Source organism: Protopterus annectens, chromosome 1.part0 (genome assembly GCF_019279795.1).
Source record: "Protopterus annectens isolate FY-2018-M chromosome 1.part0, PAN1.0, whole genome shotgun sequence".
NCBI classification, from domain to species: Eukaryota; Metazoa; Chordata; order Ceratodontiformes; family Protopteridae; genus Protopterus; species Protopterus annectens.
The window spans coordinates 1551431923-1551504011 of record NC_056725.1 but is presented as its reverse complement, the minus strand read 5'-3'; positions in this window follow the sequence as shown (position 1 = coordinate 1551504011).

The window sequence follows — 72089 nt, the reverse complement described above, 5'->3', positions numbered from 1 at the left end:
TTGAGTCGCAGGCCTCTACCGACACCCATGTGGAGTCCAACATGCCGCAAGATACTCAAGGTATTGGACCGATGGATGTATCTCCCTCGGCTGGGTCCAGAGCTGCTGAGCAGGCACCGGCTTCTGAGGGTGTATTCAGACCTCAACGTTTGTATATCAAACCGAAAGCTGCAAAGGCACCTTCTAAAACTAAAAAACCAACGCCTGATGTTTAAAAAACAGATTATCAAAATGGCTGAAGACCTTATTACCTTGATCAGGGGTACCCATCCCCCTCCAGATAAGAGGCCTAGGCAAGACACTGACTGAAATTTCAGAGCGGGTTTCTATTTCTTCTGATTCCTCTTCTGATCAGGAATTATCTTTACCTCCCTATGAGGATTCTGATGCTGAGGAGTCTATTCCTTCTGCATCTCCTCCTGAGGATTATTCATTTGGAGAAACCTTGCATACTTTGAGGGAGCATTTTCACTTGGAGAGTCTCGACTTCTCAAAATAATAAGAGGCTCAGGGATTTCCTCCTCCTCCCTCAGCACAAGCCTTTTGCCATTCCCCTTGTGTTAGACATTGTGGATGATGTTTTTTCGGAGTCAAGTCTGACCCCTAACTCTCTACCTCCGGCTCCCAGTAAGCCTGACAGGTATTACAGGGCCCCTGACTCTCATAAATTTTTATTTAGAAACCCTGCTGCTGATCCTGAAACTATTTCACAGGGTCCAAAGGGAGTTAAGGCCTCAACAGCAAAAAAAAAAAAAAACCCTACCCCCTTCGACAGATTCAAGGGCGCTGGACAGATGGAGAAAAAGATTTATACATCTGCAACGTTGGCAATTAGGGCCTTAAACTGTCAATTTCATATGCTTAGGTACCAACAACATGTTATGGGATTGCTGAAACAGAAAATTATGAGTTCAGAATGTGCAGAAAATAAGGAATTGCAGGAATTATTGCTTGCAGCTGAACAAGTTGGAAAGCATACTTTGCAATGTGGTTTTGATTCTTTAGAGGCCTCCTGCAGGGCCACAGTTACTGGATCTGTGATTAGGAGGCATGCCTGGTTAAAGGAACAAAATTTGCCTGATCATGTTAAAGCTAAATTACTAGATGCATCTTTACAGCATGACTCTCTGTTTGGTATTAAGGCAGAAGAGGTTTTAAAGAAAATGGAAGACAAAGCTAAGTCTATGCAAACTGTTAAAGATTTCTTTACAAGTGCAGCCACCTAGATTCAGTAGACACTGGCCTACAAAAAACTGGTCCTTTCCTGTGTCAGACAGAGCTCAAAGGGGCAAATCCAGATGCCCTAATGGTTCCAGGTACCAGGCTCGGCTCATACAGGTCAAAGCAGTCTGGCGCATCCACCTCCAAATCTGGAGGAGATAAAGCGCAAACGTACAGAAAGCAATCCCAATGACTTCCCGCTGCCTACACCAAGCACTTATCTTTTGGCAGCACCCATAGGGGGAAAATTAGCACTTTTTGCTCAAAATTGGCAGTTAATAACCCAGGACAAGTGGGTACTGAACATCGTATCACAGGGATACAGATTCCATTTCCACACACTGCCAATGACAAATGGTTAGCAAGACCTGCCAAAAAAACATTGGGCAGAGGCACAGAAACAGGTTACGTCCCTCATGGATATGGGGGCCATTCAGACAGTACCAGAACAGGAAAAAGGACAAGGTTTTTGCTCGACTGTTCTTGGTACCCAGAAAGGGCAAGGCCTGGCGGCCAATACTGGATTTATCTATTTTGAACACATACCTGGACATTCCAAAATTCAAAATGCTCACTTTGCAACAGCTTCTGCCCATGCTGGGCAAGAATGTTTGGCTGGTGACTTTAGACTTAAGAGGCATACCTGCATGTCCCAGTAAGACAGTTGTGCAGAAGATACCTCAGATTCAAGGCTGGTTTAATGCATTACCAATTCTCTGCACTGCCCTTTGGCTTATCTACTGCGCCCAAGGTCTTTACAAAGTGCCTGGCACCAGTAATTGCATTTTGCAGACAAAGTAGTATTCAGATATATATCCTTACTTGGACAACTGTCTCATTCAAGCAGAGAACAAGGACACACACTTCTGCGACACCTGGCATTTGTCAAAAGGCTTCTAGCATGCCTAGGGTACACAATAAACAAAAAGAAGTCACAACTGGTGCCCTCTCAAAAAATAACATTCCTGGGTGCAAGCTTGTATACAACTGTCCAGATGGCTTACTTCACGCTAGACAAGCAAAGGCAACTGACTACTTACTTCAAACTGATGGCAACAAAAACCCAGTCAGGCTCTGGGCTCCATGGCATCCTGCATCCTACTAATTCTATATGCAAGACTGCATATGAGGAAACTTCAATGGTACCTAAAAAGTTTATGGAGTCAACATTCACAGAGTTTGGTAACGATGATTCCTCTCATCCCCTGCCTGCAACAGGAGTTTCTATGGTGGGCAAAGGCCTGTCACCAAAACATGGGACGGCCCTTCACTCTACCCCCTGCCAGCCAAACCTTAACAGACGCATCAGATTATGGCTGGGGGGCCCACTTGGCAGGAAGATGCATTCAGGGTATATGAGCACCAAATCAAATGCACATCAACCAGAAAGAGATGCTAGCTTTTCAAAATGCCCTCACAGCCTTCAAGGATTTACTTCATCCAGGACAAGTACTGATAAAGACGGACAACACCACAGTCATGTGATATATAAACAAGCAGGGGGGGCACACACACTCATACCCCTTTGCAAATTAGTCTTGGCACTGTGGTACACAGCTTTGACCTACCAAATAAATCTTCAAGCCAAATTCCTGCCAGGAAAACAGAACACTTTGGCAGATGATTTAAGCAGAAACCTGATGGATTCTCACGAGTGGAAACTAAATCCACAAGTATTCAGCATAACAGAGAAATGGGGGAGCCCAAACATAGATCTGTTTGCCTCTCCTCAAAATTATCAATTGAAAAGATTCTGCACAAGGACTTATCACAGACAAGCATAGAAAGTGGACGCCCTATCCTTCAGTTGGAAAAACCTGTCAGTTTACACCTTTCCTCCTCTGCCTCTTCTACCCAAGGTCCTCCTAAAAGTCAGACAAGAGAAGCCAAAGATATTAGTTGCCCCGGACTGGCCCCACCAGTACTGGTACCCATTCCTAAGGAACTTGTCTCTATACCCAGCTTGGACCTTGCTTCAAAGACCACAACTACTGTCCCAGCAAAACAGTCAGATTCTGTAATCTGCAATAAATAATAAATAAAAATTCTGCACAATCAACTACAGACTCTGAACCTGGCAGCATGGTTAATCATGTAATCAGACGAACGACACCTCTCAGTAAAGCTGTGATGGATGTCATTTTGGAAGCCAGAAGGCCTAGTACTAGAAACTCTTATGTGACAAATGGAAGAGATTCTGTGCTTGGAATCAAGAACAAGGAATTGATACAGCAGAACCACATATTCCTCAGATATTACAATACTTTACTCAGGAATTTTAGAATAATATATATATTCTTTTCCCTTTTCTAGGACTTGCTTATACCTTCTACTGTGAGTTGTAGAATTGTTTAGTTTAATTTCCACTAAGTGTTTAGTTTTACAAATTTATTTTATAACTGTTCTCTATCAGTGCTAACTCTGTATTGTACTTCTCATAGTTAAATGCATTGTTAAATTTCCCATTTTTTTTTTTTTTGCTTGGAGCTTTTCTCCCCGGGCCTCTACTGAAAATGGACATATATCCAGCTAGACTAGCCCGGTCAACAAATGTAAAATAAAATAAATAATAAATAAAAATTCTGCACAATCAACTACAGACTATGAACCTGGCAGCATGGCTAATAATGTAATCAGACGAACGGCACCTCTCAGTAAAGCTTTGATGGATGTCATTTTCGAAGCCAGAAGGCCTAGTACTAGAAACTCTTATGTGACAAATGGAAGAGATTCTGTGCTTGGAATCAAGAACAAGGAATTGATACAGCAGAACCACATATTCCTCAGCTATTACAATACTTAACTGAGATGCTTGACAAAGGCCTATCTTTCTCATCAGTCAAAATCCATGCCTCTGTCATTTCGGCTCATTACAATACAGAGCCACCTATCTTTTCTCATCTTTTACTAAAGCAGTATCTTAGAGGAGCCAAAAACCTAAGGCCTCCTAGAAGATCACCATTACCTGCATGGGACCTCAGTTATGTGTTGGAAAAGCTCACCCTGCTTCCATTTGAACCAGCCGCTACCGCAGATATAAAGTTCTTATGGAAGACAGCTCTGCTACTAGCAATTACTTCAATTTAGAAGAGTTTCAGAGCTACAGGCCGTTATGGCTGTAGAGCCTTTTATCATATTTTACCCAGACAGGGTGTCTCTGAGCACAAATCCTACCTTTATGCCTAAAGTGGTTTCCACTGTGGCTGTTATCCAAACTATTCATCTGCCAAATTTTTATCCAAATCCGCAGAACAAAGGGGAGAGAATTTTGCATTCCTTGGATGTACACCGACAGCTAAGATTCTACTTGAGCAGGACAGAAACTCTAAGAAAAACTGAGCGTTTACTAGTGTCGTATGCTGCAGGATCCGAAGGAAAGGCTATCTCATAGCAGACAATTTCAAAGTGGATAAGCCATTGCATCCGTTTCTGCTACCTACACCATGGTAAACCTGTGCCCAAGGGCATTAGGACTCATTCCACCAGAGCTGCAGCTACTTCGGCAGCCTTTCTCAGAGGTGTACCAACCAAAGACATTCTAGAGGCTGCTACTTGGAGTTCTGTTCACACCTTTACAAAGCATTACCATTTTCCTCTCCACTCTAAGTCCAGGGCAGGCTTTGCCACTGCAGTGCTGCAGGGCCTTATAGTCGCACCTAATTCTGTTTAGCTCTAGCCTCCCAACCATAGCTTTGGGATTCTACCCAAATGTAACGACTGCAACAGTGAAACACGAAGAACATAGTACAGTTGTGTACACTTACAATAAATGTAGATGTTCAAGTTTATTCACTGTTGCAGTCCAGGTTACCCTCCCGCCATCCCAGTCATTCTACAGTTCATCTTTCCTTCTCGATCTCCTACAGCCTATGTGGTGTATTTGCTTGTAGATGAAGGTAAAGTTTATATTGATGCAGGTTTATAGATATAATTATATAATATTGCTACCTTTTTGGGGGCAAGAAAAACTAAAGAAAATGGCGTTGGCTGCATGTTTTATACCCCTGACGACCTGACATCATGGAAGAGGAGACAGCAACTGATGCAGGACCCAAGACTTTGGAATTCAGGCCGACTGAGGGCAACCTTCCAGCAGATAACCCAAATGTAATGACTGCAACAGTGAATACACTCTAACATCTACTTTTATGGTAAGTGCACACAACTGTACTTTTTCCTTTCCGTACAAGGGACATATTGGTATTTATTTTCCACTGGTGGGGTTCTTCCACCAGAACCTGGCCTCCTACTTTGGGGCCTCCTGACAGGTTAGGGAAAGAAAAACTGATGTAATGGCGTCGGCTGCCTTCGTTTATACTACTGACTACCTGACGTCAGTCCTCAAGCAGCAGCAACTGACGCAGAAATACTAAGCTTCTGGTATTCGGTCCAGCCGAGGGCTACCCTGGCAGGGATAACCCAAATGTGATGACTGCAACATTGAATACACTCGAGCATCTACATTTATGGTAAGTGTACAGAACTGTACTTCTTCCTTATGTTACAGTCTCCCCTGTTGGTCTTCATTGTTTTCTGCGTCGGGATTCTTTCTACTATTTATATAGTAATTTGTTAAAACTACCATTGCTGATATTTTATTTTTCTTCCCTTTTTTCTATCACTGCTAGCATTTTACACAGGGTAATTCTTTGCCATTCTTGGTCATTTTCTAAAAAAAAAAAAAAAAATCTTGTTACTACTTTTGGCTATCCTTCTCTACTGTCATGACCAACAAGCCAACAGGCTTCAAAAAATGTACTACTTATGGGCATAAAAATCCCTAACTCAGATGTGATCTTCATGTTTCACTGTTGCAGCCATCACTTGTGGGTTATTCCTACTGGGTAGCCCTCAACCGGCCTGAATACCAGAGTAAAGATTCTCCCTCCTGCGTCGGCTGCGGTCGCCAGGAACTTCAGGTTGTCAGTGGTATAAAGTAGGGCAGCAAATGCCATTACATTAGTCTTTCTTGCCATGGAGCCCGAAGCAGATGTTCTTCGTGTTTCACTGTTGCAGTCATCACACTTGGGTTATCCTGCCGGGAGTAGCCCTCAGTCGGCCCGAATACCAGAGGGTTAGTATTTCTAAGTCTGTTGCTGTCACTTCAGGACTGACGTCAAGTAGTTAGGGGTATAAAAACAGGCAGCTGATGTCATTACATCAGTCTTTTTTTTGCCAAGGAGCCTGAAGCAGAAGCAGTTCGCACGAGTGCCAGTCGGCCACTACCTGAGTTTTTCTTCCGAAATTGAATCATCTTGAAGTCTTCTAAAGCCAAGTACCCCATTGGGGATCCCTTTTTCTTGCTCTAACAGATGTCAGAAAAAGTTAACAATCGTCTCACCTGTGGAAAGCAAGTACCACACCGAGATTTCCATTCTTACTGCATCACCTGTTTAGGCCCAGACCACGACGTACCTCGCTGTCAGTTTTGTGCTTTGTTCAATGCCTGAACTATTCATCGGGCCCTTATTGTAGCTAAATACTTTCATTGTCATTCTCTGTATTTCGAAATGGCTTCAGTAAGCCATCCGACTACCGATCTTCCGAAAAGACACAAGGATAAAGACAAGACTGCACAGGTCTAAAATTGCCAATGACGCCTCCGTTAAGCTAGTCGCCAGTTTGCCGGTACTCAGTGAGGTCTTTTCTCAGCCCCTGATGCCAGCTTCGATGGATTCGCAGGCCGCTACCGAGACCCATTCGGAGTCTGGTATTTCATGCGACGACTCTGACTACGGAACCTGCGGATGTCTCTACCTTGGATGGGTGCGGAGCCACTGTGCAGGCACCAGCTTCTGAGGAAGTTCTTTGCACTACCAGTATTCGACATAAACCGACTGCTTTCGCATCTTCAGTTCTTTCTAAAACTACTTTTTCGCACTACTGATATTCGACACAAACCGATGACTTATTTTGTGTCTTCGGTTCTTTCTAAAACTGCAGAATTTCCAAGGCCAAGAGTACGAGCTACGTCTAAATAACCGACTACCCAAACTCAAAACGCCTGCTTCCTTGCCACAATTTCAGATGCTTAAAATGGCAGAAGACTTGATCATGCTGATTAAGGGAAGCCTGCCTTCCCCTGCTAAAAGAGAAAGACTTGTCCCCAGCAGCTTTATCTGACCAAGAGTCCGACTCCGAGGTTTCTGAATATGAAGACATGCCCTTATCTGCTTATGAGGATTCAGATGCAGATTAATCCATTCCATGATGTTCATCGTGTTACACTTATGCAGTCATTACACTTGGGTTGTCCTGCTTTCAGGCGGTCCCACAGTCGGCCAGAGTTCCAAAGTCTTGGTCCGGCGTCAGTTGCTGTCGCTTATTCCCTGATGTCAGTGTGCCAGGGGTATACAAGATGCATCTGACGCCATTTTCTTCAGTCTTTCTTGCCGCGTGGTGCCTGAAGCAGAAGCAGTTCGCAAGTGCCGGTCGGCCGACTCCTGAGATTTTTGAAGTCGAATTTCAGATCCGAAGTCTTCAATAAAGCTAAGTACCCCATTGGGGAAACTTTTTTCTTGCCTCAGACCGATGTCAGAAAAAGTTAATTGTATTTCTTGTGGAAAGGAAATACCTCATAAGGACTTCCACTCTTACTGTATTCCATGCCTAGGCCCTGAACACAACGTCACTAGTTGTCGGTTTTGTGCTAGATTTAACAAATGCATTATAAAAAGACGTTTTGATTTTGCTTTGCACTACTTTGGCCAAAGGTTCAATTATACTATGCCCGTTGGATCAGCCGACAACTGCAATACCGAAAAAAATGCAAGGGCAAGGATAAAGACAAGCACTTGCTTTTAGTCCTTTTTAATTTAATTACATTTTTTTCATACTGTGTGTGGACTAATATTGCTACATACTCAAGTGTGCCAGCTTGCACTGCATGTGAATTGTTTTTACTACTGTTTTTGCTACTTTTCTGAAGAAAAAAAAAAAAAAAAAATTTCTGCTTTTACTGTATTTGTGTTTCTTCCTAATTTATTTTGCTTTTGTGTCATCTTAAAAGTACTCAGTTGTATTTATTACTTCTTGGTGCAACTCATTCTAAGCCTTTTAGTTTAAGCACTTGGGCTTCAGACCAGTTGTTTTACATTAAGAAGGTTTGTGGTTTGCACTGTAGTGGCAGGACAGGTAGCTTACATCCTTCTAAGTTGGGAACTGCTGACTGAGGGCTCAGTGTCAGTTATTCGAATAGTGTATTAATTCTGGTTTAAGCACTTGGGCTTCAGGCCAGTTATTTTACATTAAAAGGGTTCGTGGTCTGCACTCTTGTGGGAGGAGAGGTTGGACTCTGCCCTTCTGAGCTGGGAATTTCTGGTTAAAGGCTTATAGTGCTTGCATATTTGAACTGCTTCTTACTGAAATTGGTACACCTTGTTTGCTGTAGCGTAGACTAGATCCAGGCCTGCTGAATCTAGCTTTGTTTGTATAACTTAAGCACTAATCCAGGCATTCTTCAAAGTATTCAATTGTATTTATTACTGCTTGGTAGTAACTTGATTAAAGTGTAGCTATCATTCTAAGACTTTTGGATTAAGCACTTGGGCTTCAGACCAGTTGTTTTACATTAGGAAGGTTTGTGGCCTGCACTGTGGTGGCAGGGACAGGTGGCTTACTTCCTTCTAAGTTGGGAACTGCTGATTGAGGGCTCAATGTCTGTTATTCTAAAAGTGTATTAGTTCTGGTTTAAGCACTTGGGCTTCAGGCCAGTTATTTTACATTAAGAAGGTTCGTGGTCTGCACTCTTGTGGGAGGAGAGGCTGGACTCTGCCCTTCTGAGCTGGGAATTTCTGGTTAAAGGCTTATAGTGCCTGCATATTTCAACTGTTTCTTACTGAAATTGGTACACCTTGTTTGCTGTAGCATAGACTAGATCCAGGCCTGCTGAATCTAGCTCTGTTTGTATGCGTGTTTGTTTGCTTGTTATTTCCCTGAAACGCTAATACCACCTAAACCGCGGCTTTTCAGCGCTTCTGTGGATCCCCTAGTGATATCTGCATTGCTTACTGTACTCATTTCCTTGCTTCACTTAAAAGAAAGTTACTGTTTGTCGTTTTTGCATTTAAGTTACCTGTAACACATTGCATTTAAGTTACCTGGCACTTGCTCACTAAAGGCACTTGCTCACTAAAGCAATTATATAAGTCAGCACTAAAAAATTAAAAGCACTACACTCTCAAAGTCCTCTCGAGTACCTTGTTCCCCATTGGCCCTTTTTTTTTCAATTATAAAGGAATTCCCAATACTATTCTAGCATGTCCAAAGGTCAGTCGTCAATCTTCTCTCCGGTCCAGCTGGTGAATCTGGGAATCTTGAGGCAATGTTACAACTGCCTCATGTACACAGACAACCCTCTCCTCCTCCCAATAAATTCCAACACATGTGAGAGATGCATCCATATAGCCAAACTGGAGGCTAAGCTCTCTCAACTCAGTACTGGCGTAACCAGTCAGGAGGAGAAGGAAACCACACTCAGTACAATTCCAGTCTCACATAGACCTACCACGACAGCAGACCAAACACATAAACACACAAAAGCATACTGGAGCTCTAAATAAAAATCTGCCTAAGCAGCAGAGACCTCCAAAGCAGACACCCAAGCAACCGCTACCCCAAAACAAAACACGTGCAACACATATCTCACAAAGCCAGTGTGCCGAACAGTCACAGCCCTTAAGGCTAAACAACACACCTGATACACTTGTAATAGGTGACTCTATCATCAGGCATACTGACGTCCCGCTCATCAGGCTGAACAAGGAGAAGGTCACGGTGAGCTGCCTGTCGGGCGCTAGGATCCGCCACATAACACAAGCACTCAGGTCACTCCAAGGCAAGTACAAATATGACTCAGTCATTGTCCATGTTGGTGTGAATGACCTGAGATGTACCTCCCTGGACTACATGAAAAGAGACAGAGGAGCTCTCTGAGCATGTGGCCCAGGCCGGTATGACCCTGACCTTGAGTAGCATCTTACCCTCACCAAGAATGATGCCACAATATGAAGACAAGATGATCAATTTCAACAATTGGCTTAATTATTGGTGTCATTCAAAGGGGATCCAATGCCTGTCAGCCTGGGATGACATGCTCGACAAGCCATGATGCTTCGCTAGGGACGGCCTGCACCTGTCACCCCTGGGCTTTCGGATATAGGCAAAGGCTTTTGCTACCCCATAGTGCCTTTTTAGGCAAGGCTCAAAAGACAAACCCACCTCCATAGGTATCACAAGGGATAAGAAACTAAGAGTAATGCTACTCAACGCCAGAAGTCTAAACCTCAAGATGCATGCACTCGAAACTCTCCTTAGCATGGAGAAAATTGATATCTGTGCAGTAACAGAAACCTGGTTCAAGGCTCCCGAGAGCACCCCAGCACTACCAGGTTATACCTCATGCCATGCTTTTCAGCCCCAAAACTTGGACCGACCCACAAAAGGAGGGGGGAGTATCAATATTCGTCAAAGATACCCACACCTCCAGGTTGGTGGCACAGCACGAAGCATCAGAGACTATCCATGTGCAACTAACAGTGGGTAAAACTGCCTTCCAGTTTATAGCCTGCTACAGACCACCCTCCCAAACCCAGGAACCCCACTCGGCCTTCATGAGAACACTGGAAAATATGAAGGTCTCTCCAAACACCATTATATTGGGCAACTTCAACTACCCAAACATAGACTGGGAGCATTACTCTAGCTCCAACACCCTAGCCCAAAGGTTCCTAGAATTTATAAACTCAAATGCTATGGAACAACTGGTTACCACTCCCACAAGAGGGGAAAACATACTGGACCTGATCATCACCAACATGGGGGCTCTATGCTCCAGACCAGAAGTGTATCCCTCACTGGTAAGATCAGACCATAAACTAATCTCGCTGGATGTTCACATCCCAACACCACCCCCTGCCCAGAAAACCACAGTGAAAAACTTCTCTAAAGCAAATTTCACACTCCTCAAAACTGAGGTGGAATCCTTCAAAGCCCCTGGGCCTGTGGAAAATACGGCCCAGACCACAGAATCCTTTATAAACGCATTCTATGAACACCTTCAGGAATGCATGGATCATGCGATCCCAAATAAAACCAAGACCCAATCCTCCAAAGGCAGACGTCCTGTCTGGTGGACCCCCAGCCATAAACAAGCTATACAATAGGAGGAGGAAGCTACTAAATGATGCAAAATTCCAAAAAGGGAAGACATCTCTGATCAGTATTAGCAAAAAACTATGGGCACTCATAAAATCGTCTAAGGCCAGCTTCGAGAGAAAAATTGCACAGGATACTAAGGATAATCACAAGGCTTTCTTTATTTATGTTAGGAACCTGGGTGGTAATTCCCAGATATGCTCAGAATTAGTCCAAAATGACAAAAAATACACCGAACCCACAGACATTGCCAACATCCTAGCTGACAGGTTCAGCGCAAATGGAATGACTGTGGCTGACCAAGTTCGCAGATGACTGCAAACTGGGCGCAATAATAAGACTCTCCAGCCGACACAAGCATCCTCCAAAAGGGCCTCATAGAAACAGACAACTGGTGCCAGAGCCATGGCCTCAAGCTAAACGCCAAAAAGTGTATAGTCATCCCCTTTGGCAAAAACAAAGTGCCCACAAATTACCACATAGGTGGTAATCCATTAAGTACAGAAGAAGCAATTAGGGACCTGGGGACCCAAGTTGATAGCAATCTCTCATTTGACAACCACGTGGCCAAAGTGGTTAGAAAAACATTTTATATAGCCCACCTAATCATGAAGGGATTCACATCTAGATCAGGTGAGGTCATCGTGCCTCTTTACTCATCCCTCATCAGGCCCATAATTGAGTACAATGCCCCTTTTGGGATGTACCTTACCAGACACCTGCAGCAACTGGAAAGACCCCAAAAGTACCTCACCAAGAGGATCAAAGGGCTCAAACAGATGCCATATGCTGCCCGTTTAAAGAAACTCCAGCTCTACTCAGTGGCATATCGCCTGTTCAGAGGCGATCTGTGCCTGACGTATAAAGCCATGTCCAACCGAAATTAATGGACATGCTGCACCTCAGAAAATCCAAATCCTATCGAGCTACACGCTCGAGAGACCTGAACCTCAGTACTGAAATAAATAGGACATGCTGGAGGGACAGATTCATAACCCAGAGGCTCACTTCACTCTGGAATAAAATCCCAGTCCAGGTTAGGCAGAGTCCCTCATTGACTCTCTTCAAGAGGAATCTTGATGAGTGGATGGGAGATCGGAGGTTTACCCCGGGTATGACTTCTGTGTCACTGTTAGACAGAGGCACAGTATACTAACCTCAAAAAAAGGGCATAGCAAAATTAATTTAAAATGGGTGGCGAAAGCCAAACACATTCTGGCTAGGCTTATAAATGCCCTATGGCAGATAGCCTAGTATGAACCTATCCGAGGTCCAAAACCGACAACGAAACCTCTTCTAGGCCAGTCGCCGGTTCTCAGTGAGGTGCTTTTGCTGCCCCTGACAGCTACCTCAGAGCCACAGGCTGCCTCTGACTCCCACGTGGAGACTAGGCTTCTGGAAACTCAAGGTATTGGGCCTACGGAAACTAATCCCTCAGATGGGTCCGGAGCCGCTGAGCAGGCATTGGCTTCTGAGGGTGTTTTCAGACCTTCACAACTTACCATTAAAACAACAGCCAAGACAAAAGTACCATTAAAGACAAAGAAACAAGTACAGCATTCTCCTGGACAGTTCTCCATGCCTAAGAAACAGATGCTTAAAATGGCCGAGGACCTCATTACTCTAATCAGGGGTTCCCATCCCCCTCCTGAGAAAAGGCCTAGGCAGGATACAGACGGATTCCTCTGATCAGGTTTCCATTTCCTCTGATTCCTCTTCAGACCAGGGATATCTCTACTCCCCTATGAGGACTCTGATGCTGAAGGATCTATCCCTTCAGCCTTTCCTCATGAGGATTATTCTTTTGGGGAAACTTGACATACCATGAGGGAGTATTTCCATTGGGAAATTCAGGATTACTCAGAATCCAAGAAAAGGCTCAGGGATTTCCTTTTATTGCCTCAGCACAGGCCCCTGGCTATTCCGCCTGTGCTTGATATTGTGGATGATGTGTTTTCTGAATCCAGCTCATCTCCCGATTCCTTGCCTCCTGCACCAGCCAAGCCAGGTAGGTACTAACAGAGTCCCTGATTCTCACAAGTTTCTTTATAAAAACCCTTCTGCTGATCCAGAAACTATTTCCCAGGGTCCAAAAGGGGTTAAGGCTTCCATTGCAAAAAATCCAGTACCCTCTGACAGATTCCAGAGCTTTGGATAGATGGAAGAAAGTATACACTTCAGCAACTTTAGCAGTAAGAGCTTTAAATTGCCAGTTTCACATGCTTAAGTACCAACAATATTTAATGGCTCAGTTAAAACAGAAAATGCTTGCAAGCTCAGAAGCTCCTGATTGTAAAGAAATGCAAGATTTATTGCATGCAATTGAACAGGTGGGAAAACATGCTCTGCAATGTGGTTTTGATTCTTTAGAGGCCTCTTGTAGAGTTGCAGTTACAGGTTCTGTGATTCAAAGGCATGCTTGGTTAAAAGAACAGAGTTTACCTGATCATATTAAGGCAAAATTATTGGATGCTCCTTTACAGCATGATACCTTGTTTGGTGTTAAGGCAGAAGAGGAGTTAAAGAAAATGGAGGATAAAGCTAAATCTATGCAAACAGTCAAGGATTTCTTACAGGTACAGCCACCTCGATTTAGCAGAAATTGGCCAGCAAAAAATTGGTGCTTTCCAGTGTCAGACAGGCCTCAGAGAGGCAGATACAGACGCCCAAGAGGCAGATCTCAACCCCAAGGCTCAGACAACGACAGTGGGGCACCTCAACCCCAAAAGGAGGTGAGGACAAGTCTCAACCTTACAGGAAACCGTCACAGTGACTTTCCCCTTCGTACACCAAGCACTTCCCTTTTGGAAGCCCCCTTGGGGGGGGGGGAAGACTAGCACTTTTTTCTCAAAACTGGCCAACAATCACCCAAGACAAATGGGTTCTGAATATTGTGTCTCAAGGTTACAGGTTCCACTTTCATACTTTGCCAAGGCTAAAAAGAATACCAGACCTGCCACAAAATCAATGGGTAGAGGCACAAAAACAAATTTCAGCCCTCATGGACATGAGATTTATTCAAAAAGTACCACAACAGGAACAAGGACAAGGATTTCACTCAAGACTCTTCCTGGTCCCCAGAAAGGACAAGGCTTGGAGGCCCATACTAGACCTTTCAATTCTAAATAACTTACCTGGATATTCCGAAATTCAAAATGTTGACATTACAGCAGCTTCTACCCATGCTGGGCAAGAAGGCTTGGCTTGTTACTCTGGACCTCAGAGGCATACCTGCATATCCCTATCAGACAAAATTGCAGAAGATACCTCAGAATCAAAGCTGGTACAATGTACTACCAATTCTCTGCACTGCCCTTTGGCTTATCTACTGCACCCAGGGTCTTCACAAAGTGCCTGGCACCAGTAATTGCATTTTGCAGACAAAAAGGAATTAAAATATATCCATACCTGGACGACTGCCTCATTCAAGCAGAGACAAAGGACATTCTTCTACAGCATCTGGCTTTGTAAAAAAGGTTGCTAACTTCTCTAGGGTACACAGTAAACTAAAAGAAGTCGAAACTAGTTCCCTCAGAACAGATTATATTCCTGGGTGCCAGCTTAAATACAACGGCCCAGATGGCTTACCTCACACCAGACAAACAAGTTCAACTAACTCAATATTTTCAATTACTGGCAAAAAACTCCCATCTCCCTGCAAGAAAAATTCTGCAGGCCCTGGGATTCATGGCATCCTGCATACTACTAATACCATATGCCAGACTGCATATGAGGAAATTACAATGGTACCTAAAAAGTGTTTCGACTCAACACTCGCACAGTTTAGAAGCAGTAATACCAATGATTCCCTGCCTACAACAGGAGTTTCGAGATATGTACCTTGTTGGGGATCCTTTTTTTTCTTGCTGTAACAGATGTCAGAAAAGATCAATTGTCTTGCTTGTAGAAAGCAAATACTTCCGAGATTTTCATTCTTACTGTCATCTGTTTAGGCCGAGACCACGATGTCCCTAGCTGTTGGTTTTGTGAATTGTTCAATGCCCGAACTATCCATCGTTGGGCAATTTTTGTAGCTAAACACTTTTGCTCTCCGTATTCCGAAATAGCGTCGGTAAGCCATCAGACTACTGATCATCTGAAAAAACATAAGGATAAAGACAGACCTCTTTGGTCCAAAACTGCTGACGATGCTACCGTTAAGCTAGTTGCCAGTCCGCTGGTACTCAGTGAGGCGCCTTTGCAGCCCCTGATACCCGCTTCTACAGATTAACAGGCCTCTACTAATACCCATTCTGAGTCTGGTATGCCGCACAATGCTTCTTTGACTATGGAACCTGCGGATGTCTCTACCTTGGATAAGTCTGGAGCTGCTGTGCAAGCACCGGCTTCTGAGGGTGTATTCAGGCCTACTGATTTTCATATTAAACCAATGACTTTGTTTCACGCCACAAGTACTGAATTTCTCATGCCTAAAGTTCGCACTACGCCTAGGAAACAGACGACCAAAGCACATTCTGAGGTCCACAGACCTCAAAAAATTATTTAGAATGGCTGAAGATCTTATTACCTTAATTAGGGGAAGCCAGCCTTCCCCTTCAGAGAGACCTAGAACTGATTTTACTTCTGATTCTTCTGAACAGGAATCTGATACCTCTGTTCTTTCTGACTACCAGGACATACTCTTATCTACCTGTGAGGATTCTGATGCCGAGGATTCCATTTCCTCTGCTTCACCTCCAGAAAATATTTCTTTTGGTGAAACTCTGCATACCCTTAGGGAGCATTTCCGCTGGGAAAGATAGGACTACTCTCAGTCCAAAAAGAGACTTGGAATTTTTAAACCTGCCTCAGCACAGGTCTCTAGCTATCCCTCCGGTTCTGGAGATTGTAAATGATGATTTCTTGGAATCCAGCCTTACCCCAGATACTTTGCCTCCAGCTCTCAGAAAACCTGGCAGGTACTATAGAGTACCTGACTCTCAAATTCCTTTTCAACAATCCTACTGCTGATCCAGAGACCATTTCCCAAGGACCAAAAGGCATTAAGGCTACTACTGCCAAGAATCCTACCCCTTCTGACAGGAATTCTAGGACTTTAGACAGATTCATAGGTTCATAGGTAGATACTAGACTATCTGCCCTAGGGCATTTATAAGTCTAGCCAGAGTGTATTTGGCTTCCGCCTCCCTGTTAGATTAGCCTACTGTGCCTCTGTAAAGTAGGTCACAGAAGGTACCCTTTTAAGATTAGTTTACTGCGCCTCTGTCTAGCAGGGACACAGAAGAGATCCCAGGGGTGAATTTGCGATTTCCCATCCACGCGTCCACATTTCACTTGAAGAGGGTCAGCGAGGGGCTATGTCTAACATGAATTGGGATTCTATTCCAGAGTGAGGGGAGCCTCTGGGAAATTAATCTGTCCCTCCAGCATGTCCTATTTATTTTTGTGCTGAGGTTTAGGTCCCTGGAGCGTGTAGCTCTAAGGGACTTGGATTTTTTGAGATGGAGCATGTCCATTAATTCTAGGTTTGACATGGCTTTGTATGTCAGGCATAGATCGCTCTGAGTAGGCAGTAAGCAACTGAGTAGAGTTGGAGTTTCTTTAGTCGAGCGGCATAGGACATCTGTTTGTAGCCCATGATCCTCTTGGTGAGGTACTTTTGGGGTCTCTCCAGTTGCAGGTGCCGGGTAAGGTACATCCCAAAAGGGGCATTGTGTTCAATTATGGGCCTGATGAGTGACTAGTAGAGGGGCACAATGACCTCTCTTGATCTAGATGTGAACCCTTTCGTGATAAGGTGGGCTATATAGAAGGTCTTTCTAACCACTTTGGCAACGTGATTATCAAAGGAGAGATTACTATCTACGTTGGTCCCCAAATCTCTAATTCCTCCTTCCGTACTTAATGGATTACCACCTATGTGGTAATTTGTGGGCACCTTGTTTTTCCCAAAGGGGATGACTATGCAATTTTTAGCATTTAGCTTGAGGCCGTGGCTCTGGCACCAAGCATCCGTCTCTGTTAGACCCTTTTGGAGGATGCTTGTGTCAGCTGGAGATTCGATTATGGCCCCCAGTTTGCAGTCATCTGCGAACTTTGTCAGCCATAATCTCCTGTGTTAGCCTGAACCTCAGAGACATATATACCGAACGAGAGGTCCCAGAACTGAGCCCTGTGGGACGCCACTTGTAACTAGTTTGGATTCGGACATGGCACCTGCGATTCTGACCATGTGGGTTCTATCTCTGAGCCAGTTTGCAACCCATCTTGTGATATAGGGGTTGATATTTAAGCTGGTAAGCTTATTTATGATGCCCAAGTGGGGTATTGTGTCGAAGGCTTTTGCGAGGTCCAGGTAGGCTGTGTGGACTACCTTGCCCTCATCTATGGCTTTGGTAACTGTTTCAAAGAAATCAACTAGGTTTAAGAGGCAAGATCTGCCCTTAACAAAGCCGAATTGGGTAGGGTCCAGTGTCTGGAGGCTCCCAATGTCTTAGTTTATGAGTTCCATGATAATACGCTCCATAGCTTTACAGATCAGACTAGTCAGGCTTATGGGGCGATAGTTTCCGGGGTCTGTTGTGGCACCACCTTTGTGGAGTGGGACCACTGTAGCTGTACGCCATTCTTTGGGTACATATCCTGTAGTAAGGCTAAGTTTTAACAGTGACTTAATGTGAGGGTTATTTCTTCTTGGAGCTCGTGTAAGACGCAGCCTGGGAACACCGTCTGGTCCCATAGATGCTGTGTTTTTTGCTTTGGAGAGGGCAGCTTTCACCTGTACATCTGTGATGTCAGGGAGGTTACATTCAGTTGGGATAGGCATTTGCTCCTTTGGGGGGGGGGGGGGGGGAGTTTGTGTTGAATCTGTCTGCCAGGATGTTGGCTATGTCTGTAGGTTCAGTATATTTTGTACCGTTCTGCAACAATTCAGAGCATATCCGGGAGTTTCCGCCCATGTTCCTGACATAACTAAAGAAGGCCTTGTGATTATCGTTAGTGTCTACGGCAATTTTTCTTTCGAAGCTGGCCTTTGATGATTTTATGACGGATCGAATTTTTATTGCTAATACTGACCAGAGATGCCTTCCCTTTTTTGGGATTTTGCTCTGTCATGTAGTAGCTTCCTCCTTCTGTTGTATAGCTTGTTTATGGCCGGGGTCCACCAGACCGGTTTCCTGTTTTTGGAGAAGTGAGTCTTGGTTTTATTTAGGATAGCACGATCCATGCATTCCTGCAGGTGCTCATAGAATGCATTTGTAAAGGATTCTGCGGATTGGGCTGTATTATCCTCTGGCCCAGGGGCTTTGAATGATTCCACCTCAGTCTTGAGAAGTGCAAAGTTGGCTTTTGAGAAATACTTTACAGTGATTTCCTTGGCTGGGGGTGGGGACGGGATATGGATGTCCTGGGAAATTTGTTTGTCTGATCTTACCAATGAGGGGTTTACCTCTGGTGTGGAACATAGAGTTCCCATGTTGGTGACGACCAGGTCCAATATGATGTCCTTCAAGGATGCATCTGCAGTCCTCACATATGGGTTGTCCTGCCTCTGGCAGCCCTTCGGTCGGCCGGATTCCAAAGTCTGGGTCCGGCGTCGGCTGATGTCGCCCCTTCCCTGACGTCAGAGCGCCTGGGGTATAAAAGTGTCAGCCGACGCCATCTTCCTCAGTCTTACTTGCCGCGTGGTGCCCGAAGCAGAAGCAGTTCGCAAGTGCCGGTCGGCCAGCTCCTGTAATTCAGGTACCGAAGACTTCAAAAGCTAAGTACCCCGTTGGGGACTCTTTCTTGCCTCAGCCGATGTCAGATAAAGTTAATAATTGCTCAACTTGTGGGAAACAAATACCTCATAAGGATTTCCACTCTTACTGCCTCCCCTGCCTAGGCCCAGACCACGACGTCTCGGCCTGTTCAGCCTGTGCTTGCTTCAATCGACGCACTCTCAGGCGTCGGGCGGAGTTTGCAGAGGAGGTTTTTGGGGCTAGTTTCTCCTACAACATGCCGTCGGAGACTTCGACTCCTCATTTAACCAAGAAACGGAAGGACAAGGACCGACACACGCGGACCGCGGTTTCGGCTGAAACCACGGCTAGGCCTACCGCGAGGGTCTCGGCTGAAACAGAGTCCTTGGTACTTCCAACCACCGAAACCGCTCAACTGACAACCTCGGCCCCGGAGGCCCCTGCTGAGTCGGTTATTGAATTTCCTTCAGAAACTGGTGTCTTGGAAACTTCCGACACCATTCCTCTAGACAAAACTACACCAGCATGTGGTGCAGCCAGGCCTCCTGCATCCATGTCCATAAAGGCATTCACCAGGGCTAAAGCTGCTAAACACACAAAAGCTATGCCTCCCAAGGTTATTCCTCAGGGACCCACTACAGGTTCACAGATTCTAACTTTAGCAGAGGACCTTATTTCCTTAATTAGGGGCTCTCAACCCCATCCGGACAGGGGCTCTCAACCTCCTCTAGACAAAAGGCCCAGGGTTGAGCCCTCTGATCCCCACTCCTCAGAGGAGGCCTCTGATGGCTCTGCTCTCTCGGACTACCAGGAGGAGGCTTTTTCGGCCTACGAGGATTCTGATGCAGAAGAATCTATCCCCTCGGCCTCCCCTCCTGAAGAACTATCCTTCGGGGAGACCCTTCACACTGAGAGAGCATTTCAAATGGCAGGGCCAGGAATTGTCTGATTCCAGGAAGAGATTAAGAACTTTTCTACATTTACCTCAGCATAGACCTTTGGCTATTCCTCCTGTTATGTATGTCATTGATGATGTGTACTCTGAGTCTAGCGTAACCCCTGACACTCTTCCTCTGGCCCCTCTCAAACCCGATAGGTACTACAGGGTCCCGGACTCGCATCATTTTCTTTACAAGGCCTACTCTGCTGATCCAGAAACTATTTCCCAGGGCCCTAAAGGGGTTGCAGCTGCCACTACTAAAAATCCACTCCCCTCTGAAAGGGAGTCCAGGGCTTGAGAGATGGGGTAAAAAAGTGTATACTTCTGCTACTCTTTCTATGAGGGCATTAAATTGTCAATTTCATATGATACAGTACCAGGAGTATTTGTTAGATGAATTGCATAAGAAACTGTCTTTACCTGAACCCCTAGATCGCAAATCACTTCAGGATCTGGTACATAACTCCCAGCAGGTTAGCAACCATTTCTTGCAGTGTGGTTATGATGCATTGGAAGCTTCATGTAGATCAGCTATGACAGGTGCAGTCATACGTAGGCATGCTTGGCTGAAGGAACAATGTCTGCCAGACCATGTTAAAGCTAAGCTTCTGAATGCTCCTCTGGAAAAGCAAAAGTTATTTGGCACCACTGCTCAGGAGGTCTTAAAGAAATTTGGAGAAAAGGCAAAATCTGTACAAACAGTCAAAGATTTTCTACAAGTCCAACCACCAAGATTCAGCAGAAATTGGCCTACCAAGAATTGGTCCTTTCCGGACACAGAAAGATTTCAGAGAGGCAAGTACAGGCGTGCCAGAGGTAGAGGGCAAGCTAAAGGCTCCTACAGAGGACGTCAATGGCAGCCTCCCAACCAGAGAGGTAGTGCAGGACCTACAACTACTGCACAAGGACAGACTCAATGACTTTGCTTTGACTCCGCCAACCAGGGCTCAATTAGAAGCACCTTTGGGCGGAAAGCTTTCTTTATTCTCAGAAAATTGGCACAGTATTACAAGCGACAAATGGACACTGCAAATAATAGACAAAGGATACAGGTTCCATTTTCACACATTGCCAAAAAGAAAAGGCATGCCAGACCTGCCACCAAATCAAAGGGCAGAGGCTTTGAAACAAATCTCCAACTTAATGCAAATGAAAGCTATAGAAAAGGTTCCTCTTTCAGAACAAGGCCAAGGATTTTATTCCAGACCATTGTTTTTCTTTTCTTGGAACAAGGAATAGAGGCCTATTCTCGACTTGTCCACACTGAATACTTATCTCATTGTGCCAAAATTCAAAATGCTGACTCTACAGCAACTCCTTCCCATGCTGGGCAAGGGGTCTTGGCTGGTAACTCTAGACCTCAAGGAGGCATACCTGCATGTCCCTATCAGACAAAGTTGCTGAAGACACCTCAGATTTCTTGCAGGTTCAGAGCATTATCAATTCTCAGCATTGCCCTTTGGCTTATCTACTGCACCCAGAGTATTCACGAAATGCCTGGCATCAGTAATTGCACACTGCAGACTTCAGGGGATTCAAATATACCCATATCTGGACGACTGCCTTATACAAGTGGACAGCCAACAAACTTTGGTAAAGGACTTGAATTATGCCATCCACCTACTGCAACATTCACAAATCAAGACTTGTTCCATCCCAAAGAATAACTTTTCTGGGTGCGGATCTAGACACAACCACCCAAATGGCTTTTCTCACAGAAGAAAAACAGACAACTACCGGATTACTTCAAGAATCTGACAAGACAAACTCAGCTGACTGCAAGGAAAATCCTGCAGGCCCTGGGTTACATGGCATCTTGCATTCTTCTGATTCCTTAAGCAAGGCTGCATATGAGGAAACTACAATGGTACCTAAGGAGTTTATGGACTCAGCACAGTCACAGCTTAGAAACTTTGATCCCACTCATTCCATGCCTCCAAAAGGAATTTCTGTGGTGGGCTCAAGCAAGCCAGTCAAACAGGGGTCTGCCCTTCAGCAAACCAATAGCCAGCCAAACCATTACAACGGATGCTTCAGACCACGGTTGGGGAGCACACACGGAGGGCAGATGTATTCAAGGACTATGGTCACAAAAGGAGCTACGCATGCACATAAACCAAAAGGAAATGCTGGCAGTGATACATGCAATCGAGGCCTTCAAACTCTTTCTGCATCAAGGCCACCTGCTAATAAGGACAGACAACACCACTGTTATGTGGTACATAAACAAGCAAGGAGGTACCCATTCCTACCCTCTTTGCAGACTGGCAATGAATCTATGGGAACTTTCCCTGAAACTCAATATAGAGCTGCAATCACAGTTTGTGCCAGGAAAAGACAATATACTGGCAGACAGCCTAAGCAGAAATATCCTGGATGCACACGAATGGATGCTGCACCCAGACATCATCTTTCAGATAACACAATCATGGGGGAGGCCGGACATAGATCTTTTTGCCTCCCACCACAGTCATCAGCTGAAGAAATTCTTGTCAAGGACATACCCACCCACAAGCATGGAAAGTGGACGCCCTCTCTTTCAGCTGGAGAACTCTAACAGTGTATGCATTTCCACCTCTTCCATTAATGACCAAGGTCTTACTGAAGATCAGGACAGAACAGCCAAAAGTGATTCTGATAGCTCCGGACTGGCCAAGACAGCACTGGTACCCACTGTTAAAGAGCATGTCGCGCATGAAATCGTGGCCTCTTCCTCAATGGCCACTTCTCCTGACACAGCACAATTACAAAACTCTGCATTCCAACCTGAAAACCTTGCAACTAACAGCCTGGAGAATACCTTGACTCCTTCCCAGGATAAGCTATCCAAGAGAGTGAAGGATATCATCATGGAAGCTCGCCGGCCTTCCACAAGAAAGGCTTACTCAGCAAAATGGAAAAGATTTTGCACTTGGAGCACCTCAAAGGGCCTAGATGCGACAGTGATGAACATGGCTCATCCTGGAATACTTGGCAGAAATGCTCCACAATGGTCTGTCTTACTCTTCCATTAAAATTCATGCTTCAGCCATTTCAGCAGAATACAATACTGATCCACCTGTCTTCTCTCATCCTCTCCTAAGGCAGTTTCTAAGAGGAATTAAAAACATAAATCCTCCAAGGAAGCCACCAGTGCCTACATGGGACCTTAACTTCATGTTGGAGAAACTAACACTGCCTCCCTTTGAACCAGCAGCATCTTCAGAACTACAGTTCCTGTCTTGGAAGACTGCCTTCCTTCTGGCCATAACCTCAACAAGAAGAGTTTGAGTTACAGGCCCTCATGGCAGTACAACCATTTCTTATTTTTCATCAGGGCAGAGTCTCACTGAGAACCAATCCTTCATTTATGCCAAAGGTGGTATCCAGGGTCTCATTGAACCAAGCTGTTCACCTGCCTACCTTCTTTCCAAATCCACAAAACAAAGGGGAGAAACTTCTGCATACCTTGGACATTCACAGACAGTTGCGCTACTACTTGGACAGAACTAAAAGTTACAGAAAAACTGACCATCTGTTTGTAGCATATGCTGCTGGTGCACAAGGAAAAGCAATTTCCAAACAGTTTCAAAATGGATAGGAAATTTCATTCATTTTTGTTACTCCTTTCATGGCAAAACTGTGCCAGCTAACATTAGACCTCATTCCACCAGAGCCACAGCCATCTCCACAGCCTTCTTAAGAGGGGTGGCTACCAAGGACATTTTAGAAGCTGCTACATGGAGCTCCGTGCATACATTTTCCAAGCATTACAATTTACCTTTATATTCCAGATCCAGAGCAAGCTTTGCTACGGCAGTCCTGCAGGGCATTTTAGCTACACCATCCTTTACAGAGATCCTACCACCCCCAGATTGGCTATGGTATTCTACCCATATGTGAGGACTGCAGATGCATCCTTGAAGGACATAGTACAGTTTTGTACCTATCATAAATGTAGATGTCCGATAGGTATGCATCTGCAGTCATGTTTACCCTACCTCCTTCCCCTCTGTGGTATTTCTTGGGTACCTATCCCTCTCATAGCTAGCTGGGGTTATCTATTATGGTGTATTTGTTTATATATATATATATATATATATATATATATATATATATATACAGAATTTATTGCATTTCTCCAAATTTAGTCTTCCTTAGAGTGCACCTGGCATCTGGGGCAAGAAAAACTGAGGAAGATGGTGTCGGCTGACGCTTTTATACCCCAGGCGCTCTGACGTTGGGGAAGGGGCGACATCAGCCGACGCCGGACCCAGACTTTGGAATTCGGCCGACCGAAGGGCTGCCAGAGGCAGGACAACCCATATGTGAGGACTGCAGATGCATACCTATCGGACGTCTACATTTATGGTAGGTACAAAACTGTACTTTCCCTCTTGTTGGAGTGGTGACCAGTTGTTCCATTGCGTTAAGAGTTTATAAATTCAAGGAACTGTTGGGCGAGGGTGTTTGGGCTTGAGTAGTTTTCCCAGTCAATGCTTGGGTAGTTGAAGTCACCCAGTAACATAGTGTTTGGAGAGACCTTCTTATTCTCCAGAGTTCTCAGGAATGCCAAGTGGGGTTCCTTTAATAGGGAGGGTGTTCTGTAGCAGGCTACAAACTGAAAGGCAGTTTTGCCCGCTGTTAGTTGCACATGGATGGTTTCCGATGCTTCGTGCAGTGCCACTAACCTGGAGGTGTAGGTATCTTTGATGAATATAGATACTCCCCCCTCCTTTTGTGCTTCTGTCCGAGTTTTGGGGCCGAAATGCATGGTATGAGTTATAACCTGGTAGTGCTGGGGTGCTCTCAGGAGCCTTGAACCAGGTTTCTGTTACTGCACAGACATCGATTTTCTCCATACTGAGAGCCTCGAGTGCGTGCATCTTGAGGTTTAGACTTCTGGCATTGAGTAGCATTACCTTTAGTTTTTTTATCCTTGGGTTGTCTATGGAGGTGGGTTTGTCATTTGAGCCTTGCCTAAAAAAGGCACTATGGGGGTGGCAAGAGCCTTGGCCAGTATACGAAAGCCTAAGGGTGACAGGTGCAAGCTGTCCCTAGTGAAGCAACGTTGCTTGTCGAGCATGTCATCCCAGGCTGACAGACACTGGATCCCCTTTGACTGACACCAATACTTTAGCCAGTTGTTGAAACTGATCATTTTGTCTATACTGTGGTATCATTCTTGGTGAGGGCAAGATGCTACTCAAGGTCAGGGTCATACCAGCCTGGGCTATATGGTCAGAGAGCTCCTCTGTCTCTCCATGTAGTCCAGGGAGGTACATCTCAGGTCATTCACACCAGCATGGACAATCAGTCATACTTGTATTTGCTTTGGGGTGATCGGAGTGCTTGCATTATGTGGCGGATCCTGGCACCTGACAGGCAGCTTACAGTGACCTTCTCCTTGTTCACTCTGGTGAGTGGGACGTCAGTGTGCCGGACAATAGAGTCTCCTATAGCAAGTATATTTGGTGTGTTTGGCCTTAAGGGCTGTGACTGTGAGGCACACTGATTTTGTGAGATATGTGATTAGTGGGTATTGTTGAGGGGTGGCTGTTGCTTGGATATCTGCTTAGGAGGTCTTTGCTGTTTAGGCAGATTTTTATTTAGAGCCTCCGAGTACGTTTTTGTGTGTTTGTCTTGGGTATGCAGATGCAATACGTCTGTGTGAGACTGGATTTGTGATGTGGGTGGTTACCTTTTCCTCCTGACTGTGCCAGTCTTGGGTTGAGAGAGCTCTGCCTCCAGTTTGGCTGTGTAACTGCATCTCTCTCACATGTATTAGAGTTTGTTGGAAGGAGGAGAGGGTTGTCTGTACATAAGGCAATTGTAACATTGCCTCAAAATTCCCAGATTCACCAGCTGGACTGGAGAGTAACCTTGAAATTGACCCTTGGACATACCAGATTAGTATAGGGAACTGTTTTTTTTTATTGATCAGATTAGGGAAGGGAACTGATTTTTCACTTGATCAGGAAGGACCAATCGGGAGCCCTAATACTTATGAGAAGTCAAGGAGGGTGTAGTGCTTTAGTTAGTTAGTGTTTCCTTATAAGAGCTGAGCAAGTGCAGGGCTTTAGAAAGAGAATAGAGTGATTACTTTGAGAGTTTGAACAGTTCTAAAGGAAAAAGTGAAGAACAGACTTTGTGGAGCCTGGAATAGTTTAAACCTGTTTAGGTGGCGCTGCCCAACGCTGCTCAGTGCGCAAAACCGCACAAAAAGAGAGTTGTAGGGTTTTAAGAGAGAGAGATCAATGAGTTTAGAATTGACCCAATAAAACTACAGCTTCTAAGTAGTAACCACTCCTCCAGGGACAGGCAGGCTGTTCAGTGTTAACCACTCCCACTAGTGTACACAGAGACTTCCCTTTAGCCCAATCAAGCACTGGCCTTCCATACCCCTCAACTGTACAGATTTTTGCAGAATGTCCAGATTTTTGCTTCATATTTTTGGTCCATTTTTCACAAAATTGTATTTTGTGGCAAACTAGTAGCAAATCATTAAAAACTGAAGTTAGAAAATAATGACAGACATTTGAGTTCCAGACTTCTTACCCTTCAGAAAAGTTATGCTAACACTAAACCTGTTATTCTATCAACCTTCTAAGTTTGTAAGAGCAATATTTAAAACGTGTCCCTGTTTTTGGGCCTTTGTCCCACTTTTATTTATGCCTTTGTCCAGATTTCTTGCTCTAACAGGTTGAGAGGTATGTGATTGTCTAGAAACTTCCAAACAATTCAGAATATCAAATCTGTAACTGAACTTTAACTTTCAGAAAGTGGGGAAAAAAGCAAGTTTTTTTTTTTGTTTTTTTCTTTCTTTTTGTTTAAAGGTAGCAGAGATACACAAGCAGCAAAATAATCACAACAGTGCAATAAATGACCCCACACTTGAGTGCTAGGCCAAAATCGGGTAAAATGCAGTTTTTAGAGAAAAAAAACTATTTTAAATTAAGTGCAACACAGGAAATGCAGTAAACAGGCTCTAGATGTGTTCCAAGTACCGTTACTGTTACAGGTATAAAATTAGCAAGCCGGAAAATGCCAAAAACTAGGCGGCAAAGCAGTAAAACTTAACAAAAAATTAGAAGAAAATACTTAAAATCACAAAAGTGGCTCCTTTTCTTCTCTCAGCATTTTCTCCTCTTGGTAGGTGCTTCAGCATCAACTGGGTAAGAAGGTATACACCTCTGCTACTCTGGCCATTAGGGCTTTAAATTACCAGTTTCATATGTTAAAGTATCAGCAACATTTTATGGGGCTAATTAAACAAAGTTATGTTGATTCCTCACTGTGCAGAACACAAAGATTTACAAGAGTTAATGCATTCTGCTGACCAAGTTGGTAAACATACTTTGCAGTGTGGTTTTGATGCTTTTGAAGCATCTCGTAGAGCTGCTGTCACTGGGTCTGTTCTTAGAAGGCATGCTTGGCTTAAGGAACAAAACTTGCCAGATCATGTCAGAGCAAAATTACTGGATGCACCCTTAAAACAAAGAGTGCCTATTTGGCAATAAAGCAGAATAAGTTCTCAAAAGGATGGAGAAGAAAGCTAAATCTATGAAAACTGTTAAAGATTTCTTACGTACAGACACCTAGGTTCAGTAGGCATTGGCCTTCAAAGAACTGGTCCTTTCCAGTCCCTTCCAGGCCTTCTCAGTCCAAACCGCGGGGCAGCAGACCCCCAAGACTTCAGTCTCAGGTTATGCACAGATCTTAAGCAGTGGGGTGCTCCCACGTCCAAAACAGGGAGTAGTAAGCCATCCCTGTATGGTAAACTTGCACAATGACTTATCCTTAACTCCCCCAGGCCTTGTTCAAGTACTTGCACCTTTAGGAAGATAACTCGCCCTGCATGCAAAAAACTGGGAATACATTTCCCAAGACAAGTGGGTTTTAAATATTGTTTCCCTACGATACAGATTCCACTCACTCCCCAACCCTAAGTGGATGGCCAGACCTCCCCCCAAACCAGTGGGCGGAGGCCCAAAAGCAAGTGCTTTCTCTCCCCAGCATCAAGGCTATTCAACCTGTTCCAGCAGAACAAAGGGGACAAGGCTTTTATTCAGGACTGTTCCTGGTTCCCAGAAAAGAAAACTCCTGGCACACTATCCTGTATTTATCTATTCTCAACACCTTTGTGGTGGTTCCAAAATTCAAAATGCTAACTCTCCAATAGCTGCTTCTTATGCTATCCAAGGATGCTTGGCTGGCAACCCTAGACTTAAAAGAAGCTTACCTGCACATCCCCATAAGGGAATCTTGCAGGAAATACCTTCGCTTCAGGGCAGGCTCTATGAACTTCCCTTTGGCTTGTCTACTGCGCCCAGGGTATTCACAGAGTGCCTAGCTCCAGCCATTGCATTTTGCAGGCAGAGAAGTATTCAGATTTAAGTCAGGACTTGCTACTATAGCACCTGTCATTTGTAAAGAGACTTCTAACTTCACTGGGGTATACCATCAACGAAAATAAATCACACCTCATACCCGGCCAACAGATTATATTCTTGGGAGCAAGCTTAAACACAACTTCCCAGATGGCATTCCTTACTCCAGAGGAACAAATTTATTTGACAACTTACTTCAACCTACTGGCCACCAAAACCCAGCTATCCAAGGAAAATACTTCCAAGCTCTGGAGTTCATGGCCTCTTGCATTCTGTTAATTCCATATGCAAGACTGCGTATGAGGAACCTTCAATGATATCTAAAAAGTGTATGGTGTCAACGTTCTCAGGGCCCGGAAACAATAAATGTGAAGTTCAATCTCACCTTCATTTTTACTGATGGGTTCGGAGCCGATCATCTGCTCCGATTCAGCCAAATAGCAAAGCTCGAGGTCTCAAACAGCTTGAGGCTAAAGCCCTGTCCTGCAATGCACCACTACATTCCCCAGATCTAGTTTGCTGCTGCAACTGATCTGGTGTTCTCTACAGCTCTTGGCCATTGGAGAGAGAAGTTTGTATTTTCCAAAGAAAAATTTTCCAAAAGTTTACTTTTGCATGTGTTAGATAGTTACTATATTGTGCTGTATTCTGTATATCCGTTTTTCAGATTTTTTCATAGTTAGTGGATAGCTTGCTTTCTTTCTCTGTCTAGTTGGGCTTGGCCCTGTTATTCTGGCTTCAGCTCTGTCCCAAGCCGAGTTAGGCTTTGCAGTTTTTGTGCAATTTTTTGTTTGTTAGCCGGTTAGGCTATTGGCTGTTTTTGGCTCTTTTGATGTCCTTCAAGGATGCATCTGCAGTCATAACATATGGGTTGTCCTGCCTCAGGCAGCCCTTCGGTCGGCCGGATTCCAAAGTCTGGGTCTGGCCTCTGCTGATGTCGCATCTTCCCCGACGTCACAGCTGCTGGGGTATAAAGGCATCAGCCGACGCCATTTTCCTCAGTCTTTCTTGCCGCTGCCCAAGCAGAAGCTGTTCTCAAGTGCCGGTCGGTCAGATCCAGAGATTCAGCTATCGAAGTCTTCTAAAAAGCTAAGTACCCCGTTGGGGACTCTTTCTTGCCTCAGCCGATGTCAGACAAAGTAAATAATTGTTTAACTTGTGGGAAACAAATACCTCATAAGGATTTCCATTCCTACTGCCTTCCTTGCTTAGGCCCAGACCACGACGTATCAGCCTGTTTAGCCTGTGCCTCCTTCAACCGACGGACTCTTAGACGCCGGTCGGAGTTTGCAGAAGAGTTTTTTGGATCCGCTTTTGCATATAACATGCCGTCGGATACTCCGACTACGCATTTAGCCAAAAACGCGAAAAGGACTGACACTCGCGGCCCGCGGTTTCAGCTGAAACCACGGTTAGGCCTACCGCGAGTGTCTCGGTTTCGGCTGAAACCGAGGCCTCGGTTCTTCCTTCTGCCGAAATCATACCTCCGACAACCTAGGCCAGCGAGGCCCTGGCCGAGTCGGCTACAGCAATCCCTACCGAAGAAGCAACCGCACAAGATTTGTTCGACACCATTCCTTTGGACATTTCTACTCCTGCACGTGGGGCAGCTAGGCCCCCTGCTTCTATGTCTATTAAGGCTTTTTCCAGGGCTAAAGCAGCTAAAATTACTAAAGCTTTATCTGCAAAATCAACATCTGAGACCTTCCTCAAGTACCCAGATTCTCAGTCTTGCTGAGGACCTTATTTCTCTGATTAGGGGTTCCCAACCTCCTCCTGACAAAAGGCCCAGGACTGAACCCCCCCTGAACTTCTCTCCTCTGACTACTCCTCGGATGGATCTGATTTGTCAGACCATCACGAAGGGCCATACTCACCTTATGAGGACTCTGATGCAGAAGACTCTATCCCTTCTGCTTCCCCTCCAGAGGAATTTTCCTTTGGGGAAACTTAACACTCTATGAGGGAACACTTTCAATGGCAGGGTCAGGATTTCTCTGATTCTAGAAAAAGGCTAAGGACTTTCTTACACTTGCCACAGCATAGGCCTTTAGCCATACCTCCTGTGCTAACTGTAGTTGATGATGCATATAATGATGTCAGCTCTGCCCCTGATTCACTTCCTCCGGCCCCTGCCAAACCTGACAGAGATACTACAGGGTTCCCGGTTCCCACTTCCACTTGTATAAGGCCCATGCTGCAGACCCAGAAACTATTTCTCAGGGCCCGAATGGTGTTGCAGCTGCCACTGCCAAAAACCCACTACCCTGTGAAAGGGAGTCAAGAGCATTAGAGAGATGGGGAAAAAAGGTTTATACATCTGCTACTCTTTCTGCCAGGGCTTTAAACTGTCAATTCCATATGATACAGTACTAGGAATATTTGTTAGACCAGCTGAATAAAAAGCTTTCTTCTCCTGAACCTTTAGACCGTAAGGCCCTTCAGGATTTGGTACACAATTCTCAGCAGGTCAGTAATCATTTTTTAAAATGTGGCTATGATGCACTGGAAGCTTCATTTAGATCAGCTATGACTGGGGCAGTAATTCGTAGACATGCCTGGCTAAAAGAATAATCCTTGCCGGACCATGTCAAGGCTAAACTCCTAGATGCTCCAATGGAGAAACAAAATTTATTTGGCTCCCCTGCACAAGAGATTCTAAAGAAAGTGGAAGAAAAAGCAAAATCTGTGCAAACAGTTAAGGATTTTCTGCAGGTCCAACCTCCGAGGTTCAGCAGAAACTGGCCTTCAAAGAATTGGTCCTTTCCAGACAACTCCAAAGCACAGAGGAGCAGGAATAGACGCCCAAGAGGCAGAGGTCAATCAAAAGGTGCCTACAGGGGTCGCCAGTGGCAACCTGCCAACCAGAGGAGTACTGCCACAGCTGCAACTACATCCACTTCCACAGGACAAACACAATGACTTGACTCTGACTCCCGCCTACAATGGAACAACTGGAAGCACCCTTGGGCGGAAAATTGGCTTTATTCTCAAACAACTGGCATTGCATTACAAAAGACAAATGGACAATGCAAACAATAGACAGAGGATACAGGTTTCATTTCCACACTTTACCAAGAAGGAGCGGAATGCCAAACCTTCCACTAAACCAGAAGCCAGAGGCTTTAAGACAAATCAACAATTTACTTCAGATGAAAGCAATAGAAAGGGTACCATCTACGGAACAAGGCCAAGGATTTTACTCCAGACTATTCCTTGTACCAAGAAAAGAAACCCAATGGAGGCCTATTCTCGACTTGTCCGCACTAAACACATCTCATTGTGCCAAAATTCAAAATGCTGACCCTACAGCAACTTCTTCCCATGTTGGGCAAGGAGTCTTGGCTGGTGACTCTAGATCTCAAGGAGGCATACCTGCACGTCCCTATATGACCAGATTGCAGAAGACACCTCAGATTTCTTGCAGGATCAGAGCATTATCAATTCTCAGCATTGCCATTTGGCTTATCTACTGCGCCCAGAGTATTCACGAAATGCCTGGCATCAGTAATTGCACATTGCAGGCTTCAGGAATTCAAATCTACCCATACCTGGACGACTGCCTAATACAAGCAGAGAACAGGACAAGACTTACAAAGGATTTGGCCTATGTCATACACCTGTTACAGGCCTTGGGATACACAGTCAACATCCAGAAGTCAAGACTAGTGCCATCCCAAAGGATAACCTTTTTGGGTGCGGATCTGGACACAATAACTCGGATGGCTTTTCTCACAGAAGAAAAACAAAAGCAACTACCAGTCTACTTCATGGTTTTGACAAGACAAACTCAGCTCACTGCAAGGAAAGTCCTGCAGGCCCTGGGTTACATGGCATCTTGCATAATCTTGATCCCACATGCCAGGCTGCATATGAGGAAATTACAATGGTACCTAAGGAATGTATGGTCTCAACACAGGCACAGTCTAGAAACCATGATTCCAATCATTCCATGCCTGAAAAAGGAATTCCTGCGGTGGGCTCAGGCCTGCCATTCCAACAGAGGGTTGCCTTTCACCAAACCACATCCAAGGCAGACCATCACCACGGACGCCTTAGACCAAGGATGGGGAGCACACATGGAAGACAAGTGCATCCAAGGCCTATGGACTCAAGACAAGCTGAATTTGCACATAAACCTAAAGGAGATGCTGGCAGTGAAACATGTACTCGAGGCGTTCAAATCTTTCAAATCTTTCCTCCAGCAAGGTCATCTGCTGATAAGGACAGACAATACCACAGTCATGTGGTACATAAACAAGCAGGGAGGCACACATTCCTACTCTCTATGCTGGACGGCAATGGATCTGTGGAACCTAGCCCTGGATCTCAACATCCAACTGTAGGCCAACTTCGTACCAGGAAAAGAGAATTCACTAGCAGACAGCTTAAGCAGAACTTCCACGGATGCTCACGAATGGATGCTGCATCCAGACATCTTCAAAATCATAACAAACAAATGGGGAATGCCAGCGATAGACCTGTTCGCCTCCCCACTCAACAACCAATTAAAGAAATTCTGCTCAAGAGTATACCACCCACAAGCCTGGAAGGTGGACTCCCTCTCTTTCAACTGGAATGCCCTAGCATTGTATGCTTTTCCACCACTTCCATTGATGTACAGAGTACTACTGAAGATCAGAGAGGAACAGCCAAATGTGATAGCTCCAGACTGGCCAAGGCAGCACTGGTATCCGCTGCTGAGAAGCATGTCTCGGACGAACTCATGGCCTCTACCCCTATGGCCTCTACTTCTAACGCAGAACAACTTCAAGACACTGCATCCAAACTTGAAAACACTGCAGCTGACTGCCTGGAAAATTGCCTAAAACAAAACCAAACTGTATTATCTCAAAGGGTCATAGACCCTCCACAAGAAAGACATACTCAGCTAAATGGAAGAGATTCCTCATTTGGAGCGCTTCAAAGGGTACAAATGTCACACTGGCAAACCTAGCACACATCCTAGAATACTTAGCAGAACTGTTCCACAATGGCCTGTCCTATTCTTCCATTAAGATTCATGCTTCAGCAATTTCAGCAGAATACAACATGGATCCTCCTATCTTCTCTCACCCTCTCCTCAGACAATTTTTAAGAGGGATCAAAAATGTAAAACCTCCAAGAAACCCCCCCCCCCCCTTCCTGCATGGGATCTCAATTTTGTGCTGGAAAAATTAACACTACCTCCCTTTGAACCAGCAGCATCCGCAGACTTACAGTTCTTATCTTGGAAAACTGCTTTCCTTCTAGCAGTCACTTAAGCAAGAAGAGTATCCGAGTTACAGGCACTAATGGCAGTGCAGCTTTTCCTTATTTTTCACCAGGATAGAGTGTCTCTGAGAACCAATCCTACTTTCATGCCAAAGGTGGTATCCAGGGTATCCTTGAACCAAGCTATTCATTTGCCTACGTTCTTCCCTAACCCACAGAACAGGGGGGGAAAAACTACTGCACACCTTGGATGTATACAGACAACTACGCTACTATCTGGACAGAACTAAAACCAGCAGAAAAACTGACCAACTTCTGGTAGCATATGCAGCTGGAGTGCAAGGAAAAGCAATTTCCAAACAGACAATTTCTAAATGGATAGGAAATTGCATTCGTTTCTGCTACTCTTTTCATGGAAAGACAGCTCCTGAAAATAACAGGCCTCACTCCACAAGAGCCACAGCCACAACTACAGCTTTCCTACGAGGGGTGGCTACCAAAGACATTTTAGAAGGTGCTACTTGGAGCTCCGTGCATACATTTGCCAAGCATTACAATCTACCTTTATACTCCAGATCCCGAGCAGGTTTTGCAACTGCAGTTTTACAGGGGATCATAACTACACCATCCTTATCTTAGTACCTCCTCCCCCAGTTTGGCTATGGTATTCTACCCATATGTTATGACTGCAGATGCATCCTTGAAGGACATAGTACAGTTTTGTACCTACCATAAATGTAGATGTCCGATAGGTATTCATCTGCAGTCAGGATTACCCACCTGCCTTCCCCTCTGTGGTATTCCTAGGGTGCTTACCCCTCTTTCAGCTAGCTGGGGGAATCTATTATGGTGTATTTGTTTGTGTATATATATATATATATATATATATATATATATATATATCTATATATATATATCGTTTTACTCTGTTTGGAATTTTCAATTTTTATCCAAATTTAGCCTTCCTAGAGGGCACCTGGCATCTGGGGCAAGAAACACTGAGGAAAATGGCGTCGGCTGATGCCTTTATACCCCAGCAGCTGTGACGTCGGGGAAGATGCGACATCAGCCGAGGCCAGACCCAGACTTTGGAATCCGGCCGACCTTTAGCCGGTTAGGCTTACTTTTGGTTAGTGATTGTGTGCTTGCTGCCTTAATATGTCAGAAAAGGCTAAATCTGGTTTTAAGAGATGCCCAAAATGTAACCAGATGATGTCCATTACAGATGGGCACTCTACATGTGTGTACTGTTTGGGTGAAGTACATTTACAAGAGGTCTGTGCTATTTGTCATGGGTTAAATTCCAGGGTGCTAGCCGAAAGGAAGCACTAGCTAGTGGAGCGGGGTTTAATCATGTCTGCTTTCCAATCCCACTTGGATTCAGCTCCCGGTCAACCAAAACCCTCCTCTCCAGCCTCTTCATCTGGTTCGGCTATGAAGGGCTCGTCTGTGTTGAAAACTGTAAAAAGGCTACGGTGTCGGCTCCAGTGTCAACAGAAACAATCGTGTAGGTTTCTAGTAGGGTCTGGTCCCCAGTCTTTGAACTGGTATCTCCTACTTTGAGGTCCCCTATTCTGGGGTCACCGGCTCCATCGGTGGTCTAATGTCAGGCTTCCAGACTTTCGGATTCGGACGTGGACCGAGTGGTGTGGAGACTTTTACAGGATCCGGTGCTTGCTAAAATACTGCCTGTTTCGACTCTAGCTGCTTCGGAACCGACAGTCCGCTCCTGTTGTTGCTCCTCCTGCGACTCGAATCGAGACTTCAGAGCTGGAGTGGGCCATTCAGTCGGTGGAACAGTCAGTACCAACACTCGCTTCTGACCTGTCTGTACCTCCTTGATATATACTCTGCTCCGGCGGTGGAATTTGGGAGCAGACACTCTCCTGTCTGTTCTGGGGGGAGAGGGGAGTTGTTTCCGACTCTCCCTCTTGGGGCTTCGGTAAGGATGAGTTTTGCTCCTACCTCAGGCTCGGAGCCGGCGGTTCTGGTGCAGGAGGAGTCCTCTGTGTCTTCGGACACGGGTGCTTCCTCACTTCGGAGCTGTGGGGCCTTCGATGCAATGAGGAGGTTTTTGTCCCCTCGAACTTCCGCTACCTCTGACATGGCCACCTCCACCTGGAAGGCGCCTGCTTCTTCTCCGCTTCCACAGATTCACTGTAAGCGCGGGAACCCAGAGCCTCAGGATCCCCCTTTGGGGGAACCCCGCTCTTCTGACACCTCCCCAGAGATTCCCATTGAGGATGTCTTGCGGAAGACATTATGTAAGAGGAAACATCTGGATTCTCCTCAGGAATCAATCACGTCAGACACAGATTTGGAGGAATCGGAAGGGTCCCCCTCTGAGGATATTTCCTTTGGTAATATCCTTGAGATCCTTAAGCAGAGGGGGGACTGGCAGCCCCAAAACCGTACAGAGGATGAATCGGTGCTCCTGAAGGCTTTCGGGTCCCGACCCTCCACCTCTTGGGTGTTTACTCCCTTCGATGAGGTGATGGATATTTTATCCCGAAGGGCGTGGGAGTCACCAGATACTATGGAGCCTGTTCCTAGAAGGCCAAACAAGTACATTTCAGCACCCCATGATTAGGCTTTGTGTAAACCCATACCTGTTGATGCCATGATGGTGGCGGCAGCCACTAAAAAGGAGATGTCTGAGACTTCTACTTCTGTCCATCCTCCTAATAGAGAGTCTAGGATAATGGACAGATTCGGGAACTGCATGTTCAGTTCTACGACCTTTGCACTTCGGTCATTGAACTACCTGACCGACTTCACACGTCTACAAAGAGATCTCCTCAAGGAGCTTGGAGATGCTCTCCAGTGTGCAGTAGCCGACTCTGTGGCAGACAAGGTGACATCTCAGCTTGCTACCCTCCATTCTGTTGTAAACTCTTCCATGTGCCTCGTGTCTTTAGCAGCTGATGGAATGAGTAGGGCTGTGGAAACATTTCCTGGATGCGCTTATGTTCTTTTGCAGAACTTTTTAAGCTGTCGTTTGTATATGCCCCTTTCGATGGTTCCTCTTTATTTGGACCATAAGTCAGAGACCCTCACCAGATGTGAGCAAGATGGTAATACTCTCTGCCGTTGGAGTCTGTTTTTCTACCCTTACTAGACCTTATCCCAAAGGTAAACGCGGTGGGAAAATGTGGTTCTGTAAGACCAAGGAGCCTTTCCGAACTCACAAAGTGAAGCCTCCTCCAGGGGCAGAGGGGGTGGCAATGGTGGAAGACAATGCCACCATGGCAGAGGGGGTCCACAGAACCAGGGTAACAGGGATCAGTTCCTTGGGAAGCCCTATCAGCGCTCCTGAAAAGAGGCCCAACTGTTTTGCTCTGGAGGCAGTTCGGGGACGTTTGTCTTTGTACCTAGACGCCTGGCTAAATATCTCAGAAGACCGAAGGGTACAAAACATATCCAGAGGATATTCCATCCCCTTTCACTCACACCCCAGACCAACAAAAGGAATCCCAGACATTCCACCCAGTCTAAGGGGTGCAGCATACGTAGAGGTCCAGAAACTATTGCAAAAAAGTCATCCAGCCAGTCCCAGCAGACCAGCAAGGATCCCGAACTTACTCAAGGATGTTCGTGTTTCACTGTTGCAGTCATTACACTTGGGTTATCCTGCTGGCAGGCTAACCGCAGTCGGCCTGAATTCCAAAGTCTAGGTCCAGCGTCTCTTGCTGTCGCCTCTTCCCTGACGTCCGTGCTTCAGGGGTATAAAAGATGCAGCCGACGACATTTTCTTCAGTCTTTCTTACCGCGCGGTGCCCAAAGCAAAAGCAGTTCGCAAGTGCCAGTCGGCCGACTCCTGAGATTTTCAAAATCGAATTTCAGATCTGAAGTAGTCTTTAAAGCCAAGTACCCCATTGGGGAAACTTTTTTTTCATGCTCCAGACCGATGTCAGAATAAGGTAACAATTGTATTTCTTGTGGGAAGCAAATACCTCATAAGGATTTTCACTCTTACTGTATTCTTTGCCTAGGCCCTGATCGCAACGTTGCTAGCTGTCGGTTTTGCGCTAGATATAACCAACGCACTATTAAGTGTTGGTACGATTTTGCCTTTCATTACTTTGGCCGAAGATTCAATTATATGATGCTGTCAGAACAACCGACCGGAGTTTATAAAAAGCGCAAGGAAAAGGACAGGCATCCGAGGTCCAAACCCGACGAGGCTTCCGCTAAGCCAGTCGCCGGTTTGCCGGTTCTCAGTGAGACGCTTTCGCAGCCCCTGACACCCGCTACCTCAGAGCCACAGGCCGCTGTCTGTTCCCACGTGGAGCCAGTTAGGCTCTGGATACTCAATGTATTGGACACACGGAAATTATTCCCTCAGATGGGTCCGGAGCCACTGAGCAGGCATCGGCTTCTGAGGGTGTTTTCAGACCTGCACAGTTGTATGTAAAGCCTCTTCAGCTTCTAAAGCAAAGACTAAAGTCGCTTTAAAGACAAAGAAACAAGTACAGCATTCTCCTGGACAGACTTCCATGCCTAAAAAACAGATGCTCAAAATGGCCCAAGACCTAATTACCTTGATCACGGGTACCCATCCCCCTCCTGTTGAGGCCTAGGCAAGAGACAGAATATGAATCTTCGGATCAGGTTTCCATTTCCTCTGACTCCTCTTCTGAGCAGGAATACTCTCTTCCTCCCTATGAGGATTCTGATGCTGAAGAATCTATTCCTTCAGCCTCTCCTCCTGAGTATTTTTCTTTTGGGGAAACCATGCATACCATGAGGGAGCACTTCCACTGGGAGAGCCAAGACTACTCAAATTCAAAGGAAAGGCTTAGAGATTTTCTTTTACTACCTCAGCACAGGCCACTTGCTATTCCCCCTGTGTTAGACATTGTAGATGTATTTTCAGAGTCCTCCCTTTCACCTGACTCTCTACTCTCTGCCCCTGTAAAACCAGACAGATACTACAGGGTTCCAGACTCGCATAAATTTCTTTATAAAAACCCTGCTGCTGATCCAGAAACGATTTCTCAGGGTCCCAAAGGGGTCAAGGCTTCTACTGCAAAAAAACCTATCCCCTCTGACAGGGATTCTAGGGCACTAGACAGATGGGGGGGGAAAGTTTACACTTCTGCTACTTTGGCTATGACGGCCTTAAATTGTCAATTTCATATGCTTAAATATCAGCAATACTTGATGTTACTGCTAAAACAGAAGTTGTTGGCAAATTCTGATTGTGCAGAAAATAAGGAAATGCAGGATTTATTGCATGCAACTGATCAAGTGAGAAAGTATACATTGCAATGTGGTTTTGATTCTCTAGAGGCCTCTTGCAGGGCCACAGTTACGGGTTCTGTCATTAGAAGACATGCTTGGTTAAAAGAACAGATTCTACCTGATCATGTTAAGGCAAAATTACTAGATGCTCCATTACAGCATGATACTCTCTTTGGTGTTAAAGCAGAGGAGGTGTTGAAGAAAATGGAGGGCAAAGCGAAATTCATGCAAACAGTAAAGGATTTCTTACAGGTACAACCACCCAGATTTAGCAGTAACTGGCCTACAAAGAATTGGTCCTTTCCAGTGTCAGACAGACCACAAAGAGGCAGAAGCAGACGCCCTAGAGGCAGATCCCAACCCCAGGGCTCATACAGGCCTAAACAGTGGGGCGCTTCTACCTCCAAAAGCGGAGAAGACAAATCACCGCCATGCAAGAAACAGTCCCAATGACTTCTCCTCTGCCTGCACCAAGCCCTTATCTTTTGGCAGCCCCCCTTAGGGGGAAAACTAGCACTTTTTTCTCAAAACTTGCACATGATCACCCAGGACAAATGGGTCTTGAATATAATGTCCCAGGGCTACAGGTTCCATTTTCACACCCTGCTGAGGGCAAAAGGTATGCCAGACCTGCCACACAATCAATGGGCAGAGGCACAAAAACAAGTTTCATCCCTCATGGACATGAGGGCCATTCAGCCAGTACCACAGCAAGAGCAGGGACAAGGATTTTACTCAAGACTTTTCATGGTACCCCGAAAGGACAAAGGCTGGAGACCAATGCTGGACCTGTCTTTTCTAAATACATTTCTGGACATTCCAAAATTCAAAATGTTGACTTTGCAGCAGCTTCTGCCCATGCTGAGCAAAAAGGCTTGACTTGTAACTTTGGACTTAAAAGAGGCATACCTGCATGTACCAATCAGACAATCTTGCAGAAGATACCTCAGATTTATAGCTGTCTCAATGCACTACCAATTCTCTGCACTGCCCTTTGGCTGATCTACTGCGCCCAGGGTCTTCACAGAATGCCTGGCACCAGTAATTGCATATTGCAGACAGAGGAATTCAAATTTATTCTTACTTAGACGATTGCCTAATTCAAGCAGAGAACAAGGACATTCTACTAGAACACCTGGCGTTTGTAAAAAGATTATTGACATGCCTGGGGTACACAGTAAACTAAAAGAAATCAAAATTAGTACCCTCTCAAGAGATAATATTCCTGAGTGCAGGCTTAAATACAACTGCCCAGATGGCTTATCTCACACCAGACAAACAAAGGCAACTGACTTCTTACTTCACAATGTTGGCAACAAAGACCCAGTTAACTGCAAGAAAAATTCTGCAGGCCTTGGGCTTCATGGCATCCGGCATCCTGCTAATTCCATATGCCAGACTGCATATGAGGAAACTACAATGGTATCTAAAAAGTGTTTGACTCAACATTGCCACAGCCTGGAAACATTGATTACCCTCATTCCTTGCCTTCAACAGGAGCTTCGATGGTGGGCACAGTCCTCTCACCTCAACAAGGGACAGCCATTCAACCTACCCACAGCCAGGTAGTCAATAACAGATGCTTCGGATTATGCCTGGGGGTCCCACATGGCAGGAAAATATATTCAGGGCACATGGCCCTCAAGCCAAATGCATCTTCATATCAATCAAAAAGCTGACAGCTTTCAAGGACTTTATTCATCCAGGACAACTACTGATAAGGACGGACAATCCTACAGTCATGTGGTACATAAACAAGCAGGGAGGCACACATTCCTACCCCCTCTGCAGACGAGCCATGACTTTGTGGGACACAGCATTGATTTATCAAGTACATTTGCAAGCACAATTCCTGCCAGGAAAGAAAAATACTCCGGCAGACGAACTAAGCAGAAACATTACGGATCCCCACGAGTGGAAACTGGATCCACAAGTCTTCAGCATAACAGAGAAATGGGGATGCCCAGACATAGATCTTTTTCCTCCCCTCACAACTACCAACTACAGAAATTCTGCACAAGGACTTATCACAAGCAAGCATGTAACGTGGATGCTCTGTCATTCAGCTGGAAAGCCCTAACAGTATACACCTTTCCTCCTCTGCCTCTCCTTCCCAAGGTACTCCTAAAGGTCAGACGAGAGAAGACAAAAATTATTCTGATTGCCCCAGACTGGCCCCGCCAGCACTGGTACCCAATCCTAAAGAGCTTGTCTCAAGGCCCAGCCTGGACATTGCCTCTGATTCCTCATTTGCTGTCCCAACAAAACAATCATATCCTGCACAGCCAACTCAGGACTCTAAATCTGGCAGCATGGCGAATAATGTAGCCATTCAGAAGACACCTCTCTAAAGCAGTGATGGATGTTATTTTGGAGGCCAGGAGGCCAAGTACCAGAAAATCTTATGCAGAAAAATGGAAGAGATTCTGTGTTTGGAACCAGGCATAAGGAATTGACACGCTGGTACCAAATATTCCTCAGATTTTACAATACCTAACTGAGATGCTGGACAAAGGCTTATCCTTCTCATCAGTTAAAATTCATGCATCTGCCATTTCAGCTTATTACAATATGGAACCACCTATTTTTTTCTCACCCATTACAAAGGCGATACCTCAGAGGGGTCAAAAACATAAGACTTCCAAAGAGAGCACCAATACCTACATGGGACCTCAACTATGTCTTGGAGAAACTTACACTGCCACCTTACACTCCTAGCAATAACCTCTGCAAGACAAGTTTCAGAGTTACAGGCTCTCATTTCTGTGGCGCCTTTCATCATTTTCCATCCAGACAGGGTTTCTCTGAGGACTAACCCTACATTTATGCCTAAGGTAGTGTCCAGTGTGGCCCTTAACCAAACCATTCATTTGCCAACTTTTTATCCAAACCCACAGAATAAGGGTGAGACTCCTGCATTCTTTGTACATACACAGAGAGCTATGCTTCTACTTAGACAGAGCTAAAGCTTTCAGAAAGACTAAGCAACATTTAGTGGCATATGCTGCAGGATCACAAGTAAAACCTATCTCAAAGCAGACTATTTCAAAATGGATAGGCCACTGCATTCGTTTCTGTTATTCACAACATGGCAATCAATTCCTAAGTGCATTAGGCCACATTCTACCAGAGCAGCAGCCACTTCATCAGCCTTCCTCAGAGGGGTACCAACCAAAGACATTTTAGAGGCTGCAACTTGGAGTTCAGTGCACACTTTCACCAAGCACTACCATTTACCTCTCTACTCTAAATCCAGAGCAGGCTTTGCCACTGCAGTTTTGCAGGGCCGTGTAGCCTCTCCTAATTCTATTTAGGCCCAGCCTCCCTACCTCAGCTTTGGGATTCAACCCAAGTGTAATGACTGCGACAGTGAAACGCGACGAACATAGTGCAGTTGTGTACCTACCATAAATGTAGATGTTCGAGTGTATTCACTGTTGCAGTCCAGGTTACCCACCCACCATCCCCCTTCTCATTGCTGGGACTTTTCTGTACTTCTCTATCCTATACAACCTATGTGGTGGTGTTAGCTTGTGGATGAAGGAATTGTTTGTTTTTGTATGCATACTTATTGGCATAAATTTTTAGCCTACCCTTTTGGGGGGCACCTGACATCTGGGACAAGAAAAACTGAAGAAAATGGCGTCGGCTGCATCTTTTATATCCCTGGTGCACTGACGTCAGGGAAGAGGCGACAGCAACCGACGCCAGACCTAGACTTTGGAATTTAGGCCGACTGCGGGTAGCCTGCCAGCAGGATAACCCAAGTGTAATGACTGCAACAGTGAATACACTCCAACATCTACATTTATGGTAGGTACACAACTGTACTTTTTTTGGTACCAAAGAAGACAGGGGATTGGAGACCTATTCTGGACCTTAGCAGGCTCAACAAACATGGTGAAGATAAAGTTCCAGATGGTCACACTTAAGTCCATTCTCCCATTTCTAGGGAAGGACGATTGGATGTGCTCTGTTGATCTTCAGGATGCGTACTACCATATCAAAATGGCCGGGCCATACAAGAATCATCTGGGCTTCCGGCTGGGCACCAGTCATTTCCAGTTTCGGGCCCTGCCCTCTGGTCTCACTACAGCCCCCAGAGTGTTCATCAAATCATGGCAGTGGTCATGGCTCACTTGAGACGTTCAGGAATCCAGGTGTTTCCTAACTTGGATGACTGGCTTCTTACTGCCCCTACCAGGCATCAGCTTATTCGGGCAATGGACGCTACCAGGGATCTATGTTCACAGCTGGGCATTACAATAAATGTAGAAAAGTCTGCCTTATTGCCATCGCAGTGTACAGTCTTTATAGGAGCAGACTTAGACACGGTCAGCATGTCCCTGAAGCTCCTTCCCAAAAGAGTGATGGTCTTCCAGATTGTGGATCTCCTGTCAAAATGAAAAGTGCCAGCATCACAGATTCTCAAACTGCTCAGCACTATGGCAGCAGCGATTATTGCAATACCCCTTGCGAGATCTCTCATGCGCATTCTTCAATGGCTGCTATTCACGCAATGGACGTTTCAGGAATTGCCCTTGAATCATCTAGATGTTCTTCGTGTTTCACTGTTGCAGTCATAACTGTAGGGTGTTCCTGCCGGCAGGCAGCCCGAGGTCGGCCAGAATTCCAAAGTCTGGGTCCGGCGTCGGCTGTACCAGCAAGTACCCTGATGTCAGAGCGTAGAGGTATAAAGCTGATGGCCGACGCCATCTTCTCCAGTCTTTCTTGCCGTGCGGTGGAAAGCAGCTCGCAAGTTGTTGGTTGGCGCATTCAGGACAACGTGCTTTGATTGTCGTCGGTCCGAAGTTTTCTACTTCTCTTCTCAAGCTAAGTACCCCGTTGGGGAAACCTTTTTCTTGCTCCTCCGATGTCAGAAAGTTAATAATTGTATATCGTGTGGAAAACAAATACCTCATAAAGATTTCCACTCTTACCGTCTACCTTGCTTAGGCCCTGACCACGACGTTTCTTGCTGTCTGTTCTGTGCCAGGTTTAATTCTCGCACTATCAAGTGTAGGTACGATTGGGCCTTGAATTATTTCGGTAGAAGATTCAATTATAGGATGTAGTCGGATACTTTACCGACAACCGGAATTCAAAAGAAACGCAAGGACAAGGATAGGCCTTTGAGGTCCAAACAGGATACTTTGCAGCCGGAGCCAGCTTCGGGTTCGGCGGTAGTCAGTGAGGCGCTTTTGCAGCCCCTGTCGTCCGCTACTTCGGAACCGATGGCCGACACTGACTCCCATGGGGAGCCAACTAGGCCTAGTATTTTATCTGCTGCAGGACCTTCGGACGTTGCTCCTTCAGATGGGTCCGGAACCGCTGTGCAGGTACCGGCTTCTGAGGGGGTTTTCAGGCCTTCTCATATCACTATTTCTACAAAGACAAAGGCAGAGTCAGACTCCTGTTAAACCAGGGGTTTCTTCTCAAGCTTCTTTGGATACAGCTCCCAAGACCCAGAAGCAATTACTACGTATTGCTGAGGATTTACTTACAATGATTAGGGGTTCTCAACCTCCTCCTGAAAAAAGGCCTAGACAGGATATTCCTTATGATTCCTCTGATCAGGCTTCTGTGTCTTCTGTCTCTTCCTCTGACCAGGATTATTCTTTTCCTCCTTATGAGGATTCTGATGCAGAGGACGCTATTCCCTCTGCCTCTCCCCCTGAAGATTTCTCTTTTGGGGAAACCTTACATGAGATGAGAGAGCATTTTCATTGGGAAGGTCAGGATTATTCTGCTTCCAAGAAGAGACTTAGGGAATTTCTCCTTCTCCCTCAACACAGACCTTTGGCTATTCCTCCTGTTCTTGATATTGTGGATGATGCTTTTTCTGAAGCTAACCTGAATCCTGATTCCTTGCCGCCTGCTCCTTCTAAGCCTGATAGATTTTACAGAGTCCCTGATTCCCATCAATTTTTATTTAAGAACCCTTCTGCAGATCCTGAAACTATTTCTCAGGGTTCCAAGCCTGCTAAGGCCGCTTCATCTAAAAATCCTATTCCCTCTGAAAAGGATTCTCGTGCCTTGGACAGTTGGGGCAAAAAGGTTTATACTTCTGCTACTCTTTCTATTAGAGCTTTAAATTGCCAGTTTCACATGTTCAAGTATCAGCAATTTCTTTTGTCTGTTTTAAAGCAAAGGCTTTCTACCTTTCCTGCATGTGCAGAGGACAAGGAATTACAAGATGTATTGCATGCAACTGAACAAGTTAGCAAACATAGTTTACATTGTGGTTTTGATGCCTTGGAGGCTTCTTGCAGGGCCGCAGCCTCTGGTTCTGTTACCAGGAGACATGCTTGGCTTTGTGTGCAGAATTTACCTGAGCAGGTTAAGGCTAAATTGTTAGATGCCCCTGTTCAGCATGATGTTTTATTTGGATCCAAGGCTGAGGAGGTTATTAAAAAGATGGAAGAAAAAGCAAAATCTATGCAGACTGTTAAAGATTACTTACAAGTTCAGCCTCCTAGATTTTCTAGAAATTGGCCCTCCAAAAATTGGTCCTTTCCCACGTCTGACAGGCCTCAAAGGGGAAGATATAGACGCTCCTGAGGTCGGGCTCAGGCCTCTTACAGGTCCAGACAATGGACTGCTTCTTCACCTAGAAGGGGAGAAGACAGACCTCAATCACAAAGGAAGCAGGCCCAATGATTCTCTCTGTTGGGCTACAGGTCCTCCTTGCCTGGAAGCCCCTCTCTGAGGAAAACTGGACTCCTATTACCCAGGACAAATGGGTTTTAGACGTGATTTTAAGAGGCTACAAATTCCACTTTCATACTCTGCCAAGGTCTTCCGGTTGGCCAGATCTGCCAAAACATCAATGGTCAGAGGCCTTAAATCAAGTGGACGCTTTATTGGCCATGAGAGCCATAGAACCTGTTCCACTTCCAGAGATGGGAAAAGGTTTTTACTCAAGACTATTTCTGGTCCCAAGAAAACAAAACTCATGGAGACCTATTCTGGACCTCTCAGTATTAAACACCTTTCTGGAAATTCCAAAATTCAAAATGCTTACTCTGCAACAACTTCTTCCCATGCTCTCCCAGGATGCTTGGATGGTGACATTGGACTTGAAGGAAGCCTACTTGCACATTCCCATCAGACAGGAACGCAGAAAATACCTCGGATTCAAGGCAGGTTCGAGACGCTTTCAATTCTCTGTACTGCCTTTGGCTTCTCTACTGCGCCCAGAGTCTTTACCAAGTGTCTGGCTCCAGTAGTATTTTATTTTTATTTATTTTACATTTGTTGACCGGGCTAGTCTAGCTGGATATATTTCCATTTTCAGTAGAGGCCCGGGGAGAAAAGCTCCACATAAATTTTAACAAAAGGTCAAAAATAGACAATCAAATTGACAAATCATCATAAATGGCGAGACAATAAAAAAAAAATAGAACCCAATTACAGGTATACACATAAAAAATCACATTTCTAAGGATAACAGTATTAGCTGTAATAACATCAAGAACAAGGCATAAAGCAGAGAGCAAAAATTGATTTATAATAATTTATAGAACTAATCTTAGTACCAAAAGGAGAAAGAGAAACTCTATCATAGGAGAGGAGGAAGGGAAGCAGTTTAAGAAAAGTGAAGGAAAAGTAAAAAGAATGGAAGAGAGATTAACAAAGGGAAAGAGGAAACAGACAAAAAACTCTAGGAGATAGATTGAAGCAGACTCACAAAGAGAGAAAGAAAATAAAGTAGTAGGAAAGCTCAGAGTATTAGAAAAGCACAGAAGAGGTAAAAGATTAGTCAGGTTTTGTACAGGAACAGAGCCAGTGGCTTTGGAAGTAATCTTTGATTTTATGTTTAAAGAGAGGTAGAGATGTGGTAAGTGTTATATCACTGGGGAGCAGATTCCAGTTCCTTCCTACAGTATTATTGAATAGAGAGTCACCAGAAGAATTATTAGTCTTTGTAATAGTAGCCAAAAAGTTTACTGGAAGAGCGAAGGGAGTTTAGGTTGTTATAAGGGATTAAAAGTTTAGAGAGTATAGGGGTATTATTGGGTTGGTATAGAATTTTATGGGCAATAGTGAGTTGAGGGATTAACAGAAGGTTTTGAAGTTCTAGCCAGCCTAGAAGTTTCAGGTTAATACAGTGATGAGTTCTGAAAGGGTTGCCAGTGGCAAAACGGGCAATGTTGTTGTAGCAAGTAGCCAGTTTGTTAAGGTTGGCTTTCCTTAGGTTAGTAAAAATTGGTGAGGCGTAAAGAAGAGTTGACAGAAGATGGGAGTGGGCAATCTTGGCTCTGGATGAAGAGGTTAGGAAAGGTTTAATTCGATATAGGCTTCCTATTTTTCTATTGACTATTTTAATGGTGGTGTTGATATGCTGATCAAAGGAGAGGTTATTATCAATTGTTATTCCTAAAAGTTTTGTTGTTGGATCAGGGGTGATGAGAGTGGCATTATTTGAGGAGATGGTGAAGTGCAAAGGAGTGGACCGTGTGCTAGGGGAGAAAAGGAGAAGTTTAGTTTTTTTGGCATTGAGGAGGAGGTTACGTCTGGTGAACCACGTTTCTACTGTGTTGAAGACATTTTGAGTAATAGATGAAAGTACATTAGGAGATGAAGCAGAGCAGATAAGTGTGGAGCTTATTGCAGACTCCAAGGGATTCAAATTTACCCCTATCTGGACGACTGCCTTATTCAGGCAGACAGCAAAGATCTTTTACTTCAACATCTGCAGTTTGTTCAGCGTCTTCTCCTACTACTGGGATTTTCAGTGAACACAAAAAAGTCACATTTGATCCCCTCTCAACAAATGATCTTTTTGGGAGCTCTTCTAAACACATGCTTGCAAAGGGCCTTCCTTACTCCAAAAAAGCAAGTACAACTGGCATCAATTTTCAAGACCTTGGCTACTTTAACTCAGCTCACTGCAAGGAAATTCCTGCAGGCATTGGGCTACATGGCTTCTTGCATCCTGTTGATCCCAAATGCAAGGCTTCATATGAGAAAACTTCAATGGTACCTAAAGAGTGTATGGTCTCAGCATTACCACAGTCTGGATACAATGATTCCTCTGATTCCCTGCCTCCAAAAAGAGTTCCTTTGGTGGTCCAGGACTTGTGCTTTAAACAAAGGGAATCCCTTTCGTCTGCCTCATCCTTCTGAGATCATAACCACGGACGCTTCGGATTATGCTTGGGGAGCTCATTTTCTAGACAATTGCCAGCAGGGCTCTTGGACTAAGAAACATTTTCCCTGGCACATCAACTTGAAGGAAATGTTGGCAGTTCAAAATGCTCTTCTAGCCTTCCAGAATCTTTTGCAACCAGGACATCATCTGATTCGTACAGACAATACCACAGTCATGTGGTGCATAAACAAGCAGGGGGGCTCTCACTCTTACCCCCTTTGCAGACTAGCCATAAGTTTATGGGGCACAGCTCTAAATCTGAATCTGCATCTTCAAGCTCAAGTTCGTTCCAGGAAAACAGAATCTCTTAGCAGACAGCCTAAGCAGAAATCTTTTGGATCCTCACGAATGGATGCTGGACCCCTACTTATTTGGCAGGATTACGGCAGTTTGGGGTTGCCCTCGGATACATCTGTTTGCATCCCATCTCAGTCATCAGTTGCCTCTCTTTTGCACCAGGTCCTTCCACAAAACAGCTTGGAAAGTGGATGCCCTGTCTTTCAGCTGGAGGAATCTTTTGGGATATGCCTTCCCTCCTCTTCCTCTTCTGCCTCGGGTGTTACTGAAAATAAAACAGGACAAACCCAAGATTATCATTTTGATAGCTCCAAATTGGCCTCGGCAGTTTTGGTATCCAACTTTAAGACACCTGTTCTTGGAACCTCCATGGATTCTGCCTCTGTTTCCTTCTCTTCTGTCCCAGCAACAGGGTCAGATGCTACACTCTCAAATCAAGACTATGCCTGGCAGCTTGGCTCTACAAGGGCCTTTGATTCCTTCTGCTCTTCCCAAACAAGTTTTGGATGTTCTCTTAGAAGCTAGGCGGCCTAGCACTAGAAAATCTTATGCTTCTAAATGGAAAATTTGTTTTTGGATGCGGGATCGAGGTTCTGATCCTCCTTTGCCTGATATTTCCTCCATTTTACTTTACCTCTCAGACCTTTTGCTTAAAGGCCTCTCCTTTTCTTCCATCAAAATCCATGCTTCTGCTATCTCGGCTCATTTCAGCACTGATCCTCCCATCTTTTCTCACCAGCTGGTGAGACAATTCTTGAGAGGGGCTAAGAATTTAAGACCTCCCAGAACTCCTCCTGTTCCTGCTTGGGATCTTAATTATGTTTTGGAGAAACTTACTTTACCTCCCTTTGAGCCTGCTGCTGCTTCGGATATCAAGTTCTTATCCTGGAAGACAAGCTATCTTATTAGCATTGACTTCTGCCAGAAGGGTGTCAGAGTTGCAAGCTCTCATGGCTGTGGAACCATACCTTATTTTCCACCAAGACAGAGTTGCCTTGAGGACCAATCCTACATTTATGCCTAAGGTGATTTCTAAAGTGGCTTTAAATCAGACTATTCACCTTCCTACTTTCTTTCCAAATCCTGAAAACAAAGGGGAAAGGATTTTACATTCATTGGACGTACACAGACAACTACGATTTTACCTGGACAAAACTAAAGATTTCAGAAAATCTGATCAGTTGCTTATCTCTTATGCCTCCAGTTCTCTAGGCAAGGCTATTTCTAAACAAACTATTTCCAAATGGATTGCTCATGGGATAAGGTTTTGTTACTCTCACTTTGGGAAACAGATTCCAGGTACTGTTAGAAGTCATTCTACTATAGCAGCTGCCACTTCAGCAGCTTTTCTCAGAGGAGTTCCTACCAAGGACATTTTGGAAGCTGCCACTTGGAGTTCAGTGCATACTTTTTCTAAGCACTATAATCTCCCTTTGTATTCCAAGTCTAGGGCAGGTTTTGCCTCTGCTGTTTTGCAGGGTCTTCTGGCTGCCCCTTCTGCATAACCTCTTCCCTCATTCACAGCTTTGGGATTCCACCCTACAGTTATGACTGCAACAGTGAAACACGAAGGACATAGTACAGTTGTGTACACCTACCATAAATGTAGATGTTCGAGTGTCTTCACTGTTGCAGTTGGTGTTTCCCTCCCACCAATCCCCTCTTATTTTTTGCTTGTTCTATCTTCCTCTTCCTTTGTGGTGTATTTGTGTTTCTTTTTGGACACCTTTTGGTTATTTTGGGGGCTTCTGACATCTGGGGCAAGAAAGGCTGGAGAAGATGGCGTCGGCTGTCAGCTTTATACCTCTACGTTCTGACGTCAGGGTACTTGCTGGTACAGCCGACGCTGGACCCAGACTTTGGAATTCTGGCCGACCTCGGGCTGCCTGCTGGCAGGAACACCCTACAGTTATGACTGCAACAGTGAAGACACTCTAACATCTACATTTATGGTAGGTGTACACAACTGTACTTTTTGATTACAGACTGTTGCAATAACTACCTTCGCTGGTGGCTAACGGAGATGATGACTTTGGGCCACCCATTTGATGTCCTTCAAGGATGCATCTGCAGTCCTTACAAATGGGTTGTCCTGTCGTCAGGCAGCCCTTCGGTCGGCCGGATTCCAAAGTCTGGGTCTGGCTTCGGCTGGTGTCGCGCTTCACCCGACGTCATAGCTGCAGTTCTTCGGGTATAAAGGCATCAGCCGACGCCATTTTCCTCAGTCTTTCTTGCCGCGTGGTGCCCGAAGCAGAAGCTGTTCGCAAGTGCCGGTCGGTCAGAACCAGAGATTACTACTACCGAATACTACTTCAAGACTTCTAAAAGCTAAGTACCCGTTGGGGACTCTTTCTTGCCTCAGCCGATGTCAGAAAAAGTGAATAACTGTTTAACTTGTGGGAAACAAATACCTCATAAAGATTTCCACTCTTACTGCTTACCTTGTTTAGGCCCTGACCACGATGTAGCAGCTTGTCTAGCCTGTGCTTCTTTTAACCGACCGACGCTTAGACGTCGGTCGGAATTTGCAGAGCAGTTTTTCGGCTCGGATTTTGCTTATATTATGCCGTCGGATCCTCCGACTTCACAAATAACCAAAAAACGCAGGGAAAAGGACCGACACTCGTGGTCTGCGGTTTCGGCCGAAACCGCGGTTAAGCCAACCATGAGTGTCTCTGTTTCGGCTGAAACCGAGCAAGCGGTTCTTCCCCCAGCCGAAAACATGCCTTCTACCGAGGACTCTTCTAACCTGGTGGAATCAGCTTCTGAAATCCAACCTGCAGTTGTGGTTTCTCCGGAATTATCAGACACTATTCCCTTGGATATTTCAACCCCTGCACTTGGAGCTGCTAGGCCTCCTGCAGCCATGTCTATTAAGGCCTTTGCCAGGGCTAAAGCAGCTAAAGCTTCAAAAACTGTGCCTGTTAAGCCCCCCTCTCACAGGCCCAGCTCCATTTCCCATATGCTTTCTTTGGCAGAGGATCTCATTTCTTTAATTCGTGGATCCCAGCCTCATCCAGACAGGACCACTCATACACCTCCAGAGAAGAGGCCTAGAGCAGAGCCCCCAGAGCCAGTATCAACAGATGATTCCTCTGATGACTCAGAACATACAGACCCTCCTGAGGCTTCTTATTCCCCTTACGAAGACTCTGATGCTGAAGAGTCCATTCCTTCAGCCTCTCCACCTGAGGAATTTTCCTTTGGGGAAACCTTGCATGCTATGAGGGAACAATTTCAGTGGCAGGGCCAAGATTTCTCAGACTCCAGAAAAAGGCTTAGAACCTTCTTACATTTGCCACAGCATAGGCCTTTAGCTATACCTCCAGTTCTCTCTGTTGTAGATGATGCATTTAATGATGCTTGCACTGCCCCTGATTCATTACCTCCGGCCCCTGCTAAGCCCGATAGGTTCTACAGGGTCCCGGACACTCATCACCATTTATACAAGGCTCCTTTCGCAGATCCAGAGACTATCTCCCAGGGGCCTAAGGCTGTAGCAACTACATCTGCTAAAAACCTCCCTCTGAAAGGGAATCCAGGTCCTTAGAGAGATGGGGTAAAAAAGTTTACACTTCTGCTACTCTGTCCGCTAGGGCTTTGAACTGTCAATTTCATATGATTCAATATCAAGAGTTTATGCTAGACCAGTTAACTAAAAACTGTCCTCTGAAGAATCTTTAGATAAGAAGTATGTTCAGGAAATGGTACATAACATACAGCAGGTTAGTAACCATTCTTTAAAATGTGGCTATGATGCACTGGAGGCTTCCTTTAGATCAGCCATGACTGGCACAGTTATCAGGAGACATGCATGGTTGAAAGAGCAGGCATTACCAGACCATGTCAAATCAAAGCTTTTAGATGCACCCATGGACAAAGTCAATTTATTTGGTTCTCCTGCACAGCAGGTACTGAAAAGATAGAAGAGAAGGCTAAATCTGTACAAACAGTGAAAGATTTCTTACAGGTTCAACCTCCAAGGTTTAGCAGGAACTGGCCCTCCAAGAATTGGTCCTTTCCGGACTCCTCTAAGACACAGGGAGGCAGGAATAGGCATTCAAGAGGCAGAAACCAATCCAGGGGCCTACAGGGACGCCAGTGGCAGGGTAACAACCAGCGAGGCACAGACAGCCACCACCACTACAACAACACAATCACAGTGACTTGGCTGTGGCACACTACCAGGGAACAACTGGAAGCACCCTTAGGCGGAAAGCTAACCTTATTTTCAAAGAACTGGCATTGCATCACAAGGAAAAATGGATTTTGCAAACTATAGACCAAGGTTACAGGTTCCATTTCCATACTCTACCAGGAAAGAGGAATGCCAAACCTACCACCTACTCAAAGGGCAGAAGCTCTAAAGCAAATATCTCAATTATTAAGAATGAGAGCTGTGGAAAAAGTACCATCTATGGAACAAGGAAAGGATTTTACTCCAGACTCTTCCTGGTACCAAGAAAAGAGAGCAAATGGAGGCCTATTCTCGACCTGTCCGCTTTAAACACATTCCTCATTGTTCCAAAATTCAAAATGCTGACCCTACAGCAGCTTCTTCCCATGCTGGGCAAGGAGTCTTGGCTGGTAACTCTAGATCTCAAGGAGGCATACCTGCACGTCCCCATACGACCAAATTGCAGAAGATACCTCAGATTTCTTGCAGGATCAGAGCATTATCAATTCTCAGCATTGCCCTTTGGCTTATCTACTGCGCCCAGAGTGTTCACGAAATGCCTGGCATCAGTAATTTCTCATTGCAGACTCCAGGGAATCCAAATTTACCCCTACCTGGACGACTGCCTGATACAAGCGGACAACAAAAGCAAGCTAACAGAAGACTTACAAAGAGTCATTTACCTGCTGCAAGCCCTGGGATATACAGTCAATATAAAAAAGTCAAGGCTGATTCCATCCCAAAGAATAACCTTTCTGGGTGCAGAGCTGGACACATCAAAACAAATGGCATTCCTAACTGCAGAAAAGAAAGATCAACTACCTCTCTACTTCTTGGCATTAACAAAGCAGAACCATCTAACTGCAAGAAAAGTACTGCAAGCCCTAGGCTTCATGGCATCCTGCATAATTCTGGTCCCTCATGCCAGACTGCATATGAGAAAGCTACAGTGGTACCTAAAGAATTTGTGGTCTCAACACAAGCACAGCCTAGAAACCAAAATTCCAATAATCCCATGCCTGAAGCAAGAGTTCCTATGGTGGGCTCAGGCCTGTCAATTAAACACAGGATTGCCCTTCTGCAACAGTCAACCAAGCCAAACCATCACGACAGACGCCTCAGACCTCGGTTGGGGGGCACACATGCTGGACAAGTGCATACAAGGCTTATGGACTCAAGACCAGCTGCGCCTGCACATAAATCTAAAGGAAATGCTGGCAGTAAAATTGGCAATCCAGTCATTCAGACCATTTCTCCAAGAAGGTCAGTTGATAAGGACAGACAACACCACAGTTATGTGGTACATCAACAAACAGGGAGGCACACATTCATACCCTCTATGCCTGCTGGCACTGGACCTATGGGATGTGGCTCTGAGCTACAACATTCAGTTACAAGCAATTTTTGTACCGGGAAAAGTAAACATTCTAGCAGACATATTAAGCAGAACTACCACGGATGCCCACGAATGGATGCTGCATCCGGACATCTTCAAAGCCATCACGAGAATGGGGATTACCACAAATAGACTTTTTGCATCCCCACTCAATCACCAGCTAAAGAAATTCTGCACAAGGACGTACCACCCACTTGCTTGGAAGGTGGACTCCCTATCTTTCAGTTGGAAAAACCTGACAGCATATGCATTCCCTCCACTTCCTTTGATGCACAAGGTGCTCTTGAAGATCAAAGAGGAACGTCCAAGGATCATTCTGATAGCTCCAGACTGGCCAAGGCAACATTGGTACCCATTACTGAGGAGCATGTCTCGGGAACAAATATGGGCACTACCCCTGATTCCCTTGCTGTTAACACAGAACAACTACAACATCCTGCATCCAAACCTGAAAACTCTGCAGCTAACTGCCTGGAACATTACATAAGAACAATTAACCCAAATTTATCCCAAAGGGTTAAAGACATAATCCTTGAGGCTCGTAGACCTTCCACAAGAAAGAATTATGCAGCAAAATGGAAAATACATCTCATTTGGAGTACTGCAAAGGGAGAAGATGTGGCACTGGTAAACATAGCCAACATCCTGGAGTACTTGGCAGAGCTCTTCCATACAGGCCTGTCCTATTCTTCCATCAAGATACACGCATCCGCTATTTCAGCAGAATACAGCTTGGATCCTCCTGTCTTCTCACATCCTCTGATCAGGCAGTTTCTGAGAGGAATTAAGAATGTAAAACCTCCCAGGAAACCACCATTACCAGCATGGGACTTGAACTTTGTGCTAGAAAAATTGACACTACCCCCTTTCGAACCAGCAGCAACAGCAGAATTACAATACTTATCCTGGAAGACTGCTTTCCTGCTGGCAATCACGTCAGCAAGAAGGGTCTCTGAACTACAGGCATTAATGGCAGTGCAACCCTTCCTGATCTTCCATCAAGATAGTGTCCATGAGAACAAATCCTACATTTATGCCTAAGGTGGTATCCAGAGTGTCTTTAAATCAGGCTATCCACCTACCTACACTCTTCCCCAACCCACAGAACAGGGGAGAAAGACTGTTGCATACCTTGGATGTACATAAACAATTACGCTACTACCTGGACAGGACCAAGTCTAATAGAAAAACTGACCAGCTTCTGGTAGCATATGCAACAGGAAAGGAAGGAAAACCAATTTCAAAACAGACAATCTCCAAATGGATAGGAAATTGCATTAGATTTTGTTACTCCTACCATGGAAAGAAAACTTCAGAGAACATCAGGCCTCACTCCACAAGGGCTACAGCCACTACCACAGCTTTCTTACGAGGAGTGGCTACCAAGGACATTATAGAGGCTGCTACTTGGACCTCCGTGCATACATTTGCCAAGCATTACAATTTACCTTTATACTCTAGATCCCGAGCAGGTTTTGCCACTGCTGTTTTGCAAGGGATCCTAACCACACCATAATCTCTTTTTCCTCCTCCCCTAGTTTAGCTATGGTATTCTACCCATTTGTAAGGACTGCAGATGCATCCTTGAAGGACATAGTACAGTTTTGTACCTACCATAAATGTAGATGTCCGATAGGAATGCATCTGCAGTCAGGATTACCCACCCTCCTTCCCCTCTGTGGTACTCCTAGGGTATTTGCCATCCTTCAGCTAGCTTGGGGGGATCTATTATGGTGTATTTGTTTGTATATATGTACATACATGCTTATTTTATGTGTTTGCTCTCTACTATTTGGAAACATTGGCATTTATCCAAATTTAGCCATCCAAGAGGGCACCTGGCATCTGGGGCAAGAAACACTGAGGAAAATGGCGTCGGCTGATGCCTTTATAACCCGAAGAACTGCAGCTATGACGTCGGGTGAAGCGCGACACCAGCCGAAGCCAGACCCAGACTTTGGAATCCGGCCGACCGAAGGGCTGCCTGACGACAGGACAACCCATTTGTAAGGACTACAGATGCATTCCTATCGGACATCTACATTTATGGTAGGTACAAAACTGTACTTTCTCCTCTCTCCAGTAGCAACAGTAACCACGGACGCCTCCCTGAACAGGTGGGGAGGGGGCATTATCAGGGACGGACAGCTCAAGGTACTATGCAGTCTCACGAGGCTCATTTGCACATAAACATCCTGGAGATGAGAGCGGTTCTTCTAGCGTTGCAGGCCTTTCAAGACTCTCTTCCCCCTGGCACGATTGCAATCCAGTCGGACATGTCAGTCTGTTTCATAAACAAAGAGGAGCCAAATCCTACCCCCTGTGTCGAGAGGCTATGAGATTATGGATTTTGGCAGAATCCACCCAGCGTTTTCTGATTAATTATTAGCGGACTGACTCAACAGAGCTATTCTGCTACATCACGAGTGGTCTCTCAAGAACGAAATAGCAGAAATGATTTTCCGCAAATGGGACCAGCCTTGTTGTGACCTTTTTGCCACCTCCGCAAACACCAAGTGCAGCAACTACTTTGCCCTGATCCCCCAATAGGGACAATCCCCGAGGGGTGCACCTGTCCACGATTGGCCTCTGGAGCTCCTTTATGCTTTCCCCCCCTTTCCACTGATTCCCAAAGTTTTGCAGAAAGCCAGTTTTCTGGGCAGGACACTTATCTTAATTGCCCCATATTGGCCTCGTCAAATTTGGTTCCCTTTTCTGAAGCCTCATCTACTAGAGGAGCCTTGGATCCTGGACCCAGTGCCGGATCTGTTGACCCACTCGTCAGGAGCTCTTCATCCCTCTCTTCAGTCCATCAAACTGACAGCTTGGCTGCTCCTATTCCCAGAATTTATCAGAAGAAGCTCAACATATCCTATTGTCTCACAAATCTTCGACTAGGAAAACTTTACCTCAGTAAGTGGAAAAGGTTTTCTATCTGGGCACAACAGAATAACATTGACCCTTTTCAGGCGACTATATCAGATATACTGGAATTCCTAACGAAACTGTTCAGTGAAGGAGCTGCAGCAGCAACCATTCGAGTCCATCTCGCTGCTATTTCTAATTTTCATTTAGGTGCATCCGAAAATGGTTTGTCTCATAAGCTGGCTAAGGCTTTTTTTGAAAGGTACGATGCACTTAAAACCATTGATCAGATCTCCTACTACTCCCTGTAACTTAAATCTAATCTTGTCCAAAATTATTCTTCCGCCCTTTGAACCTGCCTCTTCTTGTGAGCTGAAGTATCTTTCTTGGAAGAACATATTCGTGGTGGCCATTACATCAGCACGCAGAATTTTGGAGTTGCAAGCCCTTTCTGTCAAGCCAACTTACCTAATATTTCATAAAGATAGGGTTTCCCTCAGGATGAATCCTTCATTCCTACCCAAAGTATATTCAGAATTCACACTGAATCAGACGATTGAGTTACCCGTTTTCTTTCCCAACCATTCAAACCAGTTGGAGTATATGCTTCACGAACTTGACATACTTAGACAACTTTGCTTTTATTTGGACAGAACAAAAGATCTCAGAAGGGCTGATCAACTGTCTCCTCCTCAGATTCAAAAAATGGTGCACCTGTCTCCAAAACTACCTTAACGAAATGACACTCTGATTGTATCTCCTTTATCTACAGTGAAGCGGGTATTGTAGTACATAACAAGGTCAAGGCTCATTCTACAAGGGAGGTTTCTACTTCTGCAGCCTTCTTGACCAGGTTACCTATAGGATTTTATTTGTGCAGCTGCCACCTGGTCAAATTCGCATACCTTTATATCTCATTACAAAGTGGACAAAGGCCTCTAGAGACAGAGCTTCATTTGGATCTGCTGTCCTGAAACAGATACTCCCATGAGCCACCCAAGATTGTAGTGCTGGGGACGCTACCCATCAGTAAGAATGAAAGCGAGATTAAACAACTTCACATTAAGAAGTTATGTACTTACCATAACATTCCATGTGAGTTGTTGTTCTCGCCTTCATTATTATGACCCTCCCTTCTACCCCCTTCCGATGTCTGGAAGCACGAGAGGTTCCACTCTGGTTTTGGTTTTCCTGGAGTTTCCTTTCACCCTGGATTTTATGATTTCCTTGAAATCTGGGATAGGTTTCTACACAAGTCGGCAGCAAACAAGATCTGGGGAATGTAGTGGTGCATTGTGGGATAGGTATTTGGCCTCGAGCTGTTTGAGACCTCGAGCGTTGCTATTTGGCCGAATCTGAGCTGATCGGCTCTGAACCAGTGAGTAGTAATGAAGGCGAGAAGAAAACTGACATGGAACGTTATGGTAAGTACTTAACTTCTTATTCCTATCCTTCCGTGTCTAAGGGCAGAGTTCCTTTGGTGGGCAGAGGCCTGCAACCACAACCAGGGACTCTTTCACTCTACCCCCTGCCGCCCAAACCCTAACAGATGCATCAGACTACACATGGGGGGGCTCACATGGCAGGGCAGTGCATTCAGGGCAAATGGAACCCAAAGCAGATGCACCTGCATATCAATCCAAAGTAAATGTTAGCTGTACAGAATGCTCTGACAGCCTTCAAAAGCCTTATTCTTCCAGGACAAATGTTGGTAAAGACAGACAACACCACAGTTATGTGGTACATTAACAAGAAGGTGGGGGGACACATTCCTACCCACTCTGCAGACTAGCCATGGCTCTGTGGAACACAGCCCTGAGCAATCAAGTGCGCCTACAAGCTCAATACCTGCCAAGCAAACTAAATTCAGTGGCAGACGACTTGAGCAGAAATCTCATGGACCCACACGAATGGAAACTGAAACCCAAAATGTTCAAACTTGCGGAACAGATGGAGGACACCAGAGGTGGACCTGATGTTCATCGTGTTACACTGCTGCAGTCATCACACTTGGGTTATCCTGCCGTCAGGCGGTCCTGCAGTTGGCCAGAGTTTCAAAATCTTGGTCCGCAGTCTGTTGCTGTCGCTTCTTCCCTGACGTCAGTGCGCCAGGTGTATACGCGTCATCCGATGCCATTTTCTTCAGTCTTTATTGCCGCGCGGTGCCCGAAGCAGAAGCAGTTTGCAAGTGCCGGTCGGCCGACTCCTGAGATTTTCAAATCAAATTTCAGACCGAAGTCTTGAGTAAAGCTAAGTACCCCATTGGGGAACCTTTTCTTGCCACAGTCCGATGTCAGAAAAAGTTAACAATTGCATTTCTTGTGGGAAGCAAATGCCTCATAAGGACTTTCATTCTTATTGTATTCCTTGCCTAGGCCCAGACCACGACGTCACAGGTTGTCGGTTTTGTGCTAGGTTTAACAAATGAACTATAAAATGTCGGTTTGATTTCGCCCGACATTATTTTGGTAGGAAATTTAATTATACCATGCTGTCGGTGCAACCGACTACCGGAATGCATAAAAACCGCAAAGATAAGGACAGGCAGCCGAGACCCAAACCAGACTCCGAGGCCTCTGCTAGGCCAGTCGCCGGTTCTCCGGTTTTCAGTGAGGCGCCTACGCAGCCCCTGACGACCGTTGATTCAGAACCCCAGGCGGCTTCCGATTCCCAAGAGGAGATTGCTAGGCCTCCACAACCTTTATCTTTAGGCCCTTCCGACTCCATGGCTGAAGGAGATTCTGGTGCAGTTGAAACGCCTTCAGTTGCAGAAGGTGCCTTCAGACCGACTACACTCTCTATTCAATCCTATGCAAAGCTGAAAACTCCTTTAAAAGCAAAGAAGACTGTACAGCAGTCTCCAGTACAAGGCCCCATGCCTAAGAAACAGATGCTTAAGATGGCTGAAGACTTAATTACCCTAATCAGGGGTTCCCATCCCCCTCCTGATAAAAGGCCTAGACAGGAGGAGGACTACGTTTCCTCTGACCAGGTTTCAATTTCTTCAGATTCTTATGAGGAACAGGAATATTCTTTTCCCCCTTATGAAGACTCTGATGCTGACGAGTCTATTCCTTCAGCATCTCCCCCAGAAGACTACTCTTTGGGGAAACTTTACATACCATGAGGGAACACTTCCACTGGGTAGGCCAGGATTACTCTGATTCTAAGAAAAGGCTCCGAGTGTTCCTTTTACTACCCCAGCACAGACCACTTGCTATTCCACCAGTGTTAGACATTGTGGATGATGTTTATTCAGAATCTAGCCTTAACCCAGATTCACTACCTCCTGCACCAGCCAAACCAGACAGATACTACAGAGTCCCTGACTCTAACAAATTCCTATATAAAAGCTCTGTTGCTGACCCAGAAACCATTTCCCAGGGTCCCAAAGGGGTTAAGACCTCTATTGCTAAAAATCCTGTACCCTCTGAAAGGGATTCTAGAGCACTAGACAGATGGGGAAAGAAAATATATACCTCAGCTACTCTAGCTATGAGGGCCTTAAATTGCCAGTTTCACATGCTGAAATATCAACAATATTTGATGTCTCAATTAAAACAACAAATGATCACATCTACAGAGCAGCCTAATTACAAGGAAATGCAAGATTTGTTGCATGCAGCTGATCAAGTGGGAAAACATAGTTTGCAATGTGGATTTGATTCATTGGAAGCTTCTTGTAGAGCAGCATTGACAGGGTCCGTCATACGTAGGCATGCTTGGTTAAAAGAACAAACTTTACCTAATCATGTAAAAGCAAAGTTATTGGATGCACCTTTACAGCAGGATGTTTTATTTGGTGTAAAAGCAGAAGAGGTTTTAAAGAAAATGGAGGATAAGGTAAAATCTATGCAGATGGTCAAGGATGTTTTACAGGTTCAATCCCCTCGTTTCAGCAGAAATTGGCCACCCAAAAACTGGTCCTTTCCAGCTTCTGACAAACCACAGAGGGGCAAATACAGACGCCCAAGGGGCAGAGATCAGTCACAGGGCTCTTACAAGCCTCGACAATGGGGTGCCACAACCCAGAAAGGAGGAGAAGACAGGTCTCAAACTATCAGAAGACAAACACAATGACTTACCCCTCAGACTGCCAAGCAAATCCCTCTTGGCAGCTCCCCCTGGGAGGAAAGCTAACACTTTTTGCAGACAACTGGCGCATCATCACAAAAGACAAATGGGTCCTAAATATTGTATCTCAAGGATACAGATTCCACTTTCGCACTTTACCAAGGATAAAAGGAATGCCAAACCTGCCACCAAATCAACGGGCAGAGGCTCAAAAACAAATTACAGCTCTCATGGACATGAGCCATTCAACATGTTCCTACACAGGAGCAGGGACAAGGATTTTACTCAAGACTCTTTCTAGTTCCCCGAAAGGACAAAGCTTGGAGACCCATTCTGGACCTCTCAGTTCTAAACACATATCTCGAAGTACCCAAATTCAAGATGCTAACACTACAGCAACTTCTTCCCATGCTGGGCAAGAACGCTTGGCTAGTAACGTTGGACTTCAAGGAGGCATACCTGCATGTTCCTATCAGACAAAATTGCAGAAGATGACTCCGATTTATAGCAGGTTCAACCCATTACCAATTCTCTGCACTGCCCTTTGGCTTATCTACTGCGCTCAGGGTCTTCACAAAATGCCTGGCACCAGTAATTGCATACTGCAGACAAAGAGGAATTCAAATATATCCATACCTGGACGACTGCCATATTCAAGCAGAAAGCAAGGACATTCTTTTAAAGCATCTGGCGTTTGTCATAAACCTATTAAGTTGCCTAGGTTACACAGTAAACGAAAAGAAGTCAAAACTAGTGCCCTCACAGGACAATAATATTCCTGGGTGCCAGCTTAAATACAACGGCCCATGCTTATCTCACGCCAGACAAGCAAGGACAACTGACTCAATACTTCAAAATGATGGCAACAAAGACTCAACTCCCTGCAAGAAAAATTCTGCAGGCCTTGGGATTCATGGCATCTTGCATACTACTAATACCATATGCGAAACTGCATATGAGGAAATTACAATGGTACCTGAAAAGCGTATGGACTCAACACACCCACAGCTTGGAAACAATAATACCACTCATTCCCTGCCTTCAACAGGAGTTTCTATGGTGGGCTCAGGCATATCACCTCAAGGGTTAGCCTTTTACATTACCCGCAGCCAGGCAAACTATAACAACGGATGCATCGGATTATGCCTGGGGAACACACATGGCAGGACAGTGTATTCCGTGCAAATGGTCTGCAGATCAAAGTCTACATATCAATCGGAAAGAAATGCTAGCTGTACAAAATGCCCTAACAGCCTTCAAGGACCTCCTACATCCAGGACAACTACTAATAAAGACGGATGACAACACAGTGATGTGGTACATAAACAAGCAAGGGGGCACACATTCCTACCCCCTATGCAGGCAAGCAGTCACCTTGTGGAACACAGCACTTACCTACCAAGCTCAACTACAAGCACAATTCCTGCCAGTAAAGAAAAACACATTGGCAGACGATCTAAGCAGAAACATCATAGATCCCCACGAGCGGAAACTAGATCCACAAGTAGTCGCAATGATAACTCAAAATGGGGAGCCCAGACATGGATCTGTTTGCCTCCCCCCAAAACTACCAACTACGGAAATTTTGCACAAGGACATACCACATACTAGCTTGGAAAGTGGACGGACACTCATTCAGTTGGAAAACATTAACAGTGTATGCCTTTCCTCTACTGCCTCTTCTGGCAAAGGTGCTGCTGAAAGCCAGATTAGAGAGGCCACAAATGATACTTCTTGCTCCAGGCTGGCCACACCAACACTGGTATCCAATACTAAGGAACATGGCTCAAGGCCCACTTTGGATTTTACCTCAAATTCCTCACCTGCTCATTCAGCAAAACAATCAGATTCTACACAGCCAGCTCAAGACTTTAAATCTTGCTGCATGGCAAATTACCTAAACAACCAGTCAACACTTCTCTCTAAAGCTGTTATGGATGTCATTCTGGAGGCCAGGAGGCCCAGCAGCAGGAAAGCCTATTCAGACAAATGGAAAAGATTCTGCGCCTGGAACCCAGGCTAAAGGCCAGAATCCCCTTGTCCCAAATATTCCTCTGATTCTACAATATTTAACTGAGATGTTGCACAAAGGACTTTCCTTTTCATCTATTAAGATCTGCACCTCAGCTATTTCAGCTCAATACAACGCGGATCCTCCTATATTTTCACATCCATTACTAAGACAGTACCCTCAGAGGGGCTAAGAACATAAGACTGCCCGGAGAGCACCAACTTGGGATCTCGACTTTGTTTTGGAAAAACTTACACTACTGCCCTTTGAACCACCTTTTACAGCTGATTTACAGTTTCTATCATGGAAAACTGCCCTGCTGCCAGCAGTAACTTCAGCACGAAGAGTCTCAGAGCTACAGGCCCTAATGGCAGTGGAGCCTTTAATCATTTTTCATGGACAGAGTCTTTTCTGAACTAACCCTTCCTTTATGCCAAAGGTGGTATCCAGTGTGGCCCTAAACCAAGCCATTCATTTGCCCACCTTTTATCCAAACCCCCAGAACAAAGGGGAAAGGCTCCTACACTCTTTGGACATTCACAGGCAATTACGTTATTACTTGGATAAAACTAAGGCTTTCAGAAAATCTGACCAGCTCTTTGTATCCTATGTTACAGGATCACAAGGAAAGGCTATCTCAAAACAGACCATTTCAAAATGGATAGGACATTGTATCCGTTTCTGCTACACACCATGGGAAACCTGTACCTGGTAACATTAGACCCCATTCCACCAGGGCTACAGCAACATCAACAGCCTTCCTCAGAGGGGTACCAACCAAGGATATTTTGGAGGTTGCAACTTGGAGTTGCAGTGCACACCTTCACCAAGCACTATCACTTACCTCTGTACTCTAAAACCAGAGCTGGCTTTGCCACTGCAGTTCTGCAGGGCCTACTAGCTTCTCCAAACCCTGTTTAGTTCCACCGCCCATCCTTAGATTTGGGATTCAACCCAAGTGTGATGACTGCAGCAGTGTATCACGAACATAGTACAGTTTTGTACCTACCATAAATGTAGATGTCCAAGTGTTCACACTGCTGCAGTCCAGGATGTCCTTCAAGGATGCATCTGCAGTCCTAACAAATGGGTTGTCCTGCCTCAGGCAGCCCTTCGGTCGGCCGGATTCCAAAGTCTGGGTCTGGCCTCGGCTGATGTCGCACTTCACCCGACGTCATAGCTGCAGTTCAGCGGGTATAAAGGCATCAGCCGACGACATTTTCCCCAGTCTTTCTTGCCGCATGGCGCCCGAAGCAGAAGCTGTTCGCAAGTGCCGGTCGGTCAGAACCAGAGATTGCTACTACACGAAGACTTCTAAAAAGCTAAGTACCCGTTGGGGACTCTTTCTTGCCTCAGCCGATGTCAGAAAAAGTGAATAATTGTTTAACTTGTGGGAAACAAATAACTCATAAAGATTTCCACTCTTACTGCCTACCTTGTTTAGGCCCAGACCACGACGTAGCAGCTTGCCTAGCCTGTGCTTCCTTCAACCGACGGACACTTAGACGTCGGTCGGAGTTCTGAGGAGTTTTTCGGCTCCGCTTTTGCTTATATCATGCTGTCAGAGACTCCGACTTCACATTTAGCTAAAAGCGTAAGGAAAAGGACCGACACTTTCGCGGTCCGCGGTTTCGGCCGAAACAGCGGTTAAGCCAACCAGCGAAGTGTCTCGGTTTCGGCTGAAACCGAGTCCGCGATTCTTCCTTGGCCGAGCATGCCTCCTTCTACCGAGGCCTCTTCCAGCATGGCTGAATCTGCTACGGAAAATCCACCAGCTCTTACAGTTTCTCAGGATTTATCAGATACTATCCCCTTAGATGCATCTACTCCTGCACGTGGAGCTGCTAGGCCCCCTGCATCCATGTCAATTAAGGCTTTTGCCAGGGCTAAAGCAGCAAAATCAACCAAGACAGTGCCTGCTAAAGCCCTCTCTCACAGGCGTAGTTCTAGTATTCAAATGCTTAGTCTAGCAGAGGATCTCATTTCTTTGATCAGGGGATCCCAGCCTCACCCTGACAGGGCCTCCCCCCCCCCCCTCCAGAGAAGAGGCCTAGAACAGAGCCCCCTGAGCCAGTTTCTACAGATTACTCCTCTGATTCAGAAAATACAAACCCTCCAGAAGGCCCTTATTCTCCATATGAGGACTCTGATGCAGAAGACTCCATTCCTTCTGCCTCTCCTCCTGAGGAATTTTCTTTTTTGCTGGCGTTTGTCATAAACCTATTAAGTTGCCTAGGTTACACAGTAAGCGAAAAGAAGTCAAAACTAGTGCCCTCACAGGACAATAATATTCCTGGGTGCCAGCTTAAATACAACGGCCCATGCTTATCTCACGCCAGACAAGCAAGGACAACTGACTCAATACTTCAAAATGATGGCAACAAAGACTCAACTCCCTGCAAGAAAAATTCTGCAGGCCTTGGGATTCATGGCATCTTGCATACTACTAATACCATATGCGAAACTGCATATGAGGAAATTACAATGGTACCTGAAAAGCGTATGGACTCAACACACCCACAGCTTGGAAACAATAATACCACTCATTCCCTGCCTTCAACAGGAGTTTCTATGGTGGGCTCAGGCATATCACCTCAAGGGTTAGCCTTTTACATTACCCGCAGCCAGGCAAACTATAACAACGGATGCATCGGATTATGCCTGGGGAACACACATGGCAGGACAGTGTATTCCGTGCAAATGGTCTGCAGATCAAAGTCTACATATCAATCGGAAAGAAATGCTAGCTGTACAAAATGCCCTAACAGCCTTCAAGGACCTCCTACATCCAGGACAACTACTAATAAAGACGGATGACAACACAGTGATGTGGTACATAAACAAGCAAGGGGGCACACATTCCTACCCCCTATGCAGGCAAGCAGTCACCTTGTGGAACACAGCACTTACCTACCAAGCTCAACTACAAGCACAATTCCTGCCAGTAAAGAAAAACACATTGGCAGACGATCTAAGCAGAAACATCATAGATCCCCACGAGCGGAAACTAGATCCACAAGTATTCGCAATGATAACTCAAAAATGGGGGAGCCCAGACATGGATCTGTTTGCCTCCCCCCAAAACTACCAACTACGGAAATTTTGCACAAGGACATACCACATACTAGCTTGGAAAGTGGACGGACACTCATTCAGTTGGAAAACATTAACAGTGTATGCCTTTCCTCTACTGCCTCTTCTGGCAAAGGTGCTGCTGAAAGCCAGATTAGAGAGGCCACAAATGATACTTCTTGCTCCAGGCTGGCCACACCAACACTGGTATCCAATACTAAGGAACATGGCTCAAGGCCCACTTTGGATTTTACCTCAAATTCCTCACCTGCTCATTCAGCAAAACAATCAGATTCTACACAGCCAGCTCAAGACTTTAAATCTTGCTGCATGGCAAATTACCTAAACAACCAGTCAACACTTCTCTCTAAAGCTGTTATGGATGTCATTCTGGAGGCCAGGAGGCCCAGCAGCAGGAAAGCCTATTCAGACAAATGGAAAAGATTCTGCGCCTGGAACCCAGGCTAAAGGCCAGAATCCCCTTGTCCCAAATATTCCTCTGATTCTACAATATTTAACTGAGATGTTGCACAAAGGACTTTCCTTTTCATCTATTAAGATCTGCACCTCAGCTATTTCAGCTCAATACAACGCGGATCCTCCTATATTTTCACATCCATTACTAAGACAGTACCCTCAGAGGGGCTAAGAACATAAGACTGCCCCGGAGAGCACCAACTTGGGATCTCGACTTTGTTTTGGAAAAACTTACACTACTGCCCTTTGAACCACCTTTTACAGCTGATTTACAGTTTCTATCATGGAAAACTGCCCTGCTGCCAGCAGTAACTTCAGCACGAAGAGTCTCAGAGCTACAGGCCCTAATGGCAGTGGAGCCTTTAATCATTTTTCATGGACAGAGTCTTTTTACGAACTAACCCTTCCTTTATGCCAAAGGTGGTATCCAGTGTGGCCCTAAACCAAGCCATTCATTTGCCCACCTTTTATCCAAACCCCCAGAACAAAGGGGAAAGGCTCCTACACTCTTTGGACATTCACAGGCAATTACGTTATTACTTGGATAAAACTAAGGCTTTCAGAAAATCTGACCAGCTCTTTGTATCCTATGTTACAGGATCACAAGGAAAGGCTATCTCAAAACAGACCATTTCAAAATGGATAGGACATTGTATCCGTTTCTGCTACACACCATGGGAAACCTGTACCTGGTAACATTAGACCCCATTCCACCAGGGCTACAGCAACATCAACAGCCTTCCTCAGAGGGGTACCAACCAAGGATATTTTGGAGGTTGCAACTTGGAGTTGCAGTGCACACCTTCACCAAGCACTATCACTTACCTCTGTACTCTAAAACCAGAGCTGGCTTTGCCACTGCAGTTCTGCAGGGCCTACTAGCTTCTCCAAACCCTGTTTAGTTCCACCGCCCATCCTTAGATTTGGGATTCAACCCAAGTGTGATGACTGCAGCAGTGTATCACGAACATAGTACAGTTTTGTACCTACCATAAATGTAGATGTCCAAGTGTTCACACTGCTGCAGTCCAGATGTCCTTCAAGGATGCATCTGCAGTCCTAACAAATGGGTTGTCCTGCCTCAGGCAGCCCTTCGGTCGGCCGGATTCCAAAGTCTGGGTCTGGCCTCGGCTGATGTCGCACTTCACCCGACGTCATAGCTGCAGTTCAGCGGGTATAAAGGCATCAGCCGACGACATTTTCCCCAGTCTTTCTTGCCGCGCGTGGCGAAGCAGAAGCTGTTCGCAAGTGCCGGTCGGTCAGAACCAGAGATTGCTACTACCGAAGACTTCTAAAAGCTAAGTACCCGTTGGGGACTCTTTCTTGCCTCAGCCGATGTCAGAAAAAGTGAATAATTGTTTAACTTGTGGGAAACAAATAACTCATAAAGATTTCCACTCTTACTGCCTACCTTGTTTAGGCCCAGACCACGACGTAGCAGCTTGCCTAGCCTGTGCTTCCTTCAACCGACGGACACTTAGACGTCGGTCGGAGTTTGCAGAGGAGTTTTTCGGCTCCGCTTTTGCTTATATCATGCTGTCAGAGACTCCGACTTCACATTTAGCTAAAAAGCGTAAGGAAAAGGACCGACACTCGCGGTCCGCGGTTTCGGCCGAAACCGCGGTTAAGCCAACCGCGAGTGTCTCGGTTGCGGCTGAAACCGAGTCCGCGGTTCTTCCTTCGCCGAGCATGCCTCCTTCTACCGAGGCCTCTTCCAGCATGGCTGAATCTGCTACGGAAAATCCACCAGCTCTTACAGTTTCTCAGGATTTATCAGATACTATCCCCTTAGATGCATCTACTCCTGCACGTGGAGCTGCTAGGCCCCCTGCATCCATGTCAATTAAGGCTTTTGCCAGGGCTAAAGCAGCAAAATCAACCAAGACAGTGCCTGCTAAAGCCCTCTCTCACAGGCGTAGTTCTAGTATTCAAATGCTTAGTCTAGCAGAGGATCTCATTTCTTTGATCAGGGGATCCCAGCCTCACCCTGACAGGGCCTCCCCCCCCCCCCTCCAGAGAAGAGGCCTAGAACAGAGCCCCCTGAGCCAGTTTCTACAGATTACTCCTCTGATTCAGAAAATACAAACCCTCCAGAAGGCCCTTATTCTCCATATGAGGACTCTGATGCAGAAGACTCCATTCCTTCTGCCTCTCCTCCTGAGGAATTTTCTTTTGGGGAAACCTTGCATGCTATGAGGGAACAATTTCAATGGCAGGGCCAGGATTTTTCAGACTCTAGGAAAAGGCTTAGGACCTTTTTGCATTTGCCACAGCATAGGCCTTTAGCCATTCCTCCAGTACTTACAGTTGTGGATGATGCATTTAATGATGCTTGTACTGCTCCTGATACACTTCCTCCGGCCCCTGCTAAGCCCGACAGATACTACAGGGTTCCGCACACACATTATCACTTGTATAAGGCTCCTTTTGCAGATCCTGAAACTATTTCACAGGGCCCCAAGGCTGTAGCAGCTACCTCTGCCAAAAACCCTCCCTCTGAAAGGGAATCTAGGGCCTTAGAGAGATGGGGTAAAAAAGTTTATACTTCTGCTACTCTTTCGGCTAGGGCCTTAAACTGTCAATTCCACATGATTCAGTATCAGGAATTTGTTAGATCAGTAAACTAAAAAACTGTCCTCGCCTGAACCGTTACAGCGAACGTCTCTTCAGGAAATGGTACATAACATTCAGCAGGTCAGTAATCATTCCTTAAAATGCGGCTATGATGCACTTGAGGCTTCCTTTAGATCAGCTATGACTGGTACAGTGATCAGAAGGCATGCATGGTTAAAAGAGCAGTCCTTACCAGACCATGTAAAATCAAAGCTCCTAGATGCTCCCATGGATAAACAATTTGTTTGGCTCCCCCGCACAGCAAGTGCTGAAGAAGGTGGAAGAGAAAGCAAAATCTGTCCCAGACAGTCAAGGATTTCTTACAGGTCCAGCCACCAAGGTTTAGTAGGAACTGGCCTTCCAAAAATTGGTCCTTTCCAGACACCACCAGAGCACAGAGAGGCAGGAATAGGCGCCCAAGAGGCAGAGGTCAATCCAGAGGTGCCTACAGGGGACGTCAGTGACAGCCTAACAACCTGCGAAGTACTGCCACAGATCCAGCCACTACCACTTCCACAGGACAATCACAGTGACTTTGCTCTGAAACCGCCTACCAGGGAACAACTAGAAGCACCCTTAGGCGGAAAGCTGGCCTTATTTTCAGTAAACTGGCATTACATTACAGGAGACAAATGGATTTTACAGACAATAGACAAAGGTTACAGGTTTTACTTCCATACTCTACCAAGGAAGAGAGGAATGCCAAACCTACCTCCAAATCAAAGGACAGACGCTCTAGAACAAATAGACCACTTAATAAGGATGAGAGCTATAGAAAAGGTACCGTCTATGGAACAAGGGCAAGGATTTTACTCCAGACTTTTCCTGGTGCCAAGAAAGGAAAACCAATGGAGACCTATACTCGACCTGTCCGCTCTGAACACATATCTCATTGTTCCAAAATTCAAGATGCTGACCCTACAGCAGCTTCTTCCCATGCTGGGCAAGGAGTCTTGGCTGGTAACGCTAGATCTCAAGGAGGCATACCTGCACGTCCCCATACGACCAAACTGCAGAAGATACCTCAGATTTCTTGCAGGATCAGAGCATTATCAATTCTCAGCATTGCCTTTGGCTTATCTACTGCGCCAGAGTATTCACGAAATGCCTGGCATCAGTAATTGCTCATTGCAGGCTTCAGGGAATTCAAATTTACCCTTACCTGGATGACTGCCTGTTACAAGCGGACAACAAAAACAAATTAACAAAAGATTTGAAAAAGGTCATTCATCTACTGCAAGCCCTGGGATACACAGTCAATATAAAAAAGTCAAGGCTGATACCATCCCAAAGGATAACTTTCTTGGGTGCAGAACTGGACACATCAAATCAAATGGCATCTCTCACAGCAGAAAAGCAGAAGCACCTTCCACTCTATTTCATGGCATTAACAACGCAGAACCAGCTTACAGCAAGGAAAGTCCTGCAAGCCCTGGGTTACATGGCATCCTGCATAATATTGATTCCACATGCCAGACTACACATGAGGAAGTTGCAATGGTACCTAAGGAATTTATGGTCTCAGCACAAGCACAGCCTGGAAACCCAAATTCCAATAATTCCATGCCTGAAGCAAGAATTCGATGGTGGGCTTAGGCCTGTCAATTGAACAAAGGACTGCCCTTCCACAGCCTTCAACCAAGCCTGACTATCACCACGGACTCTCCAGACCTCGGTTTGGGGGCACACATGCTGGACAAGTGCATACAAGGCTTATGGACTCAAGACCAGCTGAACCTACACATAAATCAAAAGAGATGCTGGCAGTAAAACTGGCCATTCAGACATTCAGACCGTTTCTTCAACAGGGTCAATTGCTGATAAGGACGGAAAACACCACAGTTATGTGGTATATCAACAAACAGGGAGGCACACATTCATATCCTCTATGCGGATGGCAATGGACCTCTGGAATGTGGCCCTGAGCCTCAACATTCAGCTCCAGGCAATATTTGTGCCTGGAAAAGAAAATATACTAGCAGACATCTTAAGCAGAACTACCACGGATGCCCACGAATGGATGCTGCATCCAGACATCTTCAAATCCATTACAAGGAAATGGGGACTACCAGAAATAGACTTATTCGCATCCCCACACAACCACCAATTGAAAAAATTCTGCACAAGGACATACCACCCACTTGCTTTGAAGGTGGACTCCCTATCTTTCAGTTGGGAAAACCTGACAGCATATGCATTCCCACCTCTTCCTTTGATGCACAAGGTGCTATTGAAGATCAAAGAAGACCACCCAAGGATCATCCTGATAGCTCCAGACTGGCCAAGACAGCATTGGTACCCATTACTGAGGAGTATGTCTCGGGAACACGCATGGCCTCTACCCCTAGTTCCTTTACTGCTAACACAGAACAACTTCAAAACCCTGCATCCAAACTTGAAAACACTGCAGCTAGCTGCTTGGAACATTGCATAAGGCATAATAACCCAGATTTATCTCAAAGGGTTAAAGACATTATCTTGGAGGCTCGCAGACCCTCAACAAGGAAAACTTATTCAGCAAAATGGAAAAGATATCTCATTTGGAGTGCAACAAAAGGAGAACACTGGTAAACATAGCTAACATCCTGGAATACTTAGCAGAGCTTTTCCACAATGGCCTGTCCTACTCTTCCATTAGGATTCATGCGTCAGCTATTTCAGCAGAATACAACATGGATCCTCCAGTCTTCTCTCATCCTCTACTCGGGCAGTTTCTGAGAGGAATTAAAAATGTAAAGCCACCAAGGAAGCCACCACTGCCTACATGGGACTTGAACTTTGTGCTAGAAAAGTTGACACTCCCCCCTTTTGAACCAGCAGCAACAGCAGAATTACAGTACTTATCATGGAAAACTGCTTTCCTGCTTGCAATCACTTCAGTAAGAAGGGTTTCTGAATTACAGGCATTAATGGCAGTACAGCCCTTCCTTATCTTCCATCAGGATAGAGTGTCCATGAGAACTAATCCTACTTTTATGCCAAAGGTGGTCTCCAGGGTATCTTTAAACCAAGCAATCCACCTACCTACATTCTTCCCCAACCCACAGAACAGGGGGGAAAGACTACTACATACCTTGGATGTGTATAGGCAGTTGCGCTACTACCTG